The sequence below is a fragment of the Oryx dammah genome, unplaced genomic scaffold (assembly GCF_014754425.2).
Source record: "Oryx dammah isolate SB20612 unplaced genomic scaffold, SCBI_Odam_1.1 HiC_scaffold_24, whole genome shotgun sequence".
In the NCBI taxonomy this organism is placed as follows: Eukaryota; Metazoa; Chordata; class Mammalia; order Artiodactyla; family Bovidae; genus Oryx; species Oryx dammah.
Genome location: NW_024070208.1, coordinates 57,444,606 through 57,516,694, shown reverse-complemented (window position 1 = coordinate 57,516,694; position 72,089 = coordinate 57,444,606).

Sequence of the window (72,089 nt, the reverse complement as noted above, 5' to 3'; positions counted from 1 at the left end):
CCATTCCCTTCTCCAGTGGACCACATTCTGTCAGACCTCTCCACCATGACCTGCCCGTCTTGGGTTGCCCGCGGACATGGCTTGGTTTCATTGAGTTAGACAAGGTTGTGGTCCTAGTGTGATTGGATTGACTAGTTTTCTGTGAGCGTGGTTTCAGTGTGTCTGCCCTCTGTTACCCTCTTGCAACAACTACCATCTTAATTGGGTTTCTCTTACCTTGGGTGTGGGGTATCTCTTCACGGCTGCTTCAGCAAAGCACAACCGCTGCTCCTTACCTTGGACGAGGGGTATCCTTACCGCCACCGTTCCTGACCTTCAACGTGGGATAGCTCCTCTAGGCCCTCCTGTGCCTGCACAGCCAGCACTCCTTGGGTTGCTCCTCCCAGCCGCCGGCCCTGGTCTCGGGTGTGGGTGGTTCCTCCTAGCTGCTGCCCCTGGCCTCTGGCTCGGGGTGGCTCCTCAAAGTCACCACCCCTGGCCTCGGGCATAAGGTGACTTCTCCCGGCCACCCCTGACCTAGGACGCGGGGTGTTCTTCCCGGCCGCCACTGGCCTCTGACACGGGGTAGCTCCTCCCGGCTGCCGCCCCTGACGTAACCAACCCACTATACTGACAATTTCCCAAAAGAATTTGCCTTTAGTAAGTCTAAAACATCTCATGCCTCTCAGGTTGGGAGGCTGTAAACAATCACATCTGGTCGGACGAAACTATACAGGTGGGCTAGATAACCTTCAGAGGAGTCCCTAAGCTGAAACACTCTTGTCATGCCCAGGAATTTTTATTGACTTGGAGCTGCACATTAACTCCTTCTCCGAGAGAAATGGTGATGGGGGAGAGCCTCCCGTAAAGTCAGAGGTGTAGGTGAGAGCATAAAACAGACTCTTGTTTTGGGGTAGATGCTCGGGAACAGGGGGTTTCCTGAGGCTTGATCATGCCTTTGCGTATGCCAAGCCTCCTTCTTCATGACCTTTGCCATGGGCGGAGTTCCTCACACTGGTCCCCGGCACATCTCCTCCAGGGGATCTTCGTGACTCAAGTATTGAACTTGTCTCTCTTATGTCTCCTGCATTTGCAGGAGGGTTCTTTACCACTGTACCACCTGGGAAGCCCTAATTGAAAGAGTATTATATAATGAATTTCGTAGGTACATTTTCAAGTTTGTAAATGTGTGACTAAGTGAACCTGTTCCTAAAACAGAAATTACAACATTTCTGTGGCTTATTTCCAATTTTGACCTCTAGCATGCCACTTTTACATACTGCATGGACCTTCGTTGTGTCCCTAGATTGCACCAAGTTTCTTTCTTTTTTTAAAATCTCAAACTACTTAATTTTTTGTTTATATTTTTTAATTGGAGGAAAATCACTTTACAATGTTGTGATTGTTTCTGCCATACCACAATGCAAATCAGCTATACCTATACATATATACCCTCCTTCCTGAGCCTCCCTCGCCTCCTCCCATCCCATCCTACTAGGTCATCACAGAGTACCTGGCTGGACTCCCTGTGTTATACAGCAACTCCTCAGCAGCTATCTATTTTACATATGAAAGTGAAAATGAAAGTTTCTTAGTTGTGTCCCACTCTTTGCGTCCCCATGGATTATGCAGTCCATGGACTTCTCCAGGCCAGAATACTGAAGTGGGTATCCTTTCCTTTCTCCAGAGGGTCTTGCCAACCCAGGGATCAAACCAAGGTTTCCCACATTTTAGGCAGATTATTTACCAGCTGAGCCATAAGGGAAACCCATTTTACATATGGTAGTGTTTATATGTCTATGCTACTTTCTCCATTCATTTCACTCTCCTTCCCCCACTGTGTCCACAAGTCCATTCATCTATGTTTCCATTGCTTCCCTACAAATGGGTTCATCATTACTGCACCAAGTTTTTTTTTTTTTTTCCTGATTTAAACTTTCATGCATTCTATCTCTTCTGCTACAAATACCTTTCTAGCTCCCTCACCACCTCTCACACTCCTGAGTCAGTCCCAAACCGTGATTCATATCTGCCCACTCTCACTAGATGAGATTTCCGGGCTTTTAAGTTCATATTCAATAGTTTAATTACATCTGCAAGCCTTTCCTGTTTTCTCAAAGTGGAATGCTTCATGGATGCTGTAGTCATTGTCTATGTCATTCACCAGTATGTGTGACAATTAAATGCTGACATATTGGAGTTAATCAATAATTATTATAAAAAAATTATCCAAAATTTACACTAAAATAATATTTAATGTAATCTTCCTTAATCAGGGGAGTTAATGTTCTCTTTATACACTGATTCATTTAACATTTCATCACGTTTATTTATTATCATCAATAAAAATACAATAGTAAAGAGATAAATATGCAGTGTGGTCCAGATAGGAAAATACACGTTCCAAGACCCCCAAGGAACACCTTAAACTGAGGATAGTACCAAGCCCTATATATACTATGATTTTTTCCCTATGCTAATGGGCAGGTAGAGTATACAGCATGGATATACCTGAGAAAAGAATGATTAATGCCCAAAGGCAGGCTGGAGCAGAGCAGCACATGACTAAGTCATACTGCTCAGAAATATGCTCAATTTTAAACATATAAATTGATTTCTAGGATTTTTCATTCAGTGTTTTCTGACCATGGATAACTGAAACTATCTAAAGCAAAACAGGATAAAGAGGAACTACTGTAGACGTGAACATATTATTAAAATTGTTACTTCAAAGTGCATTGTGATAAAATTTACCACAATGATATTTAAACAATACATATTTACTAGTTGTATGGTATTATAACTGAATTAGTAATTTTAATTTCTTGAGGGTTGAGACTCTATCTTATCGTCAGTGACAGCGGTCTCAAGATTGGGATTTTAAGAGACAGAAATATGTGTAAATTACATACATAAATGTTATTCTTTAGGATGACAGTTTTGTCTTTACCAAGGAATGAAAGACATAAACAAAATCCTTATCTTATCTAGTTATAAATAATTGTTGGCAAAATTTATCTCAGAAAATTAGTATATAACATATGAATATATATGTATACAGATTGATGTATATTTATCCATATTCACAATCTGCGATGAAGCGTGTTTATTCTCAACCTGAGCAAATCAAAAGGAAATGTCATTTTTATATGAATTCAAATGGTTGTTCATGACTGTCTGTATCAGTATGACAAATATATCATTTGAAATATAATTTTATGTGTGCACACGTGTGTGTGTGACAGACAGATGCAGAATTTGAAAGTATACACATAAGCTCCTCAAGCAGACACCTGATATAACTTTCTTCACCCCAGATTAGCTGTTAAAACATTCATTTAGAAACAATGTTTTATTCTATTACAGAAAAATAAATGACAAGACAAAATATTCAGTCTTTCTGCCATTCCACCTAACTTGATGATGCAATCACTATGGATAGTAAAGTGATTATATGAAACAGACATATACACAGATGCACACTTATTGGTACATGCCACCTACAAGCACACTTTTTAAAGTTTTAAAATCATTTCTGTTTCCTTTTTCCTGATGAGCATTGTACATGGTGGTTCACAGTTTAATTTCCAGTGCTAAACTCTATGTTGTCCTGACACCATTCTAGCTATTAATATGGTCAATATTACACTTAGGCTTATCTGAATAATCCTGTTTATCTGAGCAATTCTAGTCTTTTGGGGAGTGAAATATGAGACTGTCATATTGTATTAGCTAATGATGGAAATGTATCTTTAGGAACAGAAGAGATAAACTCTTTCTATTTTTATTCTACACAGTTCAAAGAATTTCTGCTGCCATTTTGCTCTGTTGCCACATTTAAGGAATTTATTTCAACATTCTACGTCTAATGTTGTAGGTAAATATAAAATGTGTTAAAATACTATTTTTGTGCAAGTTCTAAGGGCCAAACAAGTATCTTTTATCTTTTTTATAATGAAAACTGGTGAACACACCTCCTTTTGATGTAATTTTGAAGAGTCCTTGTTCTTAAAAGATGGGTTGCTAATGATCAGCTAGATTACCAATTCTCTTATGAAATTAAAACTCTTTTTGATCTATAACTTTGAGGCAAAATATTCTATAAGATAATGAACAGTCTGTCACCTCATTAAGCCCCTCACATCTTTTAGTGAGCCAAATCAACATCCTGGATGTGTAACATTTCTCAGAGATGCATGCTGAATTTAACCTAGACCACATACTGTATTGTCCTTTTGTCTCACACGTCGGTTTTTATCAGCACAGACTACAGTAAAGAGTATTCTTTTATTTTCTATCATTAATACATTCACTAAATACCTCTGAATTCTGCCTTACATTTATATGGGTGTATCTTTCCTTTTCTCCTTTGCCTTTAGCTTCTCTTCTTTTCTCAGCTATATGTAAGACCTCCTCAGACATTCATTTTGCTTTTTTGCATTTCTTTTTCTTGAGGATGGTATTGATCACTGGCTCCTGTACAATGCCATGAACTTAGTCCATAGTTCTTCAGGAATGCTGTCTATCAGATCTAATACCCGGAAACTATTTCTCACATTCACTGTATAATCATAAGGGATTTGATTTAGATCTTACCTGAATGGTCTAGTGGTTTTCCCTACCTTTCTTCAATTTAAATCTGAATTTGGCAATAAGGAGTTCATGATCTGAGCCACAGTCAGCTCCCGGTCTTGTTTTTGCTGACTGTATAGAGCTTCTCCATCTTTGGCTGCAAAGAATATAATCAATCTGATTTCAGTATTGATCATCTGGTGATGTCCATGAGTCTTCCCTTGTGTTGTTGGCAGAGGGTGTTTACCATGACCAGTGTCTTGTCTTGGCAAAACTGTGTTAGCCTTTGATTTGCTTCGTTTTGTACTCCAAGGCCAAATTTGCCTGTTACTCCAGGGATCTCTTGACTTCCTACATTTGCATTCCAGTCCCCTATAATGAAAAGGACATCCTTTGGGGGTGTTAGTTCTAGAAGACCTTGTAGGTCTTTTCATAGAACCGTTCAATTTCAGCTTCTTCAGCATTACTGGCTGGCACATAGATTTGGATTACTGTGATCCTCAATGGTTTTCCTTGGAAACAAACAGAGGACATTCTGTTGTTTGTGAGATTGCCCCAAAGTACTGCATTTCGGACTCTTTTGTTGACCATGATGGCTACTCCATTTCTTCTAAGGGATTCTTGCCCACAGTAGTAGACATAATGGTCATCTGAGTTAAATTCACCCTTTCCAGTCCCTTTTACTTCACTGATTCTTAAAATGTCAACATTCACTCTTGGCATCTCCTGTTTGGCCATTTCCAATTTACCTTGATTCATGGACCTAACATTCTAGGTTCCTATGCAATATTGTTCTTTACAGAATTTGACTTTACTTCCATCACCAGTCACATCCACAACTGGGTGTTGCTTTTGCTTTGGCTCCATCTCTTCATTCTTTCTGGAGTTATTTCTCCACTGTTCTGCAGTAGCATATTGGGCACCTACTGACCTGGGGAGTTCATCTTTCTGTGTCCTATCTATCTGCCTTTTTATACTGTTCATAGGGTTCTCAAGGCAAGACTACTGAAGCGGTTTGCTATTCCCCTCTCCAGTAGACCATGTTTTGTCAGAACTCTCCACCATGACCTGTCCATCTTGGGTTAAGATTGCTGGGAGAAATATCAATAACTTCAGATATGCAGATGACACCACCTTTATCGCAGAAAGCAAAGAAGAACTAAAGATCCTCTTGATGAAAGTGAAAGAGGAGAGTAAAAAAGTTGAATTAAAACTCATCATTCTGAAAACTAAGATCATGGCATCCAGTCCCATCACTTCATGGCACATAGATGGGGAAACAATGGAAAGAGTGAGAGACTTTATTTTGGGGGGCTCCAAAATCACTGCAGATGGCTACTGCAGCCATGAAATTGAAAAACTCTTGCTCCTTGCAGGGAAAGCTATGACCAACCTAGGCAGCCTATTGAGCAGAGAGACATTACTTTGCCAACAAAGGTCCATCTAGTCAAAGCTATGTTTTTTCTAGTGCTAATGTATGGATGTGAGAGTTGGACTATGAAGAAAGCTGAGCACCAAAGAATTGATGCTTTTGAACTGAGGTATTGGAGAAGACTCTTGAGAGTCCCTTGGACTGCAAGGAGATCCAACCAGTTTATCCTAAGGGAAAACACGCCTGAATATTCTCTGGAAGGATGGATGCTGAAGCTTAAGCTCCATAATTTGGCCATCTGATGTGAAGAAGTGACACCCTGGAGAAGACCCTGATGCTACAAAAGATTGAAGGCAGGAAGAGAAGGGGATGACAGAGGATGAGATGGCTGGATGGCATTACCAACTCAATGGACCTGAGTCTGATTAAACTCCAGGATTGGTGATGGACAGGGAATCCTGGCGTGCTGCAGTCCATGGGATCACAAGGAGTCAGACATGACTGACTGAATGAACTGAACTAAACTGCCTTACATGCAAATAGTTAAGTTTGCACTTATTCATCCCCTGACAGAAGTGATGTAGTGACATTCGTACTGCATTATATCAGATGATACATGATGTTAGTTTGGTCTATTATTAATGATGTAATCTTTAATCCCTTGGTTATTATGGTGTCAACCAGGTGTCTAGTCTGTAAATTTATGCTTATAATAAGTAAGTTTAAAGAAATATTTTGAACTCTAAAACTATCTTATTCATCATAAAGATTTTACCCCCATCTTTAGTATTCACTGATGATTCTTTGCTAAATCAACCTTGAGGACAGGAAAGTGATGATTTTGTAATTCCATCATTCCTTCCAAATTTTTTTTATTATATTCATCTTTATATAAGGAAAACACTTTCCCCCAACACCCCCCATCTATTTTACATAGGAATATAAGAAAAAGTTGCATTGATTCTATACCAAAATTTGGATAGAATTGGAATTATTAATGCACTAAATGCATCATATATGCAGTTTTACTTTTTCCACTTATTTTGTTTCTCTGTGGCCACATTAAACAAAAATAGAAACATTCTTTATTTTAAAAGTTTTATTTGCTTTGTAGTACATTTTTATGTTGCTGTGATACATTTGAGCAATAATTAGAGTTTAATAAAATGTTTCCTTAAACCTCCAATGGATTCTTTAATCTTAATGAGTTCAGAAATTAGTTGTGAAGTATTTTTTAATGGTGTGTGTGTGTGTGTGTGTGTAAAATCTCTTAAAGTTATCTTGGATACATAGCACTTTATATATCATGAAAAATATTTTTTGTCATGTTTCTCTATCTTTGGAGGGATAATTGCACACATGTAACTGATAAAATTCTTAGCAATAAGAGCATCACAACACTTTCACTATCTCTTTACCTTTAAAAAAAAAATACAGTAGTATTGGGAATCCAAAGATTTCTACAATCAATGGACCTCATTAACTATGTTACCTAACAGGGGGGAAAGGAGGCTAAAGTACTGATTAGATTAAGGACTATGAGAAAGGGAGATTATTGATGTCAGCCTTGACTAAACACAGTTCAGTCACTCAGTCATGTCCCACTCTTTGCGACCCCAGAAATCGCAGCACACCAAGCCTCCCTGTCCATCACCAACTCTCAGAGTTCACTCAGACACACGTCCATTGAGTCGGTGATGCCATCCAGCCATCTCATCCTCTGTCGTCCAATTCTCCTCCTGCCCCCAATCCCTCCCAGCATCAGAGTCTTTTCCAATGAGTCAACACTTCGCATGAGGTGGCAAAAGTACTGGAGTTTTAGCTTTAGCATCATTTCTTCCAAAGAAATCCCAGGGTTGATTTTCAGAATGCACTGGTTGGATCTCCTTGCAGGCCAAGGGACTCTCAAGAGTCTTCTCCAACGCCACAGTTCAAAAGCATCAATTCTTCAGAGTTCAGCCTTCTTCCTAGTCCAACTCTCACATTCATACATGACCACAGGAAAAACCATAGCCATGCCTAGATGGACCTTAGTCGGCGAAGTAATGTCTCTGCTTTTGAGTATGCTATCTACGTTGGTCATAACTTTTCTTCCAAGGAGTAGGCATCTTTTAATTTCAGTTCTGCAATCACCATCTGCATGATTTTGGAGCCCAGAAAAATAAAGTCTGACACTGTTTCCCCATCTATCTGCCATGAAGTGATGGGACTGGATGCCATTATCTTAGTTTTATGAATGTTGAGCTTTAAGCCAACTTTTTCACTCTCCACTTTCATTTTCATCAAGAGGCTTTTTAGTTCCTCTTCACTTTCTGCCATAAGGGTGGTGTCATCTGCATATCTGAGGTTACTGATATTTCACCCAGCAATCGTGATTCCAGCTTGTGTTTCTTTCAGTCCAGTGTTTCTCATGATGTACTCTGCATATAAGTTAAATAAGCAGGGTGACAATATATAGCCTTGATGTACTCCTTTTTCCTATTTGGAGCCAGTCTGTTGTTCCATGTCCAGTTCTAACTGTTGCTTCCTGGCCTGCATACAGATTTCTCAAGAGGCAGGTCAGGTGGTCTGGCATTCCCATCTCTTGAAGACTTTTCCACAGTTTATTGTGATCCACACAGTCAAAGGCTTTGGAATAGTCAATAAAGCAGAAGTAGATGTTTTTCTGGAACTCTCTTGCTTTTTCCATGATCCAGCAGATGTTGGCAATTTGATCTCTGGTTCCTTTGCATTTTCTAAAACCAGCTTGAACATCTGGAAGTTCATGTTTCACCTATTGCTGAAGCCTGACTTGGAGAATTTTGAGCATTACTTTACTAGCATGTGAGATGAGTGCAATTGTGTGGTAGTTAGAGTATTCTTTGGCATTGCCTTTCTTTGGGATTGGAATGAAAACTCTCCTTTTTGAGTCCTGTGGCCACTAGTGAGTTTTCCAAATTTGTTGGCATATTGAGTGCACCACATTCACAGCATCATCTTTCAGGATTTGAAACAGCTCAACTGGAATTCCATCACTTCCACTAGCTTTGTTCGTTGTGATGTTTTCTAAGGACCACTTGACTTCACATTCCAGGATGTCTGCTCTAGATGAGTAATCACACCATCGTAATTATCTGGATCATGAAGATATTTTTTGTACAGTTCTTCTGTGCATTCTTGCCACCTCTCCTTAATATCTTCTGCTTCTGTTGGGTCCATATCATTTCTGTCTTTTATCAAGCCCATCTTTGCATGAAATGTTCCCTTGGTATCTTTAATTTTCTTGAAGAGATCTCTAGTCTTTCCCATTCTGTTGTTTTCCTCAATTTCTTTGCACTGATCGCTGAAGAAGGCTTTCTTATCTCTTCTTACTATTCTTTGGAACTCTGCATTCAGATGCTTATATCTTTCCTTTTCTCCTTTGTTTTTGGCCTCTCTTCTTTTCACAGTTATTTGTAAGGCCTCCTCAGACAGCCATTTTGCTTTTTTGCATTGTTTTTGTCCCATGGGGATGGTCTTGATCCCTGTCTCCTGTACAATGTCATGAACCTCATTCCATAGTTCATCAGGCACTCTATCTATCAGATCTAGGCCCTTAAATCTATTTCTCACTTCCACTGTATAATCATAAGGGATTTGATTTAGGTCATACCTGAATGGTCTAGCAGTTTTCCCTACTTTCTTCAATTTAAGTCTGAATTTGGCAATAAGGAGTTCATGATTTGAGCCACAGTCAGCTCCTGGTCTTGTTTTTGTTGACTGTGTAGAGCTTCTCCATCTTTGGCTGCAAAGAATATAATCAATCTGCTTTCAGTTTTTACCATCTGGTGATGTCCATGTGTAGAGTCTCTTCTTGTGTTGTTGGAAGAAGGTGTTTGCTATGACCAGTGCATTTTCTTGGCAAAACTCTATTAGTCTTTGCCTTGCTTCATTTTGCATCCCAAGGCCAAATTTGCCTGTTACTCCAGTCGTTTCTTGACTTCCTACTTTTGCATTCCAGTCCCCTATAATGAAAAGGATACCTTTTTTGGGTGTAGTTCTAAAAGATCTTGTAGGTCTTCATAAAACTGTTCAACTTCAGCTTCTTCAGTGTTACTGTTTGGAGCATAGACTTGGATTACTGTGATACTGAATGGTTTGCCTTGGAAACAAACAGAGATCACTCTGTCATTTTTGAGATTGCTACCAAGTACTGCATTTCAGACTCTTTTGTTGACCATGATGGCTACTCCATTTCTTCTGCAGGATTCCTGCCCACAGTAGTAGATATGGTCATCTGAGATCATTCACGCATTCCAGTCCATTTTAGTTTGCTGATTCCTAGAATGTCGACGTTCACTCTTGCCATCTCTTGTTTGACCACTTCCAATTTGCCTTGATTCATGGACCTGACATTCCAGGTTCCTATGCAATATTGCTCTTTATAGCATTCGACCTTGCTTTTATCGCCAATCATATCCACAGCTGGGTATTGTTTTTGCTTTGGCTCCATCCCTTCATTCTTTCTGGACTTATTTCTCCACTGATCTCCAGTAGCGTTTGGGCACCTACCGACCTGGGGAGTTCCTCTTTCAGTATCCTATCATTTTGCCTTTTCATACTGTTCATGGTGTTCTCAAGGCAAGAATACTGAAGTGATTTGCCGTTCCCTTCTCCAGTGGACTACATTCTGTCAGTCCTTTGCTCCATTACCCACTCGTCTTGGGTTGCCCAGCGGGCATGGCTAGTTTCATTGAGTTAGAAAAGGCTGTGGTCCTAGTGTGACTAGATTGACTAGTTTTCTGTGAGTATGGTTTCAGTGTGTCTGCCCTCTGATTCCCTCTTGCAACACCTACCATCTTACTTGGGTTTCTCTTACCTAGGGCGTGGGGTATCTCTTCACTGCTGCTCCAGCAAAGCACAGCTGCTGCTCCCTATCTTGGACTAAGGGTATCTCCTCACCGCCACCCTTCTTGACCTTCAACGTGGGATAGCTCCCCTAGGCCCTCCTGCACCTGTGCAGCCACTGCTCCTTGGACATGGGTTTGCTCCTCCCAGCTTTCACCCATGGCCCCAGGCGTGGGGCTGTTCCTCCTGGCTTCCGCCCCTGGCCTCGGGTGCATGGTGTCTCCTCCTGGCCACCACCCCTGACTCTGGACGCAGGGTGGTTCCACCAGGCCAACCCTGGTCTCGGATGCGGGGTAGATCCTCTTGCCTGCCGCCCCTGGCCTCGTAAGCTGGGTAGATCTTCTTGGCCGTTCCTGCACCATCATAGCCTGGCAGTCTCGGCCACTGTGCTGACCTTGGACGTGGGGTAGCTCCTCTCGGCTGTGCTTAGTGAGCCGGTAGCAGCCGCCCATATTAGTCTGTAAAAGCAGAATATATATGCCTATTAAGGGGAGACTAAGAGGAAGATAAAACTACTGAAGAAACTAATAGTTAATTTTGCTGTCACTGGAGATAGAAGAAGGGGGCCATGAGCTAAGGTAGCAGATACCCTTTAGAAGAAAGAAATTCTTCAGATTCAGGTTCGAAATATAATTTACATACACAAAGGACAAGCATCAAAAGAGGAAAATAATGAAGGCAAATAAAATATTTCATCATTCTTATTCTAAGTTAGTATAAATGTAACTTTAATTAGAAAATAGTAACTGCTTTGGGTTCACTGTTTAGGTTATCTTCACATTAATGAAGCCCTAGTCCCCATTTTGAAATGGGGCTTTTGAAGGTAATCAAGGTTAGATTATAGCGTTTTCTTGATGGAATTATTGACCTTAGAGGAGACAAGAGACCTCTCAGGCATGTGAAGCTTTTGCAAGAAAATGATTGTCTGCAAAATAAGAAAAGTGCTCTCACCAGACATCTAATCTGCTGGCACTTTGATCTTTAACTTTCCACACTGCAGAACTATGAGAAAAAATTGTTTGTTTCTAAAACTAATCAATCTATGGTATTCTATCATAGCAGTGACTATACATACATAGTTCAGTAATAAAAATATCAAAAGGGATGGAAGGGAGGTATTTCACTACTCTAAAATATGTGCACAATATGTAAAACAATATAGTGTTATTTGATGTGGCTTGTGAATAATTAAAATTATATATTGCAAACACTAAGGCAATCACTAAAATGCTTTTAGGACCATATTTGATATTCTAATGGAGGAATAGAATTGAATCATTAAAAACTCAATTAACACCAGACAAGGCAGGAAAATGTTGATGTTAGAAGACAGGAGAAATGGAATGTAGAGAAAACAGTTACAAATATAACAGAAACTAATCCAACATCTGCTGGATCACGGAAAAAGCAAGAGAGTTCCAGAAAACATCTATTTCTGCTTTATTGACTATGCCAAATTCTTTGACTGTGTGGATCACAATAAACTGAAATATTCTGAGATAGGTGGGAATACCAGACCACCTAACTTGCCTCTTGAGAAATCTGTATGCAGGTCAGGAAGCAACAGTTAGAACTGGACATAGAACAGCAGACTGGTTCCAAATAGGAAAAGGAGTACGTCAAGGCTGTATATTGTCACCCTGCTTATTTAACTTCTATGCAGAGTACATCATGATAAAGGCTGGGCTGGAAGAAGCACCAGCTGGAATCAAGATTGCCAGGAGAAATATCAATAACCTCAGATATGCAGATGAAACCACCCTTATGGCAGAAAGTGAAGAGGAACTAAAAAGCCTCTTGATGAAAATGAAAATGGAGAGTGAAAAAGTTGGCTTAAAGCTCAACATTCAGAAAATGAAGATCGTGGCATCCAGTCCCGTCACTTCATGGGAAATAGATGGGGAAACAGTAGAAACAGTGTCAGACTTTATTTTTTGGGGTTCCAAAATCACTGCAGATGGTGACTGCAGCCATGAAATTAAAAGTCGCTTACTCCTTGGAGGAAAAGTTATGACCAACCTAGATAGTATATTCAAAAGCAAAGACATTACTTTGCTAACTAAGGAGCGTCTAATCAAGGCTATGTTTTTTCCAGTAGTCATGTATGGGTGTGAGAGTTGGACTGTGAAGAAGGCTGAGCATGGAAGAATTGATGCCTTTGAACTGTGGTGTTGGAGAAGACTCTCGAGAGTCTTCTCTTGGCCTGCAGGGAGATCCAACCAGTCCATTCTGAAGGAGTCAGCCCTGGGATTCCTTTGGAAGGAATGATGCTAAAGCTGAAACTCCAGTACTTTGGCCACCTCATGAGAAGAGTTGACTCATTGCAAAAGACTCTGATGCTGGGAGGGATTGGGGGCAGGAGGAAAAGGGGACGACAGAGGATGAGATGGCTGGATGGCATCACTGACTAGATGGACGTGAGTCTGAGTGAACTCTGGGAGTTGGTGATGGACAGGGTGGCCTGGTGTGCTGCGATTCATGGGGTCACAAAGAGTCGGACATGACTGAGCAACTGAACTGAACTGAATTGAATCCAACTATATGAATAACCCCTAAATTAAAATGGCATAAATGAACCAACTTAAAAAAAAAAACAGCTTATCCAAAGTAATAAAAAATATCCAGCTATATTTTCTATAAGAAATTCATGTTAAATATAAAGAGAAGGGTAGATTAAAGGTAAAGGGATAGAAAACTAAATACCATTCTCATATTAATCAAGGGAAAGCTAGAGTAATTATATTACTTCTGACAAAGCCAAATTCAAAACCAGGGACTTTATCAGGGATAGAGTTATTATATGAAGATAAATAGACTAATTCTTAAAATAAAACTTTCCTAAATTGTATGTAATTCAGGAAACACAAGTTTGATTCCTGGGTCAGGAAGCTCCCCTACAGAAGGAAATGGCAAGCCAACCGAATATTCATACCTGGGAAATCCAATGGCCAGAGGAAACTGGCGAGCTAGTCTCCAAAGGGTTGCAAGAGTCAGACTTGACTTAGCAAGTAAACCACCACCCCGCCCCCCCGACCACCACCACCAAGAGACTATCAAAAACTTTGAATAAAAGACTAATAGCTGAAAAAAGAAAAAAAAAAATTCTATTTTCAATAGTTGACAAATCAAGCATGGAGAAAATCAATAAAGTTATAGTTGCCCCCAACAGCACTATCAGATAAATTGATCTACTTGACACGTAAGGTATATTTCCATCGCCAACCAGCTGGTTACAAATTCTTCTCAAGATCAAATGGGATATTTACAAAGTAAAATAATATTCTAAGATGTAAAACACTACTTAAAAGGATAGAAAATTATACAAAGTCCTTTCTCAAATCACAGTGGAATTAAACTAGACATTCAGTTCAGTTCAGTTCTTGAGTCATGTCCGACTCCTTGCAACTCCATGAATCGCAGCACGCCTGGCCTCCCTGTCCATCACCAACTCCCAGAGTTCAAACAAACTCATGTGCATCGAGTTGGTGATGTCATCCAGCCATCTCATCCTCTGTCGTCCCCTTCTCCACCTGCCCCCAATCCCTCCCAGCATCAGAGTCTTTTCCAATGAGTCAACTCTTCACATGAGGTGGCCAAAGAATTAGAGTCTCAGCTTCAGCATCAGTCCTTCCAGTGAACACCCAGGACTGATCTCCTTTAGAATGGACTGGTTGGATCTCCTTGCAGTCCAAGGGACTCTTAAGGGTCTTCTCCAGCACCACAGGTCAAAAGCATCAATTCTTCGGTGCTCAGCTTTCTTCGCAGTCCAATTCTTGCATCCATACATGACCACTGGAAAAACCATAGCCTTGACTAGATGGACCTTTGTTGGCAAAGTAATATCTCTGCTTTTAATATGCTATCTAGGTTGGTCATAACTTTCCTTCCAAGGAGTAGGCATCTTTTAATTTCATGGCTGCAGTCACCAACTGCAGTGATTTTGGAGACCCCCCAAAAAAAGTCTGACGTTGTTTTCACTGTTTCCCAATCTATTTCCCATGAAGTGATGGGACCAGATGCCATGATCTTCTTTGCTGAATGTTGAGCTTTAAGCCAACTTTTTCACTCACCTCTTTCACTTTCATCAAGAGGCTTTTTAGTTCCTCTTCACTTTCTGCCATAAGGGTAGTGTCATCTGTATATCTGAGGTTATTGTTATTTCTCCTGGCAATCTTGATTCCAGCTTGTGCTTCTTCCAGTCTAGCATTTCTCATGACGTACTCTGCATGGAAGTTAAATAAGCAGTATACAGCTTATTTAACAGTATACTGCCACAGTATACAGTGACAGTATACAGCCCTGATGTACACCTTTTCCTATTTGAAACCAGTCTGTTGTTCCATGTCCAGTTCTAACTGTTGCTTCCTGACTTGCATACAGGTTGCTCAAGAGGCAGGTCAGGTGGTCTGATATTCCCATCTCTTTCAGAATTTTCCACAGTTTATTGTGATCCACACAGTCAAAGGCTTTGGCATAGTCAATAAAGCAGAAATAGATGTTTTTCTGGAACTCTCTTGCTTTTTCAATTTGATCTCTGGTTCCTCTGTCTTTTCTAAAACCAGCTTGAACATCTGGAAGTTCATGGGTCACGTATTACTGAAGTCTTGTTTGGAGAATTTTGAACATTACAAACTAGACATTAATACCAGAAAATAGCTTAATAAATTGTGAAATATTCAAAAGTCACACATCAAATTTCTAAATAGCACCTTGGTAATTTAGAACCAATTTAAATTATTAAAAAGCTCAAGATGAATTTTAAATATTTAGAACTAAATAAAATTAATATAAACCTAGTTAAATTTTCTAGATCCTATGCTAGCATTTCTAAGGCTAAAATTATGGCATAAACTGTGTATGTTATAAAATAAGAAATTTCTAAAATCAATAATCTAAGCCTTTACCTTAGGGCACTAGATAAAGAATAGCAATTGAGGTCTAAAACAAGCAGAAGATTCATAAATTAGGGCAAAAATCAATGAAACTGGAAACAGAAGACAGTATAGAAAACAATGAAGTCAAATGCTTGTGTTTTGAAAAGATCGATAAAACTGATAAGACTCTATATACATTAATTAAGAAAAGTAGGGAAGAAGCACATTACCAATATAAAAAAATGAAAGTAGGTTCACTAGCAATGATCTCATGGACATTAAATGGATAATGAATACTACAAATGACTGTCTACAGATTTGATAACTTAGATGAATTGAACCAATTAGTCCAAGTATGGGCTAATTAACTTCAACAAAATGGGGTAGACAGAGATGAACAAAATGATAATGTAAATGTCTGCTTCTTCAAACCTAATCTAAATCATATTTAGTGGGCCAGAATGCCAGTCAACCTGCCACTTCTAGGAGGTTGTATTTTGAAAGTCCTGAATGGATTTTTGATTTAGCCAAAAGAATTAAGCAGATTAGAGTCAATGAAATTCAAATTCTTGAAACATTATTTAAAAATTCCAAGTTAGTCGAATCATATACGAGGATTTTACAGCATCAGAAAAAGAGATATGTATCAAACTAGAAACGAAAATGTGAGTCAGAAGAAATACCAAGAACCAGTTTGTTGTGAGCGTTTAAAAGCAGCTGGATAGTTATTATATGTAGCCAGATGTAACCGTCTTAAAATAATCTGGGTGATGGTAGATCAAAACAGACCTAGATCACATGACACAAGGAAGTTCAGTTTATAGAAAACATGGTAATCTAATAGAGCAATTGCTGCACTGATTTTGAATGGGATAACAGATTCTGAAATGATTCAAACAATATAGCAGATGAAGAATACAGTTAGGCTATTCGCACCTTCAAATTTGAAGGGAGGTAACAAGTGACACAAGAGAAGGCGATGGCACCCCACTCCAGTACTCTTGCCTGGAAAATCCCATGGATTGAGGAGCCTGGTAGGCTTCAGTCCATGGGGTTGCTAAGAGTTGGACACGACTGAGCGACTTCACTTTCACTCTTCACTTTCATGCATTGGAGAAGGAAATGGTAACCCACTCCAGTGTTCTTGCCTGGAGAATCCCAGGGATGGGGGTGCCTGGTGGGCTGCTGTCTATGGAGTCGCACAGAGTCGGACACGACTGAAGCGACACAGCAGCAGCAACAAGCTACACAAGATGCTAGGAAGGAGACTAACAATAGCAAACCTCAGTTAAATTGATACAACAGGCAAGACAAACTCTCAGCCTCGTGGGATAACTAGAATATCAGTTATCCAAACTAGTACAGAAAATCCAAACCCGGATGCTAACAGAATTGTGTAGTGGTGAGTAACAGAGTGGTAAGTTAAATTTCTTTAAATTCCCCAGTAGCCAATTGAAAAATTGCATTGTCTAAAGACAAAGATGGAATTAAACCTACACACTGGATTCAATGAGTTACAACTGTGTGAGGATGTAAACTGTAGAAACCAGAAATACCTAAAATAAGAAAATTATCCTGCATTTATTTCACATTATTTTACCTGGCCCTGTAATTCTAAATAGTTTTTGATATTGTTGTTTGTTTTTTGTTGATGTTTTACTGATTTTATTTATATATTTATTTTTGACTGTTCTGGATCTTTATTGCTGAGCAGGCTTTTCTCTGACTGTGGCGAGCAGGGCCTACTCTTTGTTGCAGTGCACAGACTACTCATTTCAGTTCTGTCTTGTTGCAGAGCATGGGTTTCAGGGAATGCGAGCTTCAGTAGCTGTGGCACTTGGACTCAGTAGTTGCATTCTGGGCTCTAGAACACAGTCTGGATAGCTGCGGTGGAGAGGCTTAGTTGCTCTACAACATGTGGGATCCTCCCAGACCAGGGATCAAGCCCATGTCTCCTGAATTAAAAGGCAGATTCTTAACCACTGAGCCAACAAGGAAGCCCTCACATGTTTTTTAAGTATAATATTACACACTCTACATTGAATCATTAGGGGCAGAATTTAAAAATTAACAAAAGATGTTGTCATTATGCGGTTCTATATTGTTGTGTTTTCAGTCACTAAGTCATGTTCAACTCTTTGCAACCCCATGAACTACAGAGGACCAGCCTCCCCTGTCCTTCACTATCTCATGGAGTTTGCTCAAACTCATATCCATTGAGTCAGAGATGGTATCCAACAATCTTATCCTCATCCTATCTTTTCAGTTCAGTTCAGTCGCTCAGTCATCTTTGACTCTTGGAGACCCCATGGACTCCAGCACCCCAGACTTCACTGTCTATCACCAACTCCTGGAGCTTACTCTAACTCATGTACATGTAGTCAGTGATGCCATCCAACCATTTCATCCTCTGTTGTCCCCTTTCTTCCTGCCTTCAAACTCTCCCAGCATCAAGGTTTTTTTTAACGAGTTGGCCCTTTGCATCAGATGGCCAAAGTATTAAAGTTTCAGCTTCAGCATCAGTCCTCCTGATGAATATTCAGGACTAATTTCCTTTAGGATTGACTGGTTTGGTCTCCTTGCAGTTCAAGAAACTCTCAAGTCTTCTACAACACTTCAAAAGGATCAAAAGGATCAGTTCTTCAGTGCTCAGCTTTCTTTGTGGTCCAACTCTCACATCCATGCATGACTACTGGAAAAACCATAACTTTGACTAGATGGAGCTTTGTCAACAAAGTAATGTCTTTGTTTTTTAACATGCTGTCTAGGTTTGTCATAGCTTTTCTTCCAAGGAGCAAGAATCTTTTAATATCATGACTGCAGTCACCATCTGCAGTGATTTGGGAGCCCAAGAATGTAAAAATTTTCACTATTTCCATTGTTTCCTTATCTATTTATCATGAAGTGATAGGAATGAATGCCATGATCTTCATTTTTTGAATATTGATTTTTAAGCCAACTTTGTCATTCTCTTCTTTCACCTTCATTGAGAGGATATTTTGTTCCTCTTCTCTTTCTGCTCTAAAGGCGGTTTCATCCTATCTTTACTGGCAAATAAATTAATACATGTGGTGAAGTATAAATTGTATTCCACTTATGAAGAATATTTCAAATTTCCATGTTATCTGTTCTCAAAATCTTAGTTCAACATTTCCAGACACAATAGGTCATGATCATTAATAAATAAAATATTAGACAGCATGGCAATAAATTAAAAATGAAACAAAACTTCATCAGTGTTGAGGTCTAACTAAACCTAGATTGACCACATTTGAAGCTTTGCCATATTCACCTGGTGGCTCAGAGGTTAAAGTGTCTGCCTCCAATGTGGGAGACCTGGGTTCGATCCCTGGGTTCTATCCCTGGGTCTGGAAGATCCCCTGGAGAAGGAAATGGCAACCCACTCGAGTAATCTTGCCTGGAAAATCCCATGGACAGAGGAGCCTTACAGGCTATAGTCCACAGGGTCACAGAGAGTCAGACACGACTGAGCGACTTCACTTTCACTTTCTGTTAGGTCCATACCATTTTTGTACTTAATTGTGCCCATGTTTGCATGGCATGTTCCCTTGGTATCTCTAATTTTCTTGAAGAGATCTCTAGTCTTTCCGCTTCTATTGTTTTCCTCTATTTCTTTGCATTGATCACTGAGGAAGGCTTTTTTCTTGCTGTTATGCAGGGAATCTGCATTCAAATGGGTGTTTCCTTTTTTCCTTTGCCTTTAGCTTCTCTTTTCTCAGCTATTTGTAAGGCCTCCTCAGATATCCATTTTGCCTTTTTGTGTTTCTTTTTCTTGGGGATGGTTTTGATCCCTGCCTCCTATACAATGTCACGAACCTATGTCCATAGTTCTTCTGGCACTCTGTCTGTGAGATCTAGTCCCTTAAATCTATTTCTCACTTCCGCTGTATAATCATAAGGGATTTGATTTAGGTCATACCTGAATGGTTTAGTGGTTTTCCCTACTTTCTTCAATTTAAGTCTGAATTTGGCAATAAGAAATTCATGATATGAGCCACAGTCAGCTCCTGCTCTTGTTTTTGCTGACTGTATAGAGCTTCTCCATCTTTGGTTGCAAAGAATATAATCAATCTGTTTTCGGTATTGACCATATGGTGATGTCCACGTGTAGAGTCTTCTCTTATGTTGTTGGAAGAGGATGTTTACTATGACCAGTGTGTTCTCTTGGCAAAACTGTGTTAGCCTTGGACCTGCTTCATTTTGCACTCCAAGGCCAAATTTGCCTGTTATTCTGGGTAGCTCTTGACTTCCTACTTTTGCATTCCAGTCCACTACAATGAAGAGGACATCTATTTGGGGTGTTAATTCTAGAAGGTTTTGTAGATCTTAGGCTATAACCCAGAAATAGCTTTGAGGATACGCTACAAAGAGGTAGGGGAATAGTCCAATATATATATGTGATTTTGGTGAAGTGGTGTATTCAATCTCAGCAGAAGGTTGCCGGTCACAAGAAACAGATATCACGGTTATGATTTTAGTGCTTTTCTAAGTATGGGATAATGCAATAACTCAGATTCTTAAAAAAATTTCTCCTGAAATGGTTCTGTTTATCTAAGGGCATGTGTTGCCTCTTTCCCCAGATCATAGAAAGCCTCATTCTGATTTTTGCCCGGAATTCTTTTTCAGATTATGTTGTAGGTCTGAGACTACAGTGTTTAGTGACTTGTAGAACCAGATGGCAAGTGATAGTCTTTGTTTGCAAATATGTATGTTACAGACAACTCTAAATGCTGCAAAACCTCAAACTCCTGGGATTTTTTTGGAATAAAGATATCTCTTAGGGAGCAAGACTTTAAAATATTTTTAGGTGATCATTTAAGGATTTAACAAGGTCTGCATGATCTGCACATCATGCATAGTTTAAGAAAAATTAGGTCATATTAAACTTTAATAAATCACTATCTATTTACAATGAATCCATATTAAGCAGAGATAAAGAACAAAATACATACATAATTATGTTGCTGTACTTGTGAATTTGGATGGAATACAGTTTTCACAAAATTCACCCTACTTTCATATACTTGTAACTTTTAAAGCCTGGTTCTTTAATTATTTATGTTATGTTGTTTTTCCTCTGAATTCACTGAGAAAATTATAAGGTAACATAAAACTTCTTTCTAGCAGTCACTGGGGATTTGGAGATTATCTTTCTTTTACCATTGACTTAGAAACCCCCCTGAGATACAGAGGTGGTAACTGGGCAGCAGCTCTTTGGTATAGCCCTTTGAGGGCAAGACAGTAGGGACATTGCCTCCATTTCTCCATCTCTAATCCTCAGTGCTAGTATGTTTTATGAGGAGGAAATGTTCCTTAGACCCCCTCAGTAAATTATAATTAATTCAATTATTTTGTCTGCCCATTATTAAATAATCTACTTTCCTTGCTGCGAGTTTCTGTTTCTGCTTCACATTTCAAATACCTGTTTTCCCGGCACTCCTTTTGTGAAATTTCCACAACTGTTTAGACTTTTCTCTCTCTCTCTCTCTTTTTTTTTTTTTAATAAATTGAAGGATAATTACTTTACAATGTTGTGTTGGTTTCTACTGTATAGCAGTGTGACCCAGTTATATATGTGTTTACATAATTCCCTCTCTCTTGAGCCTCCTTCTTCCCCCCTCACCCCCCTGCCTCAAATTCCACCCGTCTAAGTCATCACGGAGTGTCCAACAGGGCTCCCTGAGTTATACAGCAGCTTCCACCTAGCTATCTGTTTTACTTATGATAGTGCATATATGTCATTGCTACTCTGTCCATTTGTCCCATACTCTCCTTTCCCTGCTGTGTCCACAAGTTCTCTATGTCTTCATCTCTATTCTTGCTCTACAGATAGATTCATCAGGGCCATTTTTCTTGACTCCATCTATATGCTTTAATATACGATATTTGTTTTTCAGTTTCTGACTTACTTCAGTGTGTATGACCACCTCTAGGTTCACAAACAGAGGGTAAAGGCTAATAGAATTTTGCCAAGAGAAAACACTGGTCATAGAAAACACCCTCTTCCAACAACACAAGAGAAGACTCTACACATGGACATCACCAGATGGTCAACACCAAAATCAGATTGATTATATTCTTTGCAGCCAAAGATGGAGAAACTCTGTACAGTCAGCAAAGACAAGACCAGGAGCTGACTGTGGCTCAGATCCTGAACTCATTAACAAATTCAGACTTAAATTGAAGAAAGTAGGGAAAACCACTAGACCATTCATGTATGACCTAAATCAAATCCCTTATGATTATACAGTGGAAGTGAGAAAAAGATTTAAGGGACTAGATCTGATAGATAGAGTGTCTCATGAACTATGGACTGAGGTTCATGACATTGTACAGGAGAGAGGGATTAAGACCATCCCCATGGAAAAGAAATGCAAAAAAGCAAAATGGCTGTCTGGGGAGGCTGTGAATAGAAAAGAAGTGAAAAGCAAAGGAAAAAAGGAAAGATATAAGCATCTGAATGCAGAGTTCCAAAGAATAGCAAGAAGAGATAAGAAAGCCTTCCTCAGTGATCAATGCAAAGAAATAGAGGAAAACAACAGAATGGGAAAGACTAGAGATCTCTTTAAGAAAATTAGAGGTACCAAGGGAACATTTCATGCAAAGATGGGCTCGATAAAGGACAGAAATGGTATGGACCTAACAGAAGCAGAAGATATTAAGGAGAGATGGCAAGAATACACAGAAGAACTGTACAAAACAGAGCTTCACAACCAAGATAATCACGATGGTGTGATCACTCACCTAGAGCCAGACATCCTGGAATGTGAAGTCAAGTGGGCCTTAGAAAGCATCACTACCAACAAAGCTAGTGGAGGTGATGGAATTCCAGTTGAGCTGTTTCCAATGCTGAAAGATGATGCTGTGAAAGTGGTGCACTCAATATGCCAGCAAGTTTGGAAAACTCAGCAGTGGCCACAGGACTGGAAAAGGTCAGTTTTCATTCCAATCCCAGAGAAAGACAATACCAAAGAATGCTCAAACTACCGCACAATTGCACTCATCTCACATGCTAGTAAAGTAATGCTCAAAGTTCTCCAAGCCAGTGTTCAGCAATAGGTGAACTGTGAACTTCCAGATGTTCAAGCTGGTTTTAGAAAAGGCAGAGGAATCAGAGATCAAACTGGCAACATCTGCTGGATCATCAAAAAAGCAAGAGAGTTCCAGAAAAATCATCTACTTCTGCTTTATTGACTATACCAAAGCCTTTGACTCTGTGGATCACAATAAACTCTGGAAAATTCTGAAAGAGATGGGAATACCAGACCCCCTAACCTGCCTCTTGAGAAACCTGTATGCAGGTCAGGAAGCAACAGTTAGAACTGGACATGGAACAACAGATGGTTCCAAATAGGAAAAGGAGTATGTCAAGTCTGTATATTGTCACCCTGCTTATTTAAATTATATGCAGAGTACATCATGAGAAACGCTGGACTGGAAGAAGCACCAGCTGGAATCAAGATTGCCAGGAGAAATATCAATAACCTCAGATATGCAGATGACACCACCCTTATGGCAGAAAGTGAAGAGGAACTAAAAAGCCTCTTGATGAAAGTGAAAGAGGAGAGTGAAAAACTTGGCTTAAAGCTCAACACTCAGAAAACTAAGATCATGGCATCTGGTCCCATCACTTCATGGGAAATAGATGGGGAAAAAATGGAAACAGTGACAGGCTTTATCTTTTGGGGCTCTAAAATCAGTGCAGATGATGATTGAAGCCATGAAATTAAAAGACGCTTACTCGTTGGAAGGAAAGTTTTTACCAACTCAGATAGCATAATGAAAATCAGAGACATTACTTTGCCAACAAAGGTCCGTTTAGTCAAGTCTATGGTTTTTCCAGTGGTCCTATGGATGCAAGAGTTGGACTGTGAAGAAAGCTGAGCACAGAAGAATTGATGCTTTTGTACTGTGGTGTTGGAGAAGACTCTTGAGAGTCCCTTGGAAATCCAACCAGTCCATTCTACAGGAGAGCAGCCCTGGGGTTTCTTTGGAAGGAATGATGCTAAAGCTGAAACTCCAGTACTTTCACCACCTCATGCAAAGAATTGACTCATTGGAAAAGACTCATGCTGGGAGGGATTGAGGCATGAGGAAAAGGGGACGACAGAGGATGAGATGGCTGGATGGCATCACTGACATGAAGGACGTGAGTTTGGGTGAACTCCGGGAGATGGTGATGGGCAGGGAGGCCTGGCGTGCTTCATGGGGTTGCAGTGTCAAACATGACTGAGCGACTGAACTGAACTGAACTGAGGTTCACAACATCTCTATAGCTGACTCATTTCATTTCTTTTTATAGCTGAATAATATTCCACTGTATATATGCACCGCGACTTTATCCATTCATCTGTTAAAATAACTGTACTTGCTCAGCTCTGTGTTACGGCTGGCCTTTACCTGTGCATTTGTCTCATTTTGGCAACTAGAATTTCTCTTCTTTCTCTTCTCCTCATTACTGCCTTGACTTTCCTTTCAAAAATGTCCATTTCAAATCACTCTGTGCTGGCCATTCCAATAAGCTCTCAAACAGACACATAAAAAGAAATAATTGTTATCTATTTTAAAGGGTTCTACAACCCAGGGGTTGATCCGTCATCTCTGGAAGGTAGTTCCTTGGGAAGAATAGTTGAAACTTTATATATACATAGTATATATACATACATATATATATATATATATATATATATATATATATATATATATATATACACACCCCAGTTCAGTTCAGTTCAGTCGCTCAGTCTTTTCCCACACTTTGCAACCCCATATATATATATATGGAGACTCAGTAGTTTGAGTTAAAACCTATGACACTGATTCTGCAGTTGAATTTAACTTCTGTGACCCCTTTTTATACCTAATGCAGGCAGTTTAATCTAAGTCCTTCCTTATTTTCTCCTTTCATTATAATAAATGCTTTTATTGATTTAGATTTTTTAAAGCAGTTCAGTTCAGTTCAGTTCAGTCGTTCAGTCGTGTCCGACTCTTTGCAACCCCATGAATCGCAGCACGCCAGGCCTCCCTGTTCATCACCATCTCCTGGAGTTCGCTCAGATACTGATTCAAAATTCTTTTAGGCTTTCTTTCACCACTTACTCTAATAAATCAATACCTCAGAAATTTGAGTACTGCTGTCCAGTGGAGAAAAATAGGTATTTATGCATCACAGTGCGAGTGGGTTGTCCTCTTTCTAAGATGTATGTTTTTTTTTGCAAAAATAGTGTCTGGTACTGACTCTATCAAGTGACATCATCATCTAGACAGTTTATTCTCACAGATAAATCCACTGGGTTCCTACGAGGCTCAGTGGTAAATAATCTGCCCGCCAATGAAGGAGACATAGGTTCAAGCCCTGGGTCAGGAAGATCCCCTGGAGAAGGTAATGGTAACCCACTACAATATTCTAGCTTGGAAAATTCCATGGGCAGAGGAACCTGGGAGGCTACAGTTCACAGGGTCACAAAGAGTAGGACATGACTAAATGGCAAACATTTTTTGTGAAGAGAGATAAGATACGATACAGTGCATGGATTCTAACCTAGACTTTTATGCCCTCATGACTTAGCAACTAAACAGTTCAATTCTGTTCAGTCACTCATTCGGGTATGACTCTCTGCGACCCCATGGACTGCAGCACAGCAGGCCTCCCTGTCCATCACCCACTACAGGAGCTTGCTCAATCTCATGTCCATAGCGTTGGTGATGCAATCCAACCATCTCATCTTCTCTCGTCCCCTTCTCCTACCTTCAATCTTTCCCAACATCAGTGCCTTTTCCAGTGAGTCTGTTCTTCGCATCACGTGGCCAAAGTATTGGAGTTTCAGTTTCAGCATCAGTCCTTCTGATGAATATTCAGGATTGATTTTCTTTAAGATAGACTGGTTGGATCTCCAGCAGTCCAAAGGACTCTCAAGAGTCTTCTCCAACACCATAGTTCAAAAGCATTCATTCTTTGGCGCTCAGCTTTCTTTATAGTCCAACTCTCATATGCGTACATGACTAGTAGAAAAAACATAACTTTGACTAGATGACCTTTGTGGGTAAAGTAGTGTCTCTGCTTTTGAATAAGCTGTCTATTTTGGTCATACCTTCTCTTCCAAGGAGCAAGCATCTTTTAATTTCATGGCTGCAGTCACCATCTACAGTGATTTTTGAGCACCCCCCCTCCCCCAAATAAAGCCTGTCACTATTTCCATTTTTTCCCCATCTATTTCACATGAATTGTTGGGGCCAGATGCCATGATCTTAGTTTTCTGAATGTTGAGCTTTAAGCCAACTGTTTCACTCTCCTCTTTCACTTCATCAAGAGGCTCTTTAGTTCTTCCCTTTCTGCCATAAGGATGGTATCATCTGCATATCTGAGGTTATTGATATTTCTCCTGGCAATCTTGATTCCAATTTGTGCTTCATCTAGCCCAGCATTTCTCATGATGTACTCTGCATATCAGTTGAATAAGCAGGGTGACAATATACAGCCTTGACGTACTCCTTTTCCTATTTGGAACCAGTCTGTTGTTCTATGTCCATTTCTAATGTTGCTTCCTGACCTGCATACAGATTTCTCAAGAGGCAGATTAAGGAGTCTGGTATTCCCATCTCTTGAATTTTCCACAGTTTATTGTGATCCACACAGTCAAAGGTTTTGGCATAGTCAATAAAGCAGAAATAGATGTTTTGCTGGAACTCTCTTGCTTTTTCCATAATCCAGCAGACGTTGGCAATTTGATCTCAGGTTCCTCTGTCTTTTTCAAATCCATATTGAAAATCTGAAAGTTCATGGTTCACGTACTGTTGAAGCCAGGCTTGGAGGGTTTTGAGCATTACTTTGCTAATGTGTGAAATGAGTGCAATTGTACAGTAGTTTGAACATTCTTTGGCATTGCCTTTCTTTGGGACTGGAATGAAAACTGACCTTTTCCAGTCCTGTGGCACTACTGTGCCTTTCAAATTCACTGTCATACTGAGTGCAACACTTTCATAGCATCATCTTTCAGGATTTGAAATAGCTCAACTGGAATTCCATCAACTCCATTATTTTGTTCATAGTGATGCTTCCTAAGGCCTACTTGATTCCACATTCCAGGATGTCTGTTTCTAGGTGAGTAATCATACCATTACAATTATCTGGGTCCTGAAGTTCTTTTTTGTATAATTCTTCTGTGTATTATTGCCTCCTCTTATTAATATTTCCTGCTTCTGTTAGGTCCATACCATTACTGTCCTTAATTGTGCCCATGTTTGCATGATATACTCCCTTGGTATCTCTGACTTTCTTGAAGAGATCTCTAGTCTTTCCCACTCTATTGTTCTCCTCCATATCTTTGCACTGACACTGAGGAAGGTTTTCTTATCTCTCCTTGCTATTCTTTGGAACTCTGCATTCAAATAGGTATATCTTTCCTTTCCTCCTTTGCTTTTAAATTCTCTCTTCTCAGCTGTTTTTAAGTCGTCCTCAACAACCATTTTGCCTTTTTGTATTTCATTTTCTTGGGGATGGTCTTGATCAGTGCCTCCTATAAAATGTCAGGAACCTCCATCCCTAGTTTTTCTGGCACTCTGTCTATCAGATCTATTCCTTTGAATCTATTTGTTACTTCCACTGTATAATCATAGTCAGTTCAGTTCGGTTCAGTCCCTCAGTCATGTCCAACTCTTGTGGACCCCATGGACTGCAGCACACCAGGCCTCCTTGTCCATCATCAACTACAGGAGTTTACTCAAACTCCTGTCTATTGAGTTGGTGCTGCCATACAACCATCTCATCCTCTGTCATCCCCTTCTTCTCCTGACTTAAATCTTCCCCAGCATTACAGTCTTTTCAAATGAGTCAACTCTTCACATCAGGTGGGCAAAGTATTGGAGTTTCAGCTTCAACATCAGCACTTCCAGTGAACACTCAGGACTAATCTTCTTTAGGATGGACTGGTTGGATCTCCTTGCAGTCCAAGGGACTCTCCAGAGTCTTCTCCAACATCACATTTCAAAGCATCAATTCTTCGGTGCTCAGCTTTCATTATAGTCCAACTCTCACATCCATATATGATTACTGGAAAAACCATAGCCTTGACTAGATGGACATTGGTTGGCAAAGAAATGTCTCTGCTTTTAATATGCCATCTAGGTTGGTCATAACTTTCCTTCCAAGGTGTAAGCATCTTTTAATTTCATGGCTGCAATCACCATCTGCAGAAATTTTAGAGCCCCCAAAAATGAAGTTAGACACTTTATCTACTGTTTCCCCATATCTACCATGAAGTGATTAGACCAGATGCCATGATCTTTGTTTTCTGAATGTTGAGCTTTAAGCCAACTGTTTCACTCTCCTCTTTCACTTTCATCAAGAGACTTTTTGGTATTTCTTCACTTTCTGCCATAAGGGTGGTGTCATCTGCATATCAGAGGTTATTGGTATTTCTCCTGTCAACCTTGATTCCAGTTTGTGCTCATCCAGCCCAACATTTCTCATGATGTTATCTGCTTATAAGTTAAATAAGCAGGATGACAATATACAGCTTTGAGGTACTCCTTTTCCTGTTTGGAACCAGTCTGTTGTTCCATGTCCTGTTCTAACTGTTGCTTCCTGACCTGCATGCAGGCTTCTCAAGAGGCAGATATTCTCATCTTTTTCAGAATTTTCCACAGTTTATTGTGATCCACACAGTCAAAGGCTTTGGCATAATCAATTAAGCATAATTTGCTGTTTTTCTGTTGCTCTCTTGCCTTTTCGATGATCCAGCAGATGTTGGCAATTTGATCTCTGGTTCCTCTGCCATTTCTAAAACCAGCTTGAACATCTGGAAGTTCACGTATTGCTGAAGCCTGGCTTAGAGAATTTGAGCATTACTTTACTAACATGTAAGATGAATGCAATTGTGTGGTAGATTGAGCATTCTTTGGCATTGCTTTTCTTTGGGACTGGAATGAAAACTGACATTTTCCAGTCCTGTGGTCTCTGCTGCATTTTCCAAATATGTTAGCATATTGAGTGTAGCACTTTCACAGCATCATGTTTTAGGATTTAAAATAGCTCAACTGGAATTCCATCACCTCCACTAACTTTGTTTGTAGTGATGCTTCCTAAAGCCCACTTAACTTCACATTCTTGGATATCTGGCTCTAGGTGAGTGATCACACCTTCGTGATTTTCTGGGTCATGACAATCTTTTTTGTACAGTTCTTCTGTGTATTCTTGCCATGTCTTCTTAATATCTTTTGCCTCTGTTAGGTCCTAATCATTTCTGTCCTTTATTGAGCCCATCTTTGCATGAAATGTTTCCTTGTTATCTCTAATTTTCTTGAAGAGATATCTAGTCTTTCCCATTCTGTTGTTTTCCTCTAGTTCTTTGCACTGATCAATGAGGAAGGCTTTCTTTTCTCTCCTTGCTATTCTTTGGAACTCTGCATTCAAATTGGTATATAGTTCCTTTTCTCCTTTCTTTTTAGTTTTTCTTCTTTTCACAGCTATTTGTTTTGCCTTCTCGGACAGCCATTTTCTTTTTTGAATTTTTTTTCCCCTTGGGGATGGTCTTGATCCCTGCTTCCTGTATAATGTCATAAACCTCTGTCCATAGTTCATCAGGCACTCTGTCTATCAGATTAGTCCCTTAAATCTATTTCTCATTTCCACTGTATAGTCATAAGGTATTTGATTTAGGTCTAGACCTGAATGGTCTAGTGGTTTTCCCTACTTTCTTCAATTTAAGTCTCACTTTGGCAATAAGGAGTTCATGATCCAAGCCACAGCCAACTCCCAGTCTTGTCTTTGCTGACTGTATAGAGCTTCTCCATCTTTGGCTGCAAAGAACATAATCAATCTGATTTCAGTGTTGGCCATATGGTGATGTCCTTGTGTAGACTCTTCTCATGTGTTGTTGGAAGAAGGGATACTCATAAGGGATTTGATTTCACTAATACCTTAATGGTTTAGTGGCTTTCCCTACTTTCTTCCATTTAAGTCATGATTTGACCGAACTGTGTTTGAGTGCATCCTGTTGAGGAATATGTCAGCAGTGGCCTGCTGCAGGGGCAGGGGCTTTGGATGCAGCACACTTGGGTATGGCATATGCCCTCGTGGAAGAGGTCAGTGTTAGCCCCACCGTTGATGTGTCAGAACTTACACAGGACTGGGGAAACATTCTCTTGGAGGGCACAAACAAAACCTTGTGCATACCCGGACCCAGGATAAGGGAGCAGTGACCCCACAAGAGATTGACCTAGACATGCCCATGAGTGTACAGGCATCTCCAACTGAGACATGGGTCAGTAGTGATGCACTACTTTTGAAGGAGGTTGCAATTATCTTCATTGCCACCATGGAAGTTTGTCCTCAGGTCAAGCAACAGGGAGGGAAAACAGTCCCATGCATCAACAGAAAAAATAAAGATTTACTGAACATGGTCCTGACCATCAGAGCAACACCCAGGTTTCCCTTCAGTTAGTCTCTCCAATCAGGAAGTTTCCATAACCCTCTTATCTTTATCCATCAGAGGGCAGACAGAATGAAAACCACAATCACAGAAAACTAATCAAACTGATCACATGGACCACAGCCTTGTCTAGCTCAGTGAAACTATGAGCCATGCCAGGTAGGGATACCCAAGATGGATGGGTCATGAAGGAGAGTTCTGACAAAACTTAGTCCACTGGAGAAGGGAATAGCAAACCACTTCAGTAGTCTTGCCTTGAGAACCCCATGAACAGTATGGAAAAGCAAAATGTTATGACACTGAAAAATGAACTCCCCAGGTAGGAAAGTGCCCAGAATGCTACTGGAGAACAGTGGAGAATTAACTCCAGAAAGAATTAAGAGATGAAACCAAGGCAAAAACAACACCCAGTTGTGGATATGACTGGTGATAGAAGCAAAGTCCGATGCTGTAAAGAACAATATTGCATAGGAACCTGGAATGTTAGTGAAAAGTTGTTACTGAATGAAAAGACGGCTGGGATTCTTGGCCTCTGGAGGAGAAGAATTCAATCTGGGGCCAGAGACGAAGCTTGATTGCTCAGAACTTTGTGTAATAAAGTTTTATTAAAGTATAAAGGAGATAGAGAAAACTTCTGACATAGGCATTAGAAGGGGGCAGAAAGAGTACCTCCCTGCTAGTCTTCATTTGGATGTTATATAGTCACTAGCAGTCTGTTAATGAAAGAAAGGGATGTCTTAAAACTCAGAATGGCACCAGGCCCCTCAGCCATAAGATGCATTTTGAGATAATCTTGGCAGGAAATGGTTCATCCTGGGCCATAAAATGATTAACTTAAATCTTGTAGAAGGACAGATTACCATTCAAATAGTTTCGTTTACATAGATTAGGGGAACAATATCTGAGTATAACATACCTGTTTGTCAAGTAGGTTCTGAGCCATTAGGAGGAAGCGACTTGAAGACAAGAGTTTGGGGGTAATGCATAGTACATTAGTATAGCTTATGACAAACATTTCCATAAGAAAAATGCATTGGTTATCTCAAGGTTTGAGAATAGTTAACTTCAGGTGAAACCAGGTGTCATTATAGCAATACAGTATTTTAAGAGAAACCTCCTTTTTAACTTTGTATAGAGAAGGAAAATATATTGCTAGTTTGTTTCCTCCTGCCCTTTAAGAAAGATAAAAATTTCTGACACTTGCAGGCTATTTCCTCCGTTTGGTGACCCCTGGCGTTCCTGCCTATTACCCTCTCATTTCCCATTTTATTTTAGGAGAATTTTGTTGCCCAGGGAAAAGGGGTGTCGTTCTCGTTCCATAACTTCTTCCAAGCTGACAAGGGGCGTTGTCCCTAAAATGGTGAGGCAACATATTCTCCTAATCCTCATATTGAGTATATCTGATCCAGGGGCCCCAAATAGTAGTTGGAGGAAGCTGCAGCAGTATCAGGAGTTTGAGCAACCATTTGTAACTTAAAAGCTTTCATGCCACTAGAAACAAATCCAGTTACACAGTTACAGATGCAAGGTAAAATAGTCATTCAGTTCAGATCAGTTCAGTTCAGTTCAGTTCAGTTCAGTTCAGTTCAGTCGCTCAGTCCTGTCTGACACTGTGTGACCCATGAATCGCAGCACCCCAGGCCTCCCTGTCCATCACCATCTCCCAGAGTTCACTCAAACTCACATCCATCGAGTTGGTGATGCCATCCAGCCATCTCATCCTCTGTCGTCCCCTTCTCCTCCTGCCTTGAATCTCCCTCAGCATCAGGGTCTTTCCAATGAGTCAACTCTTCACATGAGGTAGCCAAAGTACTGGAGTTTCAGCTTTAGCATCAGTCCTTCCAAAGAAATCCCAGGGCTGATCTCCTTCAGAATGGAATGGCTGGATCTCCTTGCAGTCCAAGGAACTCTCAAGAGTCTTCTCCAACACCACAGTTCAAAAGCATCAATTCTTCGGCGCTCAGCCTTCTTCACAGTCCAACTATCACATCCATACATGACCACTGGAAAACCATAGCCTTGACTAGACGGACCTTAGTCCGCAAAGTAATGTCTCTGCTTTTGAATGTGCTATCTAGGTTAGTCATAACTTTTCTTCTGAGGAGTAAGCGTCTTTACCATCTGCAGTGATTTTGGAGCCCCCCAAAATAAAGTCTGACACTGTTTGACACTGGATGCCATGATCTTCGTTTTCTGAATGTTGAGCTTTAAGCCAACGTTTTCACTCTCCTCTTTCACTTTTATCAAGAAGCTTTTTAGTTTCTCTTCACTTTCTGCCATAAGGGTGGTGTCATCTGCATATCTGAGGTCCTTGATATTTCTCCCAGCAATCTTGATTCCAGCTTGTGTTTCTTCCAGTCCAGCATTTCTCATGATGTACTGTGCATATAAGTTAAATAAGCAGCATTAAAACAAGTTAAAATCAAAATTAAAAGTCATGTTATGTCCATAGTTAAAGTGCAACGTGTTGCACCAGTCCATTTTAGGGTTGTTAGATGTCATCAGATGAAGAAGAGGCATCACATATGATTGCTGTCAAAGGTATTCACTGACTTAGAGAAAGTCTTTTCCTTGAAGTGGAGATGTCCACCATGGGAAGACTTCCATTGATGAAGAGGGGAGTGTTCCACAGACCCAGCAGTCAGACTAATTGTGGAATGAAGCATAGAAGTGAGCCCAGGATAGGAAGGCATTGTCTTGAGGATCAAACGGCAGACTCAGGATTTCTGGAGTCAGCAGAAATAAGCTCACATAGGTTATCAGGCCCATCTGAAAAGTACAAAGTCAGAACATAGAAAGTAAAGACACAAAATGAAGTCACTTAGTCCAGGGTGCCACCTCTTAACTCAAGTGTGATGTACCCACGGATCAACTCCTGGCATTTTGACAGCTGTGGGAGAATAAAGAATAACCTGGTAAGGGCCTTCTCAGAGGGGCTCGAGGGGTGGGCCCCTAGATCCCAATGTTTTTATGAGGACCTCGGTTCCTGGCTCAAATAGAGCCTTGCTTGATTCAGAGGCTGGGTCAGGAGTCATTTCCTGGAGTTCTGTTAATGCCTGTTGAAAAGCTGAGAGCTGAGTTACATAACTAGTTAATTCCAAGGCTTCAGGGTCAATAACAATGTCTGTGCATAAGAAAGGCCTTCCATAAATACATTCAGAGGGGGACAGTCCCTCCTTTTTTTTTGGGGGGGGGGCAGTTCGAGCCCTCATTAAAACTATGGGTAGGACTTTAATCCAATTGTCCTGCGTCTCATGAGTTAATTTGCACAGATGTCTTTTGATAATGTCATTAGCTTTTTCAACCTTTCCTGAGGATTGGGGTCTCCAGGAACAGTGTAAGAAATATTCTATTCCTAGAGCTTTAGATAACCCCTGAGTTACAGCAGCTTTTAAGGCGGAGCCATTGCAGCCCAAACCTGGGGACAATTTCATGGATTAAAATCTTTATAACCTCCTTAGTCTGCTCACTATGACAGAGAAATCTTCAATCCATCCAGTAAAAGTATCTACCCAAACTTGTAAGCAAGAATATCCATTAGCTTTTGGGATATGGGTAAAATCAATTCCCCAGTCCTCTCCAGGATACTTCCCACTTCGTTGTAATCCAGATTTTGCTAGCTCTTCAGTCTTTGGGTTATTTTTCTGACAAACCTCACACTTTTTGATAATGTTTTTTAAAGTTTTCATTACATTTTTACCTTCAGACGAGAAGCCATTTGGTAAGTACTTTCTGCACCCAGATGAAAACTATGATTTTCATAGTTTTCCACTGAGCATTTTTAGGAATTATTAATCATCCATCCTTGGACTGTAACCATCCTTTATCAGTAATCTTTGCTCTTCTTTTCTCATATCTTTTTAATTCTTCCTCAGTATATTGTGGTTTTTCCTGTTCCACAGGATCTGTCCAAATCAAAGGCGTCTGTAGTGAAGGGTTCTCATAAATTGCTGCTTTTCTGGCTTGACAGTCAGCCAATTGATTACCTTCAGCTACTTTGCTCCCATCCCTGCTGTGCCCTTTGCAATGCATAACAGCTAATTCTTTAGGACAAGATATGGCAGTTAAAAGTCTCTCAATCTCTCTGAAATGCTTAATAGGTTCTCCTGTTGTTGTTTTAAACTGTCTTTCTTTCCATATTGCAGCATGAGCATGTAAAGTCAAATAAGCATACTTAGAATCAGTGTAGATATTTACTCGCTGCCCTTTGCTTAACTCTAGAGCTCAGATCAGAGCCATAAGCTCTGCTAACTGAGCACTGGTTCCCTGGGGGAGAGATTTTGCTTCTAAAACCTATTCAGCAGTCACCATAGCACTAGTTCCCTGGGGGAGAGATTTTGTTTCTAAAACCTGTTCAGCAACCTGCTTTACACTTTCCATTCAGAACAAAAGATCTGCCATCTGTAAATATTTCCATGTCAGGATTGTCTAATGGAGTATCCATTAGATCCTCCCAAGCTGCATAGTTTAAAGTTAGGAATTGGGAACAATCATGATCAGTTTTTTTCATTTTCCTTCTCAGGAAGGAAAGTGGCAGGATTTAAATTTCCACAAACTTTAAGCTTAGTTACTGGTCCTTCTAACAACGATAGATATTTAAGAAGTCTACTGTCTGTCATCCAAATAATAACTGCAGAATTTAATATTCCACTCACATCATGAGAAGTCAGTACAGTAAATTTTTGTCCGTTGATTATTTTTAAAGCTTCAGGTGCTAATAAAGCCGTTGCCCCAATTACTCTAAGGCAGTGGGGCCACCCTCATGAAATTACATCTAATTCTCTGCTTAGATAAGCAATAGGTTGCTGATGAGGCCCTTGGCTTGTGTCAAAACTCCCAAGGCCATACCTTTTCTTTCAGTGACAAACAAATTAAATTCTGACCCTGTGTGCAAGCTCAGAGATGGAGTTTGTAGGAGAGCAGTCTGAAGAAACTTAAAAGCCTTTTGAGTTTCTAGAGACCAAACCAGTTTCTCCATTTGAGCCTGTTGAGTTTCAGCTATAAGTTTATATAAAGGCCGGACAAGTTCCCCATAACCCGGAATCCAAATGCAACAGTAACCTGTGATTCTCCAAAATCCTCTCAATTGTCTTAAAGTCATAGGTAGGGTAGTATAGGCTTAATTCTCTCAGGTATGACCTAAATCAAATCCCTTATGATTATACAGTGCAAGTGAGAAATAGATTTAAGGGATTAGATCTGATAGATAGAGTGCCTGATGAACCATGGACTGAGGTTCATGACATTGTACAGGAGACAGGGATCAAGACCATCCCCATGGAAAAGAAATGCAAAAACCCAAAATGGCTGTCTGGGGAGGACTTATAAATAGCTGTGAAAGGAAGAGAGGCAAAAAGCAAAGGAGAAAAGGAAAGATATAAGCATCTGAATGGAGTTCCAAAGAATAGCAAGAAGAGATAAGAAAGCCTTCCTCAGTGATCAATGCAAAGAAATAGAGGGAAAACAACAGAATGGGAAAGACTAGAGATCTCTTCAAGAAAATTAAAGATACCAAGGGAACATTTCATGCAAAGATGGGCTCGATAAAGGACAGAAATGGTATGGACCTAACAGAAGCAGAAGATATTAAGAATGGGTGGCAAGAATACATAGAACTGTACAAAAAAGATATTCACGACCCAGATAATCACAATGGTGTGATCACTCACCTAGAGCCAGACATCCTGGAATGTGAAGTCAAGTGGGCCTTAGAAAGCATCACTACCAACAAAGCTAGTGGAGGTGATGGAATTCCAGTTGAGCTGTTTCCAATCTTGAAAGATGATGCTGTGAAAGTGCTGCACTCAATATGTCAGCAAATTTGGAAAACTCAGCAGTGGCCACAGGACTGGAAAAGGTCAGTTTTCATTCCAATACCAAAGAAAGGCAATGCCAAAGAATGCTCAAACTACCACACAATTGTACTCATCCTACACACTAGTAAAGTAATGCTCAAAATTCTCCAAGCCAGGCTTTAGCAATACGTGAACCGTGAACTTCTTGGTGTTCAAGCTGGTTGTAGAAAAGGCAGAGGAACCAGAGATCAAATTGCCAACATCCACTGGATCTTGGAAAAAGCAAGAGAGTTCCAGAAAACCATCTATTTCTACTTTATTGACTATGCCAAAGCCTTTGACTTTGTGGTTCACAATAAAGTGTGGAAAATTCTGAAAGAGATGGGAATACCAGACCACCTGACTGGCCTCTTGAGAAGCCTGTATGCAGGTCAGGAAGCAACAGTTAGAACTGGACATGGAACAACAGACTGGTCCCAAATAGGAAAAGGAGTACGTCAAGGCTGTATATTGTCACCCTGCTTATGTAACTTATATGCAGAGTACATTATGAGAAACACTGGGCTGGAAGAAGCACAAGCTGGAATCAAGATTGCTGGGAGAAATAACAATAACCTCAGATATACACATGACACCATTCTTATGGCAGAAAGGAAAAAAGGAACTAAAAAGTCTCTTAATGAAAGTAAAAGAGAGAGTGAAAAAGTCGGCTTAAAACTCAACATTCAGAAAATGAAGATCATGGCATCTGGTCCTATCACTTCGTGGGAAATAGATGGGGAAAGAGTTTAAACAGTGTCAGACTTTATTTTGGGGGGCTCCAAAATCACTGTAGATGGTGATTGCAGCCATGAAATGAAAAGACGGTTACTCCTTGGAAGGAAAGTTATGACCAATCTAGATAGCATATTGAAAAACAGAGACATTACTTTGCCAACAAAGGTCCGTCTAGTCAAGGCTCTGGTTTTTCCAGTGGTCATGTATGGATGTGAATGTTGCACTGTGAAGAAGGCTGAGCACTGAAGAATTGATGCTTTTGAACTGTGGTGTTGGAGAAGACTCTTGACAGTCCCTTGGACTGCAAGGAGATCCAACCAGTCCATTCTGAAGGAGATCAATCCTGGGATTTCTTTGGAAGGACTGATGCTAAAGCTGAAACTCCAGTACTTTGGCTACCTCACTAGAAGGGTTGACTCATTGGAAAAACTGTAATGCTGGAAGGGATTGGGGGCAGGAGGAGAAGGGGACGACAGAGTATGTGATGGTTGGATGGCATCACCAACTCGATGGACATGAGTCTGAGTGAATTCCAGGAGTTGGTGATGGACATGGAGGCCTGGCGTGCTGCAATTCATGGGGTGCAAAGAGTCGGACATGACTGTGCGACTGAACTGAACTGAACTGAATTCTCTCACGGCCTATGGCCCTGTCCCTTCGGATATAATTAGGCCCAGATATCTAACCAATTGTTGACAAAGCTGAGACCAAGTTTCTTTTTATTCCTTGTAACCGCAGCCTGCCAGAAAGTTTAAGAAATCTTCTGAGGCTCGTGAACAAGCTTCCTCTGTCTCAGCACAGAGAAAAATATCATCTACATATTGTAACACCAGTGCTTCAGAGCTATTAAAGTTTTGTAGATTTCATGACAAATTTTGTCCAAATAAGAGAGTACTGTCACGAAATCCCTGGGGCAAAAGTCTCCAGGTTAACTGAGAAGCTGGCTGCGTAGGGTCTTCAAAGGCAAATAGAAATTGACTTTCCTCCACCAAAGGCACTGAATAGAAGGCATCTTTCAAATCAATTACTGAGAAATATTTGGCCTGTTCAGGAATTTCAGACAATAGAGTGTAAGGATTAGGCACCTCGGGGTGTAAAGCTTCATTTATTATTTGTAAATCTTGAACTAGTCTCCGTTTACCGTTTGATTTCTTTATACCCAAAATATTGGGGTGTTGCAGGGACTGTTACAGGGAATTAATAGTCCCTGCTCCTTTAAATTTTTGACGATGGGTTTTAACCCTTCCTTAACCTCAGGTTTCAGTGGATACTGCTTCTTATGTGGAAATAAGTGCAGGTCTTTGAGCTGGACAACTACAGGAAAAGCATTTTGTGCTCGACCCACAGATTTTCCATCAGCCCATACTCTAGGATTTACATTTTGTTCAACTAAAGGGAGAGAAAAGGAGGGCTCCATATTCATGAAAACAGAGGCATGGGCCTTGCTCAGTATATCCCTCCCCAAAAGGGGTGAGGGAGATTCTGACACAATCAGAAACTCGTGTGAAAATAGCACAGAATCCCAGTTACAAGATAAAGAATAACAAATAATACCTTTTGGCTCGTCCAGACATTCCCATTATGGAAGCGGATGGGGAAGAAAGAGGGCTAGAGGCTTCAGTAAGCACAGAGTAAGTTGCCCCAGTATCTAAAAGAAAATCGATGGATTGGACCCCCACAATTATTAATACCTGGGGTTCCTCAGGTGTAATTAGGACGGGAGCTTGTGTGAGGACCCCTGGGCACCTTCAGTCCTCATTGTCTTGAGAGGGAGACCTAGACTCTGGGGGGCAGTCTCTCTTCCAGTGTAGTCCTTTGCAGACCAGAGATGGAGCCAGGGGCGGCTTAGATGCCCGAGGGCAATCCCGCTTGAGGTGTCCCTCCTTTCCACAGTAATAGCAATCCCATCCCTTTTCACCTGGGTCCCTCTGGGCATTTTTTTCAGGCTGTTTAAGAAAGTTTTTCATAGCTTTTGTGAAGGCTTCCGCCTTTTCCTTTGTCTTTTTCTGCCTTTCTTTCTTTCCTCATATTTCCTACCGTAATAGACTGTCTGAGCCAGTAGTAACAGAGTATCTAAAGACTGATTTGGTCCATCAGTCAGTTCAGTCGCTCAGTCGTGTCTGACTCTGCAACCCCATGAATCGCAGCACGCCAGGCCTCCCTCTCCATCACCAACTCCCGGAGTTCACTCGGACTCACATCCATCGAGTCAGTGATGCCATCCAGCCATCTCATCCTCTGTCGTCCCCTTCTCCACCTGCCCCCAATCCCTCCCAGCATCAAAGTCTTTTCCAATGAGTCAACTCTTCCCATGAGGTGGTCAAAGTACTGGAGATTCAGCTTTAGCATCATTCCTTCCAAAGAAATCCCAGGGCTGATCTCCTTCAGAATGGACTGGTTGGATCTCCTTGCAGTCCAAGGGACTCTCAAGAGTCTTCTCCAACACCATAGTTCAAAAGCATCAATTCTTCAGTACTCAGCCTTCTTCACAGTCCAACTCTCACATCCATACATGACCACAGGAAAAAACATAGCCTTGACTAGACGGACCTTAGTTGGTCCATAGGCCTATTTTACTAGCTTACAGCGGATATCTGGAGCCGACTGAGTGAGAAATCTATTCTTTAAGATCACTTTCCCTCTTCACTTTTGGGATCAATCTCAGTGAATCTGTGAAGGGCTTCTCTCAGCCTATCTAGGAATTTACCAGGAGCTTCCTTCTCCTGTTCTATGTCTGCAAATTTGCCATAGTTTAAAGGCTTAGAACGTGCCTGCCTGAGTCCTTCAAGAATACATCTGACAAAATGACTCTGATCCCATCTTCCTTTAGCTGTGTTGTAGTCCCAGTCTGGTTCTGTACTTGGCACTGCCTGATTCCCAGTGGGGAGGGCCGCTATCTCGACCTCCCTCTTCCTTACTGATTCATTACCAAGCCATTCATTTCCATAAGCAACCACTTTTCTCAAAACTCAAGTTTTCGAGTTGGGAGTCAGCATTTGTCCCAGGATATACATCACATCCTTCCAAGTAAGGTCATAAAGCGGAGTAACACCTTTAAAAGCCCTAATATGTATATTTTCTGGGTCCTCTAAATAGTCTCCCAGATCCTCCTTGATTCTTTATATTTCTTGATAAGAAAAAAGCTTATTAACTCTCAGAGACTGATTATTTCTCCAGGTGGGTGTTTCATGAAGAAGCAACAGCTTGTGTGGTTGTTCCTCAGTCTCTCTGGCTGCTCTGTGCATATGATCCCAGGGATAGATTGGAGAAACCTGTTTTTCTTTTTCTCTGTCTCCTGTCCTCCCTCTCATTTCTTGCTTCAATGGTCTGAGTTTCTATTGAAGTCAGAGTAGTCTGAGGTCATACTGAGACAGGAGTTGTTTGGACCTCCACGTGGACAATTTGAATCTCAGTTTGGATTTCCACCGAGACCAAGGCAGTTTGAATCTCAGTTTGGGTTTCCACTGAGACCAAGGCAACCCTTCTGAGGGGGGTTCTCTGGCTTTCAGTTTGCTCAGTTTGGAGCCCCGGGTATAGGAGCAAAGTAAGAGGACAGGAGGGAGCTGAAAGTTTCACACCCAAATCTATACCCTTAGGACTTACTGCTACTGCTAAGTCACTTCAGTTGTGTCTGACTCTGTGCGACCCCATAGATGGCAGCCCACCAGGCTTCCCTGTCCCTGGGATTCTCCAAGCAAGAACACTGGAGTGGGCTGCCATTTCCTTCTCCAATGTATGAAAGTGAAAAGTGAAAGTGAAGTCGCTCAGTCGTGTTCGACTCTTGGCGACCAGTCTGGCATATTTCACAGAGAGAAAAAGGGCAATACATATGCTACTTCTACCCATTTCCCTTGTTCATTACAGAACTGGTCTAATTGTAAAACAGTATTATACTTAAGAGACCCTCCAACTGGCCACCGTTCAGTGTCCACCAGTGGATACCGTAGCCAGGTACTATCACATAGGAAGACCAGGTGTGTCTTCTTTAAGCCCTGGGGATCAAATCTATCCCAGTTTTTCGGGGTACAGTTCAAAGGAGTGAGGCTGGAATTGTTAGCTCCCATCTGTAAGAGAGAAAAAAAGCGGCCGGTGCCATCTTTCTGCTGGAGGTGTCCCTCCCTGCTCTAGATGGGGGTGTAGACAGAATTTACACCAAAAGCTTTTCCTTCCTGGTCGAACTTAGTCTGTTCCTTACCGATGCAGGCGCTGTACTCATCCCTCCCAGTTCTACCACTGAAACGGTGGTGGGGGCGGGGAATGTACCAGGGTTAGACCTGATAGCCTCCCTGACTGACATCCAGCTCTTCACCATTAACCTTGCTTGCCTCTGATGCCACCCGGGGTGCAATCAGAGTAACCTTCTGGAATGCCTCCCAAGATAAGACCTCTGGTGGAAACATTCATCACCTGAGTGCCTGTGCACGACCCTGAGTATATTCCTGACCACAATAAGACCATTACGAACATAAAACTGAGATGTTCCTTCCAAGCATCACCACATCAGTATAAGAGTCTCCTCTGGTCCACTAAGAGCCAGGGTTACCAAAGGGGGGGGGAAAAAAAAAAAACATTGCGGTCCCAATCTGAGTAACCTTTAACCTCAGAGATGTTCTTGGAGCTAGAGCTCCATCTAGCTTATGAACTTTTGATTCCTAGCGAGGCTAGGCACTTTCTTGACTACCAATCCAAGTTTGGGACCTCAGTAACAGTACACAATAACAGTATAGATCACAAGTCCCTTGAAAGTCTATGATCTGATAGATTAGGTTAATACTTCTAATTCCCAAGGAATTAGGAAATGGTCAAAGAGACTGAAAAGTTTGACTGAGAAAGGAGAGTTCAGTCCACATATTTTGCCCATTTCTGGTTGGTTCTCGAAGGAGACATTGGGTGCCTCTTGGCATTGGCAGGTCGGTATAAACCCCCGACAGGTTTCTGCCATAAGCCATATGAGATCACCGTGGAACCGCAGAGCAGGGCTCCTCACTTGCTTCGCACAGGGCATGCCATTCATTCACACAAGCACATCATAGAGTTAGTAAAGCACAGCACAAGCATAGGAATTGGTGATGGAGAGGGAGGCCTGGCGTGCTGCAACTCATGGGGTCATAAAGAGTTGGACACGACTGAGCGACTGAACTGAATCACCATCTCAGTGATTTTGGAACCCCCAAAAAACAAAGTCTGACACTTTTTCCACTGTTTCCCCATCTATTTCCCATGAAGTGATGGGACCAGATGCCATGATCTTCGTTTTCTGATCTTCGTTGAGCTTTAGGCCAACTTTTTCACTCTCCTCTTTCACTTTCATCAAGAGGCTTTTTAGTTTCTCTTCACTTTCTGCCATAAGGGTGGTCGTCATCTGCATATCTGAGGTTATTGATATTTCTCCCAAAAATCTTGATTCCAGCATGTGTTTCTTCCAGCCTAGCATTTCTCATGATGTACATTATAGGGAACTGGAATGCAAAAGTAGGAAATCAAGAAAACCCTGGAGTAACAGGCAAATTTGGCCTTGAGTACAAAATGAAGCACATCAAAGACTAATAGAGTTTTGCCAAGAGAACACACTGGTCATAGCAAACACCCTCTTCCAAGAACACAAGAGACTCTACACATGGACATCACCAGATGGTCAATACCAAAATCAGATTGATTATATTCTTTGCAGTTAAAGATGGAAAAGCTGTATACATTCAGCAAAAACGAGACTGAGAGCTGACTGTGGCTCAGATCCTGAGCTCCTTATTTGCAAATTCAGACTTAAATTGAAGAAAGCATCTAAACAGCAACAATGTAAATCCAGGACTATTTATTATTTATTTCCACCTACTACCATCTTCTTAGTTTGTATTCCCTCTTTCTGAGATGTGTAGCATTGGTAATATTCATGTGCTCATTATCTCATGATGAGATTACTTACATGTCACTGTTTGGTTTTTGCACAACTTAGGCTTTAGAATAAGCCAAAAATTTTAAATTCATGCCTAAATTTACCAGTGCAACTCAAATCTGATAGTATAAGACATATTTCAATTACCTCACTGAAGCCTGAAGCTGGAAAATGGTAATGTGCTCTTCCTCTGATTGGTTCACAAACTTCATGTAAAACCACCTCATATATTCCTTACGTTTTCAATTTGTCTCGTTTGTGACTGCTTAAGAACTAGGGGTAGTGGTCTCACCCTTAATGCTGCCTCTCACTTTCAGCTCTTTATGTCTAAATTCTCACATGGATATTCAGTACTTTCATTTCAAAGGATCATTTAACTTCTCACTTGTGGCTAGTAGGGGTCAGCTAGACAATTTGTCTTAACACTTTAAGACGTTTATCTGTTTGCACCAATTTTTAAACATTCTACAATATCTCACAATGAGAATTGCAGTTAGTTTATTTTAGAACCTAAAAGTGGAGTCCTTGTCCACTTGTCTCCAAGAAAAATGGAGGCTCCATACCTGATATTTAGATGGAGTAATCTGAAAGGATGTAAGTTGGGAAGGAATATATAAAAATAACTTTATTTCTCAAGTAATCAACCTATCACCAATTAATATTTCAAATATATCATCATGCATCTGCTTGTTAAATTTAGATTCTATAATCAGTAGTTATCTAACTCCTAATGTACCTTTGATTCTCCCCTCCCCCAACACCAGCAGGTTATGCTGTGAACATCTGCTTACTTATTCTAAAATCATTAACAAATTCATTCTTCAATAAATGTCCCAGAGAGTTTCAATCCTTCAGCTCTCATATTGGCCTTTCCTCCTCAACATGTGCTCTGTTGTTTGTATTTGTGACCCAGTATATAAGATGATCTAGTGGATCACAGAAAAAAACAACAGAATTCCATAAAAGCATCTGCTTAATTGTTTATGCTAAAGTCTTTGATTGTGTGTATCACAACAAACTGGAAAATTCTTAAAGAGCTGGGAATACCAGACCACCTTACCTGCCCGCTGAGAAATCTGTATGCCAGTCAGGAAGCAAAAGTTAGAACCGGACATAGAACAGTGGGTTGGTTCCAAATTGGGACAGGAGGATGTCAAGGCTGTGTATTGTCACCCTGCTTATTTAACTTATATGCAGAATACATTTTGTGAAATGCCGGGCTGAATGGAGCACAAACTGGAATCAAGATTTCCGGGAGAAATAATAACCACCTTATATATACAGATGACACCACCCTTATGGCAGAAAGTGAAGAGAGATTAGCCTCTGGATGAAAGTGAAAGAGGAGTATGAAAAAGCTGGCTTAAAACTCAACATTTGAAAAACTAAGATCAAGCATCCAGTCCCATCACTTCATAGAAAAAAAGATGGGGAAACAATGGAAACAGTGAGAGACTTTATTTTTGGGCACTCCAAAATCACTGCAGATGGTGACTACAGCCATGAAATTTAAAGACTCTTGCTTCTTGGAAGAAAAGCTATGGCCAACCTAGATAGCATATTAAAAAGCAGAGACATAACTTTGCCAACAAAAGTCTGTCTAGTCCAAGCTATCATTTTTCCATTAGTCATGTATGTATGTGGGTGTTGGACCATAAAGAAAGCAGAACACCAAAGAATTGATGCTTTTGAACTATGGTGTTGCAAAAGACTCTTGAGAGTCCCTTGAACAGCAAGGAGATCAAACCAGTCAATCCTAAAGGAAATCATTCCTGAATATTCATTGGAAGGACTGATGCTGAAGCTGAAGCTCCAATAGTTTGACCACCTGATGCAGAGAACTTGCTCATTAGAAAAGATCCTGCTGCTGGGAAAGACTGAAGGCAGGAGGAGAAGGAGACAGCAGAGGATGAGATAGTTGGATGGCTCACCGACTAGATAGTCATGATTTTGGACAAGCTCCAGGAGCTGGTGATGGTCAGGGAAGCTTGTCATGCTGCAGTCCTTGGGGGTGGCAAAGAGTCAGACAAGACTGAGTGACTGAACTACTTTGAATCTAAGATGGATTCAAAGAACAGCATTCCTTCTCTCATGGTAAGATTATGTAGGCATAAACAGCTCATATTACTGTAAGAATTTATTATTTTAATTTTTTCAGTCCCAATCTATAGCACTTATTTCTATAATAAATACATCTTAAGGAATCCTGTAAATAGTTAAGAACACACATTTAAAAAATGCTTTTCTGCTGCTAAATAGTCTTTTCATTTATTTCCTTTTTTATTTTATCTCTATTTTCATTGTTTTACTTTCCTAGTTTTCTTTACTCATGTATTTTCTATTTTTCCTTCAATATATAGTTTATTTTGAATTATCCTTTTTAAGTCTGAAACTCAGGGAAAACTTTGTATTTGTTCATAATTTTTAACAATTATATTATTTTGAAAACCATGTCCTTCACAATTTCGGTCTTTTGTTTATGTTTTAAGGCACACAAGCATTTTTTATATGCTTGAAAAGAAAGTTTATCAGTCATTATTAGCAGAATTCTACACATCTATTACCCCCAAACTTGTTAATGATGTTGTTCAATATCATTATTTCATTGCTTCAGTATTTATAATAAATTTTGGTCTGCTTTTTCTTTGAATTTCTGAGTGTTTTAAAAAATCTCTTTAAAAATCCATTTGACTGTTTGAAAGCAATATTTTGTCAATTTTTTCTCATGTATTTTGAAGTGATATTAATAGGTTTAAAATAATTTTCCTTTTTTCTCTACTTTTGGAATTAAGTCACATATTATGCATAAATCTCTCATTCAGCACTGACCTTGCAGAGATTTCAACTTTACCACCTTTCACTCAACAGAGATGGACAAACATGTTTATAACCTAGACTCACAATTTCTAGATCATGCCAATTTCTTTCCAGCAAAGTGGTGTATACATTTAACTTTTTATGTACTGATTGATCAGATTTGTGGATGCATTTGTATTGTATATGATTAGCTTGTGTCTGTGGACATCTCTTCAAACAAACTGACATCAAAGCAATTCAAATAAGTTTTATAGGCATTTGAAGGGTAGACAGTAAATTAACCTTGATCTTAAATTAGTCATTAACTTTTTTAGAAAGTGTACAGAGATAATTAAAACTGGGAAATACAGATATATCTTAATACTCATTTGCATAATTTATGAGGCATTGTGCAATAATTTATAAAAAAGAACATACATTTGAATATCAATCCTTTCAGGAATCTGTAATTATCAATATATGTTAAATAAAATTTTAATAATATCAGTTCAATTTCAAATGAAGTTTCGATATCTGACTAACATTGAGTATAACCTATAAAATTATGCTCACTATGATGTATTTTCCTGAAGGAGGAAATGGCAGCCAACTCCAGTATTCTTGCCTGAAAAATTCCATGGGCAGAGGAGGCTGGGGAATATAATAGTTCAGGCAGTGGCAAAGAGTTGGACATGACTGAACAACTGAGCTCATGATGCTTTTTTATATTCTTAGGATTTGAATCCCGAATTTGATATGTACTGGAATAAAGAGACAATTTTTTGGTTGTTCGTTTTAGATTTCTCCATATAAGATATTATGAGAGGTCCCATTCAGATGGTCATTTAAACAATAAACAAAACGAGAGATTTCAGAATTACAAGGAAAGTTGAGCATTATCCTTCCTCTCCCAATATTTCAACCAGTTTATAGATTGATTTAACCTGACATAGTTTACTAAATCTATAAGTATAATAATATGCATTTTATTTGAGATTATGTCAAAAGCACCATCTTCAGATCAGTTTCTGAAGAAATTGCAGGTTTTCTAAGAATTTGAGAGTTTTTGTGGCCTTGGAGTGTGAGTGACAGCTTTCTACTTCAAGAATTCTGAAGTTGGATTTTGCCTGAGTGGACTGTTGGTAGCCAGGCACAAGAAGAGCTTAACAATAATAGGTAACACAGATGTACAGAACAAATATATAGATACCAAGAGGGAAAGGGGTAGAAGGAATTGTGAGATTGGGATTGATGCATGCACACTACTGATACTATGTATAAAGTGGATAACTAATGAAAACATACTGTATAGCACAGGGAACTCTACTCAGTGCTTTGTGGTTATCTGAATGGGAGGTAAATCCAAAAGAGAGGGAACATGTGGAATATATGTATACATATGTTTGAGTTTGTTTGCTATATGGTAGAAACTAACAATTTTGTAAAGGAACAATACTGTAATACAAATTAATTAAAAAAAAAAAGAAAAAGTAATTTCTGATAGTCTAAGAGCTCGTCTTGAAAAGTAATCAATTCCTGGAAGTAACAAGGGAAGCCTCTACTGAGAGATAGGACTTCATGCAAAGATTTGTTGACTAAAAGGAATGCACAAGGTTAAAGCTGTGAGTTGACTATATTCAGTGTCTTCTGAGGACAATAGCCCAAGAAACAGCCTCTCAGATAGCACTGAGAAACTGTTCTGATGAGGTAAGGAGGGAAGCAAATGCTACGTGTGATTTTGGCCAATAGGATACATGCCTCCACACACAAATCTCTGTAGAAGGTTGCTGGTAGTCAGGAAAAGCAGTTTTCTTAGTTAAACATTTTAGTGCTCTAAGTGTGGGATGATGCAAGAATCTGAGTTCATAAAAAGATTCTCCTGAAAATATATAACTGTTTGAAGGTCTGTTCTACCAGTTTTCCCAGAGCAGAGTGCTTCATTCCTGACCTCTGCTGTGAACTCTTTTGGGATGGTTTCTAAGGTCAGTGGCTACTGTGGCTAGTGACTCAATCCTTGTAGAGCCAGATGGCTAGTGACGTTCTGTAATTGGAAGACTCTAGTAAGAACATTTTTATAAATGGTACTGAAACCAGAATTGTGTGGGTCATATTAACACAACACCTTTTGGAACAACATGAAGCAGCTGGAATTGAGACATGATTCTGACTTATAACCATCTGTAATTCTGACAGGTAGACAGTGAAGGAAAATAGAGAATAAATCCAGCTTAGTTGCATGTTTTGCACACAGGCAAAAGGATTTTCATGGCACTCTGATGCCATTGATCAAGAAATAGGTTTAAATTGAAACAGGTTTGCAAGGAAGAAAACAAATATCTCTAGAAAATACTAAATCTGAGGTTTTGTAGTGATTAATTTTAGTAGAATATGGGGGAAAGTACATTTATATACTGTATATATACTCCAGTTTTCTTGCCTGGAAAATCCCCATGGACGGAGTAGTGTGGCAGGCTACAGTCCATGGGATCGCAAAGAGTCAGACAAAACTGAGTGACTAAATACACAGCATACTCAAGTTTATATCTTTATTGACATCCAAATCTACATCTGTAGTTTTATTTGAAATTGTACTTCTGTTCAGGTTTTATTTACCCATACAGTTTGTGTAAATAGAACATGTGTAATTCCATAATTACCTTCTTTTCTTATGTCAAATAGATATCCAGTGTTTTCCTGGTACTTTGAATTCCATGATTACATATAAGATTCAAATTAAGTAACCCTATATGAATCAAAATGACTGAAAACTGAATAACTAAATGATTTACCATGGGTAGAGAATGGGCATAGAGGAAAATTAAAAATCTGCCTAAGATCCGTCCCCCAAAAAAATCTGGGGAAGAGAAAAGAGTCTCAATGGCTATTTAAAGCTGTAAATGACTGATGTATTTTTTTCAGCACATCTTACCCAATAAAACCCAAGGACCAGACATTTTATTCAACAAATATACCTTCATAAAACTATTTCAAAGTAGAAGTAAGAGCTACCTAGATTCTACTTATTTCTAGACTGGCTAGACTTTTTTTTTTTTTTTTTTTCCATTTTTTGACTCTGACTAACATTGTTCTTTTCCATAGATTTACAACTACAATATTTATCTAGAAAATAACATGAATGATAATGACTATACTTTTCCTTCCTTTTAAGGCTTGAATCTATTATTTTTAATAAGAATTTTTTTAAGTCTACCAACAACAACAACATACAAAATATCAAGAAATGTTCTAGAGAAATTAAACCAGGCTTAAGAACGCTTCCCACTGACTTCAAAACTGTCAATATTTATCATGTAGCTCTTTTGGATGTCATCACATCACATAAACAAGCAAAACAAATATACCACAAAGCAAAAATTATGCTTAAATGGCCAAACATGCTGGCAACTTTATTTTCACGGCAATGAAAGTAGGAAATGTACTACATACTGTACACAAGAAATAACAATATCAACCTCAATATGTTTTCAGTCATACTTAGAGAAGGCCCCTAATATCTCTACTTCTCTAGCATTTAGAAAGAAAGAAAGTGAAGTCGCTTAGTCATGTCCAACTTTTTGTGACCGCATGGACTGTAGTCTACCAGGCTCCTCTGTCCATGTGATTTTCCAGCAAGAATACTGGAGTGCATTACCATTTCTTTAACTACAGATCTAATTACAGACATATACATCATTTCTTATGTTAAACAACTACATCCATTTTCCATTTTGACCATTTTTAAGTCTAACTATTATGCTAATTTAACAAAATCTAAGAAACCAAATTCACTTGAAGGCTTGTGCTGCAAAAATTATAAATATTTTTGACTTTTAGTTTTATTTTCCAGGTCAATTTATAAATTCATTTAATTGGGGAAAATCATGAATTAAGCTATTTAATTTTTTTCATTATTTTGCCTTATGTTGCTTATCAGTTGAGTTCAGTCGCTCAGTCGTGTCCGACTCTGCGACCCCATGAATCGCAGCATGCTAGGCCTCCCTGTCCATCACCAACATCCGGAGTTCACCCAAACTCATGTCCATTGAGTCGGTAATGCAATCCAGCCATCTCATCCTCTGTCGTCCCCTTCTCCACCTGCCCCCAATCCCTCCCAGCATCAGGGTCTTTTCCAGTGAGTCAACTCTTCACATGAGGTGGCCAAAGTATTGGACTTTCAGCTTCAGCATCAGTCCTTCCAATGAACACCCAGGACTGATCTCCTTTAGGATGGACTCCTTGGACCTCCTTGAAGTCCAAGGGGTGCTCAAGAGTCTTCTCCAACTCCACAGTTCAAAAGCATCAATTCTTTGGCGCTCAGCTTTCTTCACAGTCCAACTCCCACATCCATACATGACCACTGGAAAAACCATAGCCTTGACTTGACGGACCTTTGTTGGCAAAGTAATGTCTCTGCTTTTCAATATGCTATTTAGGTTGGTCATAACTTTCTTTCCAAGGAGTAAGTGTCTTTTAATTTCATGGCTGTAGTTACCATCTGAAGTGATTTTGAAGCTCCAAAAAATAAAGTCTGACACTGTTCCCATTGTTTTCCCATCTATTGCCCATGAAGTGATGGTACCAGATGCCATGATCTTCAACATCAATTCTTTGTCTTATTGAAGTGGGGGAATTGCCAGTTATGTGTATAACAGTCATCTCAGACAGTGCATTCTTCCACAGTCCACTTTGGCAACTGAACATGTTTAGAATTGCTGAAGCATGCTGTGCAAAAGAAAGGAGATGCAGCACTTTATGAGATAAGTGGTAGAAGGGTTATGGCAAGATATTGATGAATTACTTGTAGGAGAAATTTTTTATAATAGTAGTATATTGCAAAGATCTCTGTATGATTACTTTGTAAGAATGGAGCAAGTTTAATCATTGAGAATATTGTAAAGAGTTTATTAAAAAAAAAACTTATAGAGGTTAAAATAAAATCCAAAGTTCTGAGGAAAAAAATAAGTAAAATATACTTTGAACATTTAAAATGGGAAGGCTCTATGGTTAATTGGCTGTGAAGAGTCAGGAAAAAAGGAGTCAAAATGACAATCAGATTTCTGGTGTAACCAACTTGATGAATCTTAGTACCATATAAACAGGCAGAAAAGTGGGTATCTATGTAAAGGAAAAAAACAAAACACATAGGCCAGTGATTTGCATGCTGGGTTTTAGATAAAGATTCTGAATAAGAAACTGAATGTTTTAGGCTACAACACATAAGATTAGTTAGAAATGAAAAAAATATAGATTTAACAATTTTCCAGTATCAAGAGAACAGTTGAAACCATGGACTATAAGAGGTGACTTTGAAAGATTACATAGAAATGGAAAGAAAAGAGAGTTTATGGAAGAGTCTTGCAACAACATCAAGTGGCTGATGAAAGCTAACATATATAGGTTGTAGCGTTTACTGTGTTCCAGCATTCTAATGATTTAAAACATATGATCTGGTTTCATCTTACAGCTATCACATGAAGAAGATGTCATTCTTATTGTCATTAAATGATTAAGGGCAGAATCAAGAGAGGTTAAGATAATGGAGCATGGATTCTCAGTTCAGTTCTGTTCAGTCACTCAGTAGTGTCTGACTTTTTGCGACCCCATAGCCTGCAGGAAGAAAGCTTCTCTGTCCATCATCAGCTCCCAGAGCCTGCTCAAACTCCTGTCCATTGAGTTACTGATGCCATCCAACTATCTCATCCTCTATCATCCTCTTCTCCTCCTGTCTGTAATCCTTCCCAGCATCAGGGACTTTTCCAGTGACTCAGTTATTCGCATCAGGTGGTCAAAATATTGAAACTTCAGCTTCAACATCAATCCTTCCAATGAATATTCAGAACTTATTTTCTTTAGGATTGACGATTTTGATTTTGCAGTCCAGAGGAGTCTCAAGAGTCTTCTCCAGCACCGCAGTTCAAGCATCAATTCTTCAGCACTCGATTTCTTTATAGTCCAACTCTCACATCCATATATGACTACTGGAAAAACCATAGCTTTGACTAGACAGACCATTGTTGGCAAAGTAATGTCCCTGCTTTTTAATATGCTGTCTAGGTTGGTCATAGCTTTTCTTCCAAGGAGCAAGTGTCTTTTAACTTCATGGCTGCAGTCACCACCTGTAGTGATTTTGGAGCCCAACAAAAAAAGTCTGTCATTCTTTCCATTGTTTCCTCATTTATTTGCCATGAAATGATGGGACTGGATGCCATGATCTTAGTTTCTTGAATGTTGAGTTTTAAGCCAACTTTTTCACTCTCCTCTTTCACTTTCATCAAGAGGCTCTTTAGTTCTTCTTTTTCTGCCATAAGGGTGGTGTCCTCTGCATATTTGAGGTTATTGATATTTCTCCTGGCAATCTTGATTTCAGCTTGTCCTTCATCCAACCCAACGTTTCACATGATGTACTCTGCATCTAAGTTATATAAGCAGGGTGGCAATGTACAAGCCTTGATGTACTCCGTCCACAATTTGGAACCAGACTACTGTTGTTCCATGTCTGCTTCTAACTGTTGCTTCTTGACCTGCATACAGATTTCTCAGAGGCAGGTAAGGTAGTCTGGTATTCCCAGCTCTTAAAGAATTTTCCACAGTTTGTCATGATTCACACAGTCAAAGGTTTTAACATAGTCAGTGAAGCAGAGGTAGATGTTTTTCTGGACTTCTTTTGTATTTTCTGTGATCCACTGGATGTTGGCAATTTGATCTCTGGTTCCTCTGCCCTTTCTTTATCCAGCTTGAACATCTCAGTTCACGTACTGTTGAAACCTCACTTGGAGAATTTGAGCATTGCTTTGCTAGCCTGTGAGATAACGGCAGTTGTGCGATAGTTTGAGCATTCTTGGACGTTGCCTTTCTTTGGGATTGGAATGAAAATTGACCTTTTCCAGTCCTGTGGCCACTGTTGAGTTTTCCAAATTTGCTCACTTACTGAGTGGAGCACTTTCACAACATCATCGTTTAGGATTTAAAATAGCTCAACTGGAATTCCCATCACCGCCACTATCTTTGTTCATAGTGATGCTTCCTAAGCCCCCTTTGACTTTGCAGTTCAGTATGTCAGGCTCTATATGAGTGATCACACCATCGTGGTTATCTGGGTCATGAAGATCTTTTTTGTATAGTTCTTCTGTGTATTCTTACCACCTCTTCTTAATATCCTGCTTCTGTTAGGTCCATACCATTTCTGTCCTTTATTTTGCCCATCATTGCATGAAATTTTCCCTTGGTAGCTCTAGTTTTCTTGAACCATCTCTAGCCATTCCCATTCTGTTGTTTTCCTCTACTTCTTTGCACTGATCACTTAGGAAGGCTTTCTTATCTCTCCCTGGTAACCTTTTAGATTCTGCATTCAGATGGATATATCTTTCCTTTTGTCCTTTGTCTTTAGCTTCTCTTCTTTTCTTAGCTATTTGTAAGGCTTCCTCAGACAACCATTTTGACTTTTTGCATTTCTTCTTCTTGGGATATGAAGCATGAATTCTAACATAGACATTTACATCCTCAGCTTGTGTTATTCTTAGCCATTACTATTCCCTCCTAAGACAAGAAATTGAGATGAGGTGAGAAAATGAATAAGACCAATGTCAGAGAGACAAAAAGTGAAACTGTAACAAACAGTGTCATCAACAATGTGGAGAAACAGCACTTCAAAATCAAATTATATGTTAGTAGTTTTGTATAATTTGTTTGCATGTGTTAGTCACTCAGTCATATCTAACCCTGCTACCCCATGTAGCCTGTCAGGTTCCTCTCTCCATGAAGTTCTCCAGGCAAGAAATCTAGAATGGGTTTCCATTTCCTTCTCTAGGTGGTCTTCCCAACAAGATTCTTTACTAACTGAGCCAAAAAGGAATAATTTCTCATTATAATTTGGTGAATGGAGAGCTAGCAGGAAGACAGGTATTTCATAAATGAGAAAAATAAAATCTCATTTTGTCAAAAATCTTAAAATTATTTCCACAAATAACATTTAAATGTTAAATATTAATACTAGAGACATAAATGCATTTATTTCAAGCTACCCAACCACAAATTTAACTCTTAAGAATTTGAAGGAGTCAGTGTATCACAATATATATCAGTAACTTTCAAAAATATAATTTCTTCATATATTATTTTTAATCATTTTTAGGGAGATTTGTGCTCTTTACTAAGTTATATTATCATACCAGTTTAAACTTTAAAATGTATTAAATTACTTGCCCAAGAGTAAAAGGAGGATATGGTATTTCTATCATGTAGCATCTTGTGGGCCATACTCCTTCTATTTATTATGAGAGACAATGACTGAAAAACAGGGATTGGAATGAATCTTTACCATAATGAAATCATTGTCATTGTGCCTTTTCAAGAACTGTAGTGTTGGAGAAGACTCGTGAGAGTCCCTTGGACTGCAAGGAGATCCAACAAGTCCATTCTAAAGGAGATCAGTCCTGGTGTTCTTTGGAAGGACTGATGCTAAAGCTGAAACTCCAGTATTTTGGCCACCTCATGCGAAGAGTTGACTCATTGGAAAAAACTCTGATGCTGGGAGGGATTGCAGGCAGGAGGAGAAGGGGACGACAGAGGATGAGATGGCTGGATGGCATCACTGATTCGATGGACGTGAGTCTGAGTGAATTCTGGGAGATGGTGATGGATAGGGAGGCCTTGCGTGCTGCAATTCATGGGGTCGCAAAGAGTCGGACATGACTGAGTGACTGGAGTGAACTGAACTGAACTGAACTGAAGATTTTAACCTTAAATACCCAGATGATAGCAGTATTCAGGCAAAATTTAGGACTTAAAACTATACTTGAAGACTAATACAGCCCTTATATTATACAACTATTTGCAGAAATACTATATGTCTTTGGTTGTTTGCAAACTTCTATATATGCAGGGTAATCTTTGTATGACAATGTGACATGAGTCTTGGAAAAGCTTGGCCAAATTATGGATTATATCATATAGGTTATGGGCTTCCCGGTGGCTAAGTGGTAAAGAATCTGCCTGCCAATGCAGGAGACACAGGAGACGTGGATTTGATCCCTGGGTTTGGAATAGCCTCTGGAAGAGGAAATGGCAATTCACTCTGGTCTTCTTGCCTGGAAAATCCCATGGATCGAGGAGCCTGGAAGGCTACAATACATGGTCTTGTGAAGAGTCAGACATGATTGATTGAGCACTCATGCTAGTGTGTACACACTCTCACATGCACACACACACTTATGCTATGTCCAAGATATTAATATACTAGCTACAAAAAGTTCGAACTTTTCTGTATTAAGTTGCTTCCCAAAAGATTTCTGAATATTGCTAAAGAAGAATAAACTCCTTTCCCCTTCAATGTTCAAGGAAAGCATCTTCCAAATCTCAGAATAAATAAATCCAGCTGGAAGAGAAAATAGGAATATAAAACATTAAAAAAATGTATCAATATTGATATAAAATCTCAGGAAATCGTGAACACCTCAACTCTAATGCCCAGATCTAGAAAGGTCTACTTGGTTTCTGAAACTGGGACAGGAATTTTATGAAGTACATGTTATAGATACTTGTTGGCTTGCTTCATTTCAGATTTCATCCTTGACAATCCCTAGAGAAATATTGGAAGTCAGGAGAAGGGAGGACTCCCTTTTGATTTTCTTGTCTTTTTTGTGAGCTTCTCTCTAGCATCAGCACTTCATTCTATCAGTGGTTCTGTCCCCTAACTACTTTAAAACCAACCCCTTTTTACGTACTTTGATGGTCCTAAAGCATTTGGCCTTCTCTGCTTCTCAAAACATAAGCGAGAAAAATTTATTTCTCATGGATCTGGAAGTTTAAAGGCCAAGATAAAGGTGCAGGGAGATTCTGTATCTGGTGAGAGCCCACTCTCTGGTTCATAGACAGAATTTTCTTACTGTGTTCTCATATGTTGGAATGTGTGAGGAAGCTTTCTTTTTGTCTCTATCATAAGGGCACTTCCTATATTTATGAGGGCTCTACTCTCATGACCTGATCACCTCCCAAAGGCACCACTTCCAAATACCATTATATTGGGCATTAGGTTTCAACATGAATTTTGAGGGCACACAAATATTCAGGCTACAGCAAAACCCAAGTGCAAAATCCATGTTTTTTTGTTTGTTTTCCCCTGATATTTCTGACACTTTAAATTCCCATTTCTTCCTTTTTGTTTATTCTACCAGCTGCCTCCCATAGTAGTTCCTTCAGTTCAGTTCAGTTCAGTCAGTCAGTTGTTTCCAGTTCTTTGCGATCCCATGAATTGCAGCGCCCCAGGCCTCCCTGTCCATCACCAACTTCTGGAGTTTACTCAGACTCACGTCCATTGAGTTGGTGAGGCCATCCAGCCATCTCATCCTCTGTCATCCCCTTCTCCTCCTGCCCCCAATCCCTCCCAGCATCAAAGGTTTTTCCAATGAGTCAACTCTTCACATGAGGTGGCCAAAGTAATGGAGTTTCAGCTTTAGCATCAGTCCTTCCAAAGAACACCCAGGACTGATCTCCTTTAGAATGGACAGGTTGGATCTCCTTGCAGTCCAAGGGATTCTCAAGAGTCTTCTCCAAAATCACAGTTCAAAAGCATGATGGTTCCTCATATTTTCCAATTGCTCTTTCCAACTCTTGTGTAATCAGTTGTTTATACCACATCCTCTTTTGTAATATGTAATGTGTCTGTGTTACTTATTAGATCATAATAGCGAGTATTAAAAACTATTGCCAACATGAGTTTATGTTGTCTCTGCAAGGATTCCTGAAAATCTGACAATAAAGAAAATGTTCCTAAAAATTGGGCAGCTACTCTCTCTAAAAATGGGCCTACGTTCCTACCAAAAGGAAGAAACCTACCTCAACATAGTAAAGGCCATATATGATAAACCTATAGGAAACATTATTCTCAATGGTGAAAAACTGAAAGCATTACCCCTAAGATGAGGAACAAGACACGGGTGTCCACTTACACTACTATTATTCAGCATCGTTTTGGAAGTCTTACCTTCTGCTATCAGAGAAGAAAAAGAAATAAAAGAACTCCAGATTGGAAAATAAAAGTAAAGATCTCACTGTTTGCAGATGACATGATACTGTACATAGAAAACCCTAAAGATAGTATCAGAAAATTACTAGAGCTAATCAGTGAATTTAGCAAACTTTCAGGATAGAAAATCAATACACAGAAATCACTTGCATTTCTATATACTAACAATGAAAAATCAGAAAGAGAAACTAAGGAATCAATCCCATTCACCATTGCAAAAAAAAAAATTAAATAACTAGGAATAAACTTACTTAAGGAGACAAAAGAACTGTACAAGAAAATTATGACACTAATGAAAGAAACCAAAGATGACATAAATGGATGGAGAGAGATCTCATGTTCCTCAGTAAGAAGAATCAATATTGTGAAAATGATTATACTACCAAATGCAGTCTACAGATTCAGTGTTATCCCTATCAAATTACAAACGGCATTTTTCAAAGAACTAGAACAAAAAAATTCACAATTTATATGGAAACACAAAAGACCCTGAATAGCTAAAGCAGTCTTGAGAAAGAAGAATGGAGCTGGAGGAATCAAGCTTCTTGACTTCAGATTATACTACAAAGCTAGAGTCATCAAGAGAGTATGGTACTGGCACAAAAATAGAAATATGGACCAACGGAACAAGATAGAATGCCAATAAATAAACCCATATATCTATGTATCTCCTTTCTTGACAAAGGAGGTAAGAATATGCAATGGGACAGACAGCCTCTTCAATAAATGATACTGGGAAAACTGGCCAGCTACATGTAAAAGAATGAAATTAGAACACTTCCTAGCACCATGCACAAAGATAAACTCAAAATGGATTAAAGACCTAAATGTAAAACCAGAAACTATAAAACTCTTAGAGGAAAACATAGGCAGAACACTCGATGACATAAATTAAAGTAATATCCTCCACGACCGACCTCTTCAGTTCAGTTCAGTTTAGTCACTCAGTCATACCCGACTATTTACGACCCCATGAATCTCAGCACGCCAGGCCTCCCTGCCCATCAACTCCAGAGTCTACTCAAACTCATGTCCATCAAGTCGGTGGTGCCATCCAGCCATCTCATCCTCTGTCGTCCCCTTCTCCTCCTGCCCCCAATCCCTCACAGCATCAAGGTCTTATCTAATGCGTCAACCCTTCGCATGAAGTGGCCAAAGTATTAGAGTTTCAGCTGAAACATCAGTCCTTCCAATGAACCCCCATGACTGATCTCTTTTAGGATGGACTAGTTGGACCTCCTTGCAGTTCAAGGGACTCTCAAGAGTCTTCTCCAGCACCACAATTCAAAAGCATCAATTCTTCAGCGCTCAGCTTTCTTCACAGTCCAACTCTCACATCCATACGTGACCACTGGAAAAACCATAGCCTTGGCTAGACGGATCTTTGTTGACAAAGTAATGTCTCTGCTTTTGAATATGCTATCTAGGTTGGTCACAACTTTCCTTCCAAGGAGTAAGCGTCTTATAATTTCATGGCTGTAATCACCATCTGCAGTGATTTGAGTAACAGAAATAAAAAACAAAAGTAAACAAGTGGGACCTGACTGAACTTAAAAGCTTTTGCCCAGCAAAGGAAACTAAGTAAAATGAAAAGACAACTCTCAAAATGGGAGAAAGAATAGCAAAAGAAACAACTGACAAAGGATTAATTTCCAAAATTTACAAGCAGCTCATACAACTCAATACCACTAAAACAACCCAATCAAAAAGTGGGGAAAAGACCTAAACATACATTACTTTTAAGACATACAGATGGCTAACAAACACATGAAAAGATGTTCAACATTGCTTATTATTAGAGAAGTGCAAATCAATACAAAATAAAATATCACTTCACACCCATCATAATGGCCATCATCAGAAAGTGTACAAACAATAAATGTTGGGAAGGGTGTGGAGAAAAGGGAACACTCTTGCACTGTTGGTGGGAACGTAAATTGATAATAGCCACTATGGAAGATGTTATGGAGATTCTTTAATAAAAGTAAGACTAAAATCACTCTATGATCCAGCATTCCGACTCCTAGGCATATACCCTAAGGAAACCAAAATTGAAAAAAACACGTGTATCCCATTGTTAATCGCAGCACTGTTTGCAATAGCTAAAACATGAAAGCCACCTAGATGTCCATAAACAAATGAATGGATAAAGAAGGTGTGGAACCTATACACAATGGAATATTACTCAGCCATAAAAAATGAATGCATTTGAGTCAGTTCTGATGAGGTGGATGAACCTAGAAGCTATTATACAGAGTGAAGTGAGTCAGAAAGAGTATTCTAACACATTTATATGGAATCTAGAAGACTGGTACTGAAAACCTTATTTACAGAGCAGCAATGAAGAAACAAACATAGAGAATAGACTTATGGACATGGGGAGAGGGGAGGAGAGGGTGAGATGTATGGAAAGAGTAACATGGAAACTTCTATTACCATATGTAAAAAGATAGCCATTGGAAATTTGCTGTATGGCTCAGGAAACTCAAACATGGGCCCTGTATCAACCTACAGGGGTTGGGATGATGAGGGAGACGGGAGGGAGTTTCAAAAGGTAGGGGATATATGTATACCTATGGCTGATTCATGTTGAGGTTTGACAGAAAGCAACAAAATTCTGTGAAGTAATTATCCTTCAATAAAAAGGTAAATTAAAAAAGAAAGTTTGGGCAGTTACTAACTTTAGGATAAACAAAAAAGTAAAGGAAACAATTTCCTATATAGAAACACTCAAGCATGAATAGGCATATAACCTAAATATAGATATTTCTTAAAAAATGTTTATTGGTGTCAGTTCGGTTCAGTCGATCAGTTGTGTCCGACTCTTTGTGACCCCATGAGCCACAGCATGCAGGCCTCCCTGTCCATCACTAACTCCCGGAGTCTACCCAAACCCATGTCCATCGAGTTGGTGATGCCATCCAACCATCTCATCCTCTGTCACCCTTCTCGTACTGCCCTCAATCTTTCCCAGCATCAGGGTCTCTTCAAGTGAGTCAGCTCTTCGCATCAGTTGGCCAAAGTATTGGAGTTTCAGCTTCAACATCAGTGCTTACAATGAACACCCAGAACTGATTTCCTTTAGGATGGACTGGTTGGATCTCCTTGCAGTCCAAGGAATTCTCAAGAGTCTTCTCCAACACCACAATTCAAAAGCATCAATTCTTCGGTGCTTAGCCTTCTTTATAGTCCAACTCTCATATCCATATATTACCACTTGAAAAACCATAACCTTGACTAGATGGACAAAGTAATCTCTCTGCTTTTTAATATGTTATCTAGATTGGTCATAACTTTCCTTCCAAGGAGTAAGCGTCTCTTAATTTCATGGCTGCAATCACCATCTGCAGTGATTTTGGAGCCCCCAAAATAAAGTCTGACACTGTTTAAACTCTTTCCCCATCTATTTGCCATGAAGTGATGGGACCAGATGCCATGATCTTAGTTTTCTGAATATTGAGCTTTAAGCCAACTTTTCACTGTCCTCTTTCATTTTCATCAAGAAGCTCTTTAGTTCTTCTTCACTTTCTGCCATAAGGGTGGTGTCATCTGCATATCTGAGGTGATTGATATTTCTCCTGGCAATCTTGATTCCAGCTTGTGCTTCCTCCAGCCCAGCATTTCTCATGATATACTCTGCATATAAGTTAAATAAGCAGGGTGACAATATACAGCCTTGACATACTCCTTTTCCTATTTGGAACCAGTCTGTTGTTCCATGTCCAGTTCTAACTGTTGCTTCCTGACCTGCGTACAGGTTTCTCTAGAGGCAGGTCCGGTAGTCTGGTATTCCCAACTGTTTCAGAATTTTCCACAGTTTATTGTGATCCACACAGTCAAAGGCTTTGGCATAGTCAATAAAGCAGAAATAGATGTTTTCTTGGAAGTCTCTTGCTTTTTCGATGATTCAGTGGATGTTGGCAATTTGATCTCTGGTTCCTCTGCCTTTTCTAAAACCAGCTTGAATATAAGGAAGTTTATGGTTCACATATTGCTGAAGCCTGGCTTGGAGAATTTTGAGCATTACTTTACTAGCATGTGAGATGAGTGCAATTGTGCAGTAGCTTGAGCATTCTTTGGCATTGCCTTTCTTTGAGATTGCAATGAAAACTGACCTTTTCCAGTCCTGTGGACACTGTTGAGGTTTCCGAATTTGCTGGCATATTGAATACAGCACTTTCACAGCATCATCTCTCAGGATTTGAAATAGCTCAACTGGAATTCCATTACCTCCACTAGCTTTGTTAATAGTGATGCTTCCTAAGGTCCATTTGACTTCACATTCCAGGATGTCTGGCTCTGGGTGAGTGATAACACCATCATAATGATCTGGGTCATGAAGCTCTTTTTCGTACAGTTATTCTGTGTATTCTTGCCACCTCTTCTTAAATATCTTCTGCTTCTGTTAGGTCCCCACCATTTCTGTTCTTTATTGAGCCCTTCTTTGCATGAAATGTTCCCTTGTTACCTCTAATTTTCTTGAAGAGATCTCTAGTCTTTCCCATTCTATTGTTTTCTTCTCTTTCTTTGCATTGATTGCTGAGGAAGGCTTTCTTTTCTCTCCTTGCTGTTCTTTGGAACTCTGCTTTCAAATGGGTATATCTTTCCTTTTCTCTTTTGATTTTCACTTCCCTTCTTTTCACAGCTATCTGTAAGGCCTCCTCAGACAGCTATTTTGCTTTTTTGCATTTCTTTTTCTTGAGGATGGTCTTGATCCCTGTCTCCTGCACAATGTCACAAACCTCATTCCATAGTTCATCAGGCACTCTATCTATCAGATCTAGTCCCTTAAATCTATTTCTGACTTCCACTGCATAGTCATAAGGGATTTGATTTAGGTCATGCCTGATTTTATTAGTATATAGTTGCTTAAAGCATTGTGTTATTTTCTACCATACAGCAAAGTACATCAGTCATACATATACATATATCCCCTCTTTTTTTGATTTCCTTACAGTAGGTTCTCATTACTTGTCTCTTTTATACATAGAAGTGTATATATGTCAATCCTAATCTCCCAATTCATCCTACTCCATCTTTCCCTCTTTGATGTCCATATGTTTCTTCTCCGCATCTGTGTCTCTATTTCTGCTTTGCAAATAGGTTCACCCATAGCACTTTTCTAGAGAACACATATATGCACTAAATAGTATTTGTTTTTCTCTTTCTTACTTACTTCATTCTGTATTTCATACTCTAGGTCCATCCATGTCTCTGCAAAGCAACAGTTTTGTTCCTTTTTAATCAAAACTACAATGAGTTATCACCTCATGCCAATCAGAATGGCCATATTGTCAAAAATTCTCTGAGCAGTAAATACTGGAAAGGGTGTACAGAAAAGGGAACCCTGCTACACTGTTGGTGGGAATGTGAACTGGCACAGCCACTGTGGAGAACAATATGTAAATTCCTTAAAAAAACTAAAAATAAATCTATCATAGGATCCAGTAGTTCAATGTTTGTTCATATACCTAGAAAAAATAATAATTCCAAAAGATACATGTACCTCAATGTTTATTCAAACACTGTTTTCACAGCCAGGACATGGAAACAACCTAAATGTCTATTGATAGAGAATATACAAAGAAGAATTGGCACATATATATATATATATATACATATATATATATTTAATAAAAATTGTAATATTGACTGTATGGGGAAAGAAATGCAGAGATGATGGTAAAGTTTGAAAACTAATCCACTCCTTTCATAAAAAGAAATCAATAAACAAATTCTAAAAAAAATAAAGTTAATGATTCCTAAATGTTTTGAAAGTTATGACTCCTAAATGTCTTGAAAGTTGTCTAGATACCAATCAATATTTAGATAAATATTTTCTACAATAAAGGTTATAATATCAAAAGATGGTGTCATTCATGATCAGAAATGGAGCATTAACTTTTAATTTAAGCTTTATATATTCCCTGGATGTACATTAGCGGGCTGATATTTGCAACCTAGTTCATTCTTGATTACTGACTTAAGTCAGCTTAACTGAATGCAGACATGACAAATGACAAGAAATCCTATGACAGTAATACCATTTAAAAAAACAAAGTTTTGGGCATCATTTTATTGAAATTCTAAATCACTGTTTTGTTGAAGATTATTTTGAAGGCTTTTTGCACTTTCCTAATTGACATTATAATGGTTCAAAACACTACATAGAGGATATATAAGGTGCTTAGTTGCTCAGTCGTGTCCAGTTTTTATGGCCCCATGGACTGTAGCCTGCCATGTCCCTCTGCCTATGGAATTTTCCAGGAAAAAATACTGGAGTGGGTTGCCATTTCCTACTCCCAGGGATATTCCCAATCAAGGGATCAAACCTACATCTCCTGCATTGGCTGATGGACTCTGCCGCAGCACCTGGGGAGCCCTAGAGAATATATGAGACTGTAGGTTAAAATATAAGTTTCTATTTTAGAAAAGGCAGAGGAACCAGAGATAAAATTTCCAACATCTGCTGGATCATGGAAAAAGCAAGAGAGTTCCAGAAAAACATCTATTTCTGCTTGATTGACTATGCCAAAGCCTTTGACTGTGTGGATCACAATAAACTGTGGACAATTCTGAAAGAGATGGGAATACCAGACCACCTAACCTGCCTCTTGAGAAACCTATATGCAGGTCAGGAAGCAACAGTTAGAACTGGACATGGAACAACAGACTGGTTCCAAATAGGAAAAGGAGTACGTCAAGGCTGTATATTGTCACCCTGCTTATCTAACTTATATGCAGAGTACATCATGAGAAACGCTGGGCTGGAAGAAGCACAAACTGGAATCAAGATTGCTGAGAGAAATATCAATAACCTCAGATATGCCAATGACACCAGCATTATGGCAGAAAGTGAAGAGGAGCTAAAAAGCCTCTTGATGAAAGTGAAAGAGGAGAGTGAAAAAGTTGGCTTAAAGTTCAACATTCAGAAAATGAAGATCATGGCATCCAGTCCCATCACTTCATGGGAAATAGGTGGGGAAACAGTGGAAACAGTGTCAGACTTTATTTTTGGGGGCTCCAAAATCACTACAGATGGTGATTGCAGCCATGAAATTAAAAGACACTTACTCCTTGGAAGAAAAGTCATGACCAACCTAGATAGCATATTCAAAAGCAAGGACATTACTTTGCCAACTAAGGTCCGTCTAGTCAAGGCTATGGTTTTTCCTGTGGTCATGTATGGATGTGAGAGTTGAACTATGAAAAAGGCTGAGCACTGAAGAATTGGTGCTTTTGAACTGTGGTGTTGGAGAAGACTCTTGAGAGTCCCTTGGACTGCAAGGAGATTCAACCAATCCATTCTAAAGGAGATCAGCCCTGGGATTTCTTTGGAAGGAATGATGCTAAAGCTGAAACTCCAATACTTTGGCCACCTCATGCAAAGAGTTGACTCATTGGAAAAGACTTTGATGCTGGGAGGGATTGGGGGCAGAAGGAGAAGGGGTTGACAGAGGATGAGATGGCTGGATGGCATCACTGACTCGATGGACGTGAGTCTGAGTGAACTCCAGGAGTTGGTGGTGGACAGGGAGGCCTGGCGTGCTGCGATTCATGGGGTTGCAAAGAGTCGTAGACGACTGAGTGACTGAACTGAATTGAACTGATATATACTTATAATTCGCTATTTTAACTACATTGTGATAACTAAATTCTAAATTATCTTACCTCATAAATAGTAAAGTTTAGTCTCTCAGTTAGGTCAATAAAGAGTCACACTGATTCTTTTTGACCACCAGAGTATCACTTAGTAATATTCATGGAAGTGTTGGGGCTTTTAGAAAGGAGAACTAATTAAAGAACAATTGCTGAAGACAAGGTACTTCTGAGATAATGTATTGCAGAATTATTGAAGGAATCCTTAGAACTGAGAAGTTATATTGAGACACTATTCTGATAGTGATATTATATAAAATATGTTAAGTTCACTTTGACATTTTAAAGAAGAATGAAATGAAAGAGCTTCCTATTATATGTACTGAACATCTTTTATGGCATAGTACTCTTATTTCCAAAGTTATGATTAAAACTGCACTTCAAAAGTCAAATCTTTTCAAAGAAACTCTAAATTACTGAGTAAAGAATTTTGATCTTTTATCTGATATTCTTATGAAAAATTCTTCTGACCTTTGGTTTGACATTGAAGAGCTTTCTCATTTTCGGAAAACTCTTTTGCTGTGTTACTTTCATGAAAGTGGAATGATCGGGAAATAATCTAACAGAAAGTATATGCTCAATGTGCTATGAGAGTAAGTTTCATATATTTGTGGTACATACAGTTTTATTGTATGCATATATATTCACATAATGCAATTAGGAATAAACTTTTAAATTTATAATCCAAAGTACTTAAATCAAAATATACTGATTTCCTTTGCTCTGCATAGTGCATCACATGGATATTTTCCAGGTCATAGTTTTCTTTATTTTTTTTAATATAAATTTATTTATTTTCATTGGAGGTTAATTACTTTACAATATTGTATTGGTTTTGCCATACATCAACATGAATCCACCACAGGTATACACGTGCTCCCCATCCTGAACCCCCCTTCTTCCTCCCTCCCTGTACCATCCCTCTGAGTCATCCCAGGATGATTTGGGAGAATGGCACTGAAACATGTATAATATCATATATGAAACGAATCGCCAGTCCAGGTTTGAGGCATAGTTTTCTTTAAATGAGTAAGTTAGATATACTTGTAGCTGTGAGTAGAAGAACTGGTCTCATTACTTTTAAGTTAAAAAGATAATATTACAGAAAACAAAATATGAGCTCTGTAGCTATCTGAAGAGAAAAAACTTTAAAAATGGGTAAAACCTTTGCAAAAGGAGTTTAATGGCTATGCATTAGAATCAGCATCTCTGATCTGATGGCAAAGCATTAGGCTTGGAAAGTGGGTATTTCTATTTCGGTATGGTCATTTGTGCCTGTCAATTTATTTTCTTCTTCCCCAACTCTTATTGAAATGAAATAAAAAATGATCAAAACCAAGACAAAAGACAGGGGAAAGCTTTTAAAAGTCGTTTGGGATGCAAGAAATCAAAGAAGTTGAGTTTGCCTTTTATATAATGCAGGATATTGATGAAAACAGAAATCATTACTTCATATAGTTCTTGAGATTTTCAGAATTTAGATAAATTAAAAATGATGCACATAGCAGAAACAAGTAGACTGTTGGAAACAGAATTGTGTTTTGTCCTCTGCCAGATGGGAAGTAGATTATTTATTTTCATGAAAAATGTTACAAAAGGTACTCTGGGTTCTAGAACCCAAGCACAGTAGAAGAAGCCTGAGAGAGAAGATATGCAGCCCAAGGTTTATTTGTACTTTCTCTTCCAACTGATTATTTTGCACAGGCTCAATAAAGGAGAAAAGATTGCCATGTAACCACAGAGTGTATGCCAAGTCTTTAAACTAGAAAGGATTGCAGGCAACCACTGTGCAAGGAGACCCTCCTCCTGCCTTCAATTTTTTTTTGCTGCTGCTAGGTCACTTCAGTCTTGTCTGACTCTGTGCTACCCCATAGACGGCAGCCCACCAGGCTCCCCCGTCCCTGGGATTCTATAGTGTAATAAAAACAGTCTCCTCTAAGGCAGAATTCAGGCAGGTTTCAGTTCAGTTCAGTTGCTCAGTCCTTCCAACTCTTTGCGACCCTATGAACTGCAGCACGCCAGGCCTCCTTGTCCATCGCCAAATCCCGGAGTTCACCCAAACTCATCCCCATCGAATTGGTGATGCCATCCAGCCATCTCATCCTCTGTCGTCCCCTTCTCCTCCTGCCCCCAATCCCTCCCAGCATCAGAGTCTTTTCCAATGAGTCTACTCTTCTCATCAGGTGGCCAAAGTATTGAAGTTTCAGCCTTAGCATCAGTCTTCCAAAGAACACCCAGGACTGATCTCCTTTAGAATGGACTGGTTGGATCTCCTTGCAGTCCAAGGGACTCTCAAGAGTCTTCTCCAACACCACAGTTCAACACATCAATTTTTCGGTGCTCAGCTTTCTTCATAGTCCAACTTTCACTTCCCATTATAAATGTTTCCGGCTCCCTAAATTCAAGACCCTTCTTGAATACACCCTGCTGTGTGGGGTGCTAAGTGCTATCTTGTCTTGCGATCCTTTTTGATGACCTGATTTTGTGTGGTGAGTACAGTTGATTGCTTATTTATTGACTAGGCCACCTCATGGGAAGAGTTGACTCAATGGAAAGGACTCTGATGCTGGGAGGGATTGGGTGCAGGAGAAGGGGACGACAGAGGATGAGATTGCTGGATGGCATCATGGACTCGATGGACATGAGTCTGAGTGAACTCCGGGAGATGGTGATGGACAAGGAGGCCTGGTGTGCTGCGATTCATGGGGTCGCAAAGAGTCGGACACGACTGAGAGACTGAACTGAACTGAGGCTAAAACTCTGTAGGGAGGCCAATAAAGTTATTGGTAATTTACGATACTTTAGTTAACCCTTCTTGTATCATTCTGTGGGACTGGGTCTGAGGGAACCAGAGTAAGATAATAACATTCCAGCTACAGCTATTGCTGTGGGTAATAGACTCTTTTTTTTTTTTTTCCCTGAACTGCCCAGAGTTCTTGGGTTTTTGTAAGCATCTTAAGGTTTTAGTTTGGCAGGTAATATTTTAGTTTTCAAGTATAAATAAAGTTTATTATCTGTTATAGTTCCTGATGGCAAGATCAAAAACATATCTATACAACAGTGGGACAGTGTTTGTCCTTTTATCTTGGGTTGTTATTTATACAAATTGTGTAAATTTCTCTTTGAAGTAAAATCCTTGCATCTTGGCACAAATCAGTGTAGTGGATCAAAGTGCTGAATGAATTATTGTATTCTTCACCACAATGTGCTCATGATTAAAACAGACAAAACTATCAATTCTTCCAAAACTCCCATTAACAATATGATTACTAAACCATTTATATATGTCTGTGGAGCCTGGCAGTCTGCAGTCTAAAGAGTTGCAAACAATCAGGGACAATTGAGCAACTAAGCATACACATACCTATATGGCTAACACTTGTGTGCTTTTTTCTGTAGATTATATTTTGCTAGAGATGGAGAGTCAAATTACTGAGTGTTAAAATCACTCAGAATAGTTCATATTTAATTTTATTTGCACTGTTTATATTTGTTTATATTATATTATTAAGGACTTAATTTTATTTTAACCTGACGAATTGTTTTTTATCTATTTAGAATCAAAACAAGAAAAGGTGACTAGATTGAATCCATGGTTTTTGTATCCTATTCTCTCTTTAGCGATTACCTTTTAAACACTACACATAAATAATACATTAATACATATAGATGTATATGTATGATAGGTATGTGTGTATGTATATTTTTTAATGTTAAACTAAAACTACTATATGCATTTTCTAGAAATTACTCATTAGTAATATATAAAATTTGCTTTCCTTTTCAAGCAGTTTATTTTCCCATTTTGTTGAGATTTGGGTGTTTGATGTCTGTTTTGTTGATTTTTCATAGTTCATTTAACCATTATCCCCTTGATGGGCATTTTATGTGTCCAGCTATCTATTATGGTTTATTTTTGCTGTTACAAGTAATATTTCAATTACAGTCTTTATGCATTTTATTTTATATATTTTCCAATGAGTTTTGTGATAAATTCTTAAACTTGAGACTGCTACATGAAATGGTAACTGTAGAATTTTACAGATTTTGTATTATCCCCTTTCATGATGTTTGCATTTCCAGCTATAATAACTGGATTATATGTTTCCCCACAGCTGCACATCAGAATCTGTTATTAAATCACTAGATTTTTACTAACTTGAAAAATATTTCTGTATAATAGTGTAATTTGATTGTGTATCTATTTATGAGAATTCACTTAACACATTGTTAAAGTCTACTCATAAAATTATTTCAAATTTTGCAAAATTGTCCTACCTTTTTCTTAATGTTTTAAACTTTTTATCTGTGCTCCAATTTCAGTTGCAGCTACAGATCAATTTGGATTTGCTAAGGTTATTTGATTTTTTTTTTTTAATCACAGACAATTCTTCCATGTAGCCTTAACAGGAATTTTGAAATTTTTGTAAAATAATAAAGATGCTTTAAATATTTATTGGTTTATACATTTCACTGTCAAATGAAGCTGTGACAGTCAGACACTTATTTCTTACAAATAAACTGGATCCATTTTTTCTATGATCACATTATATGTTGACCTTTGTGTTTAATTAATATCTTGTTTTACTTGAGTAAGTTGCCAAGAATCTTTGTGACATCATGGACCATACAGTCCATAGAATTCTCCAAGCCAGAATACTGGAGTGGTAGCTGTTCCCTTCTCCAGGGGATCTTCCTAATCCAGGGGTTGAACCCAGGTCTCCCACATTGCTGGCAGATTCTTTACCAGCTGAGCCATCAGGGAAGCCCAAGAATACTGGAGTGGATTTCCTATCCCTTCTCCAGCAGATCTTCCCCACCCAGGAATCGAATCAGGGTCTCCTGCATTGCAGGCAGATTCTTTAGTAGCTGAGCTATCAGGGAAGCCCAGTTGAAGGACACTGGCCTATTATAATGGCATCTATATAGAATACTGTCTTATTGTCTTTTCTGGAGACAGGTTGTAGAAAGTGCCAAGGAACAGTAATTGGGAAAGGCTTAATAAAATGACAAAATTGTTAATGAAAAGTAGACTCCATATTAAAGGTTTATTAAGATCCAAAAATTAATATGTTTGGCCTAACTGGAATAAATCACACAGATTGTGAAAACTCTTAAGTGTTTAAGTTCATATAATACTGAGTTTTCTGTCAGATTCATTGCATGAAATGAAAATTAAATTAATAAGTGATTAAAATGCTAATAAGAAAAAATAAAACAGTATAAACATTTAGGAGAGTCATTACTGTTTTGTATACTTATTTATCACAGACATGTTATAAGATCGTAATCTAAAGAATATGGCCTATAGTAAGGGGAAGTCTGATTAATGTACCCTAGACTTTCTCTCCTATCTTCTTTACTATCTTACTACAACTCAGGATAGGAAAATAGGATCATTTTGTTTGGTTTGAAGATGAGAATTAAGAAATTCAAAAGATTGTATAACTTGTGTAGAACCAATCAGGTATCAGTGACCTTAAATTTAAGGGCAAAATCTGGAGATTTTTGTTTTGTTCTTAGTATTGTGTCCTTTTCCCTTGTGCCCTTCATCTATTAAAGTAACATGCATTCAGTGGGCACTCAACACAATTTGAATGATGAAATTTTAACAAAGTATATTAAATATTTCTTCTTCAGTAAGTTGACCTACTGAATGAATATATAATTCAATTATGCAGTAATATTTGAGAATAGCATGCAGCTACTTTTAATAGCAAAGTATAAAATAAGTATAATAAAAATGTTAGTAATAAATGGAACTAATATTGAGATTAGAATGAAAAAATAAAAAATATTTGAACTCAAAAGAAAAAAATTATATTGTCTTCCTTTTTCCTGTTAGCATTTTCATCACTTATTAATCTAATTTTCATTTCATGCAAGGAATCTGACAGAAAACTCAGGATTATATGAACTTTAACCCTTATAATGTCACAATTTAAATATTAAAAAATATTTAAAGCATTTTTTAAATAGAAAAGTTTTCATTTCAGTGAGAACTGAACAGTCTTATAAAAAATCTATAGATAATTTTTAAAGACTGTACAATTTTATTGTAAAGTAATTAACCTCCAATTAAATAAATTAATTAAGTTAATTAATTAATTAATTTAAAAAATAAATAAATTAAGACTGTACAACTGCCTGCTCAGATATTAGTAATTCATTGTAGACCTCATATAGGGCAGAAGGATAAAGTTTCTAAAAGTAATAATTTAACTGATAGAACTGCAAAAGCTGCTGTCAAAGCAGGACAGACTGCAAATATAGAGCCTTCAATTTAATATAATAAAGAACATTTTCAAAAATATGCTTAACAAAAGCATATGAAAATGCTTATAACAAAAGAAAATGGTCACATGGATTATAAAAGAGAATAAATAAAGTTTTGACTGAATGATGGGAATTAGCTAAGAAAATATTTCCTGTATCATACATTTGCTCAGTTACTGTTGTGTCATCAACAAAATCATCTGAATAAAAGATAAATTTTAAAGACACCAGACTCTTACTATGCCTACCAAGAAGATAAAATTGTTCAAAATATATTAAAAGTATGTGCTGTTTGTCTGCATAGTTCTTCATAGACCAGTTTCAAGGTAAGCACATGATTTTTGTTCTGACCAGTGTTACTAGGAACTTGGTAGTAGTTGGATTTCATAGAACTAATGCTTGTAGAAGTAACAGATTTTTGTCTAGATATGGTACATATGATATCCTGATGGCCTGAAGTCTTTCCTTCTTCAAAAGGTGATATTCAGTGCTGAAGTCTCAATACACAGACAATTCCTACTTTGGGAGTGTAGGAGCCTGAGTATACTCACCCTGAGTAGGACTGAGGAAGTCACTTTATTTCTGCTGCTGTCAAGGATTGCATAAATGTTTGCAGAGTCCTAGATACCTCAGTGCTCTGGACAAGTCTAGTACAGCAGATGAATCAAATTCTAAAAACACATCAGCTACAATTCCGCAGCCACTATCCTAAGATGTCTTAGAGCTTTACCACTGGCTTTGTTAAAATTTAGAGTGGTACCTGCAAGCAAGAATGGAGTTTCTCCCTTTAAATTTCTGTTTAAAAATAAATAAATCAATAATTGTTGACAAACCTATGAATTTGGGTTTGAGACCATGTCTTGTACCTAACTTAACTGAATTCTCTTATAGCCACATTATATACTCAAAATATAAAATTAAAAAAAACAAAAACAAAAAGCTTCTCTCTAGGGACCCTTTCAAGTGCTACTGACTATCCATCTGCACTCATGTTTGCCGCAAAGCCAGAAGCTCAAGAAGACTGTTCTGTGCTTGCTACAAAAGTCTTCAGATATAAGTTTTCTACATTAACTGATATTGGTAAGGAACTAAACTGAATGTAAGAATTCTAGCAAACTGATCACTGTTGTCATAGACTGCCTTGGTGTCTTATTCAATGTAGGTTGTTTACAAATACTTTACTGGAAAATCACAGTTTATAAGAAAACAAATGTATCATTTGTCACATTGCTCTTTTCTTCTTGTACTTTTAGTAATTGTTCTCACAGACTCATTTCTGATCAGCTCTAGCTTGCCCCACACCTCAGTGAAGCAACACCTGAAATTAGAAGTCCAACAATCTAACTGCTGAGAGAATAAAAATGAGACTGTACTCATGAACACTTTTTAATCATAACAAAGTAAAAGTGATTAATATCTACTTAGGTGTCAGGTCCTAAATTTGACATGAAATATATTTTGGTAACCAGTTTGATAGGAAGGAGAGTTTAGAAAAGAAGACTGTGTAAATATTATACTACTACTCATAATAATAATAAGCAGAAATATGGCAATTACAGCTGGAATATGCAGAAGAAAGTTCTAATATCACTTTATGAATTTGGGGATGCAAGTTCATTCAAGTCCCAATATAGATAGATAAACAAAGCTGAAAGTCAATTATTCATGGAGACTTTGTTGACTGTTGAAATAATACAATTATTGATTTCTACTCAATGCCAAAAACTAAAGTCCTGAGATGAGTTTGTTCCCCAGAC